Source organism: Juglans regia, chromosome 8 (assembly GCF_001411555.2).
Source record: "Juglans regia cultivar Chandler chromosome 8, Walnut 2.0, whole genome shotgun sequence".
NCBI lineage: Eukaryota > Viridiplantae > Streptophyta > Magnoliopsida > Fagales > Juglandaceae > Juglans > Juglans regia.
The window spans coordinates 16411052-16462917 of record NC_049908.1 but is presented as its reverse complement, the minus strand read 5'-3'; the positions used below and the strand labels follow the sequence as shown (position 1 = coordinate 16462917).

The window sequence follows — 51866 nt, the reverse complement described above, 5'->3', positions numbered from 1 at the left end:
CAAGCGATACTGAGGCCCTCTCCGATGGCCGACTTTACTCAGCCAGAGGGGCCTTCGCAATCCCTTCAGAAATTCCTTCTTCGACCCCACCGGACAATGTGGGGGTAATTATTGAACTTTCACCAGGGGAGGAGTTGCTCTCTTTACGATTTTATGGAGTCCTTTTGGACCCTGCTACTCGAGTGTCCCAGATAGTGGTCCCATCTCCTAAGATTGATATAAAGATGGTTCCCTCGCCCCTTTCCGAAGAACGCCCTACTAGGTGTGAGAATTTTTTCAATTGGGTTTCTATCCTAGAATCTCTCATTGCTTATTCCCCCGTAGCCGAGATTGCCTCGTCCGAAGCCGTCTCTGAGGGGGTTGGAGGTGACGAGGTCATGCCCAGGAGGGAAATAGCGAGGGTAATACCTTGGGCCACCGGTGTTTTGGTTGATGTATCCGAGGTTGAGGCCGTAGTGGTGCTAGTTGAGGTCAATAAAGCTTCGGTTGTTGTCGCCGATGTTGGGGCTTCATTGCCCTTCACTGGTACCATCCCGACTTTCGTATTGGCAGGAGCTAAGGTCGAGGTCACGGTTGCGGTGGAGTCAGTGGGGGTCAGCAAGGTCCCAGTTATTTTGGTAGACGCTTGGGCCTTATTGTCCTTCACTAACACCATCCTGATGGTGATGGGAACGTCGAGGGAGACCGAGGTGACTCTCCTCAGACCTGGCACTGGTGCGTTGGTGGCCGGTGAGACTCTAGTAGTTCCAACGGGCCCAAGGGTCGGAGAGGATCTCGAGCATGTCGCGAAAGATGAAGGTGAATGTGAAGGTGAAGGTTGGGGAGGTCCATTCTCGGCAGATTTTGCGGGGGGCACTGACGCACCTAGGGTGATGGCACCAGGGTTGGGAATCCCTATGAGGGAAGGGATTACACTGCCCCGAGGTTGGCAGTAGACGGGGCCTATTCTGAACCTGTCCAAGAGATGGCTAGGAAGCTCAAAAGGTTCTTTTCCAAGGTTAATTATTAACTCGTCGCATTTCTCTTTAAGTCTTCTCGGCATATTTCTTTTGGTATTGGCTTGAAAACTTTCATAGCAGGAAGTGGAGCGGTTGGACTTTCATTGTAGATGACCAAGAGGGGCTGGAAGGTGAGAACCGGACACTCCAATCCTTGGTGCGATTGACTTTGCACCACACCAAGGAGGAGTTAGAGAAAAAAGAGGAGTTAGAGGAAGCCCTCGTTAAGGTGCAACTTAGTCGCCAGAAGAGGATACTTCAGCTCCATCACCAAAAGGCCCAAATCAAGTTTGACTTGGCGAGGTCATGGGAGGAGGCCGGTTTCCAACTCCTCGAAGCGGCACTTAGTAGGGAAGTGAGAGACAATTTTCAGGACTCCCTCAATTGCCAGCTAAAGGAGTTGGACAGTGATATGAACCCGTGGGAATGAATTCCCTTGAACCCACAATCAATTTGAAAACTCCCCAAGAAAGCCAAAATCAAGTCAAGGATGGAGAATCTAGACCCGATGAGAACTCGTTCCAAGAACCTAGATTATATTAAAATCTAGACCCGTTGAAGAACCCGTCTCAAGAACCCAGATTACAAAGGAGGAACGCCACAAAGGTTGTGATTTACCTTTGATAAGTTCAAAAGTTCAATTAAGAACAAGAGGAGTAAAACTCAACTCACAATGAATAAATTCATCAAATTTCATAAACTTCATTATCTAATTAGAATGAGGCTACATAGAGTATTTAAAGCAAAACCTATTGAAACCCTAGCCAAAATAAACCCCCATCTTCCAAAAGTGCCCCTAGATGAATAGTGTCGCGGCTACAGTGCCGCGCTACAGTGACTTGGCTACAGTAACACTAACCCTAGTTCAATAAAATAATAAATTTCCCAACATGTCCTTACATAGGTATAAACCCAATTATTCTAAGCAAATAAAATACGTCCTTGAAATTAATTAAATAAGTTGAAAGCCTTCAAGTGTCCAAAGCCTATAAGTTATGTTGTTGTCCTTTCCATAGCTTATGAAATGAATCAAAGCATAATCTTCATCGTTTAAGCCCTTGAACTTGTATTTGGCCCATCTGGAACTTGCAACATATCTTTAAGACTAAGCCCACCTTGGTTCCCATCATTCTCCCTCTCCTCAAAAGGATTCGACCTCGAATCTCCACCTGGATCAAAGGGAAAATAGTTAGTAACATTGAAAATAGTAAAAACAAGATAGTTACCTGAAAGATCCATTAGACATGCATTTTCATTAATTTGTTCAAGAGTTTGGAAAAGACCATCCAAGCTACTCCTGTCATCAACAGGTAAAGGTGTTAAATCTAAAGGAGTAAATCGATCAAGTCTATAAACAATTTCAAATGGTGAAAATTTAGTAGTAGCATGAACACTCCAATTATATGTAAACTCAATGAATGGTAAACAATACTCCCACAAATGTTCATGAAGCACATCTAAAGTCTTCCTCGAACCAAAATGACCACTCCAATATGCAAACTCAATGAATGGCAAATGATACTCCCGGAAACGTCCATGTAACAATTCAATGAATGGCAAATGATACTCCCACAAACGTTCAAGAAACAAACCTAAATCTTTCCTTACACCAAGGTCACCCAACAAACCAGCATGTCTATCACACCCAAGCAACTTACGCAAAAAACTAGTAGGCACACAAAATCTATTCCCTCTAAACAAGTACCAATCTAGTTTATCGAACTTACCGAACAATGCTTTCTCACTTGTTCCATACACACTAGCAAAGTCATCATCATTAGCATGCAATTCCATATCATATTCAAGTCCCAACAATCTTGCATCTAAAATGAAAACAAGAACATACTTTCCTGCTAAAGCATCAATCACAAAATTTTCCTTACCTTGTGTGTATTTGAATACATGAGGAAAAGTCTCAATACAGTCCTCCCACTTAGCATGCATTCTACTCAACAACTTACCTTGTCGCTTTAAGTGTGTCAGGAACTCATGTTCTTCAAATAAAGGTCGGTTAGGAATTGTCGCACCTGGCACAAGATTAACGTAGTGCTCTATCTCCCTAATAGGTGACAATCCCCTAAACACACCTCTAGGAATCACGACCTCATATCCCTGCAACAAAGAAACAACAACACTAGGCAAATAGTCGTTAAATTCGTTAGCATAAAAGCTGGCCTTAGAATAAAAACTCACTTTTGTCTTTTTATTTCTCTCTACAATCTCTCTTTCTTTTTCCTCTTGTGTCTCCACTCTTTTTTCTTGACTCTCAACCACCTCTCTATTTTCTTTTTCTCTCTCTCTTTCTTTTGATGTTTCGGCCTCATTCTCTTTTTTCCTCTCACTCTCTTTGTTCTTTTCACTCTCTGTTTTTCTTTCACTCTCCTCTTTTTTTAAACTCTTGGCCTCATAATTGTTTTTCAACTCATTCTCTCTTTTTCTTGAGGTTTCAGCCTCACCCAAATCTTTTCCCTTTAATGGTTCGGTCTTCCCCTTTGCTACAACTTGATCATTTTTGTCCCACTTTGGTTTCCAAGGAGTACTAGAAACCGAAGTATACCTTGATGTGCCCTTTCCTTTTAGCCGTCTCTCCACCTTCATTGCCATGTGCACCATGTCCTCTACCTCCTCATAATGTTGCAACTCAACTACATTGGCTATCTCCCTATTCAACCCCCTCAAAAATCTTGTCATCGTGGCCTCCCGATCCTCCACTACATTAGCCCGAATCATAGCCACCTCCATCTCCTTATGGTAGTCATCTACACTCCTAGACCCCTGTATAAGATTCTGTAATTTTTGGTAGAGGTCTCTATAGTAGTGGCTAGGTACAAATCTCCGCCTCATGATAACTTTCAACTCTCTCCATGTTTCTACAGGCCTCTCAAGATTCCTCCTCCTATTGGTCACTAATTGATCCCACCAAACAATCGCATAATCAGTGAACTCAATTACAACCAACTTCACCTTCTTCTCCTCAGAGTAATTATGACAATCAAACACCAACTCTATTCTTTTCTCCCACTCTAAATAAATTTCAGGGTCGGTTCTACCTTGGAATGATGGTATTTTCATTTTGATACTCCCAAGGTTCTTATCTACTCCATCTCGACCCCCTGAGTTTGCCCTAAGGCCTCTTCCATGCCTAACTCTTCTATGTCTACCCAATCCAACTTCAGATGTTAGCACTTCCTCATCCTCACCATACTCTCCATTCTCATACCCATTCTTAATATTAGGCTCACGTAGCCTCCTATCTTTCTTTCCTTGCAGATTTCTAACCATTGCTTCTTGATTATCCATATTATTCCTCACTTCACCTAACACCAAGTTCAACCGCTCAAACTCTTGTTGCATGGCATACAACACAAAGGATGAGTTATCTGCTCGCCCCCTTGGTGATGAGCTACTCCGATGAGACATTACAAGGTGCTGCACAGAAGAATGTTAGTAGTAAAAAAGAAAACCTCACATACTCCCTTACGTGTTTCAACTCGAATAATGGCACTCTACTCGTGTTTCACTCTTAATGGCTTTTTCCCGATTATAGTCTCACACTCTCTTGCCCTTTACCTCAATAATTTTTCCACTCAAGTTCTTTCAGAACTAAATGAACTCAATCAAGACAAGGCAACCTTGTTTTATCCCAACTAGTAATTAGATTCAGGAAACAAGAACAAGAGAAACATGAAGGAATAAAAATGACACGAGAATCAATGAAGTTATACGAATGAAAGAGTAACAATAAGACAAGATACCAACTTGAGTGATGTATGCAGCAGCCCCTTTGATCATAAGGTTTAATAAACAAATCTCTTTCTTTCTCTTTGTTATAACTATCTAGCAACTTTGAATATGCTACCTTCTCTTTTCTTCATCTTCTTCTTCTTCTTTTTTTTTTCGAATTTTCTTTTCTTTTCTTTTCCTTTCCTTTCTTTTCTTTTCTTTTCTTTTCTTTTCCTTTCTTTTCTTTTCTCTAATTCATCCACAAACAACAATATTCAATTGTGAAAACCAACCAAATTGAATCAATGGAACGACACTCCAAGCAATTGACAAACTTAGAGATGCAGGAAACCCTAGAATTTTGAAACCCTAGGTGATGCAAATTTCAGCCAAACCCAAAACCCTAAGAATTTCGGCAGCCTACTTTTTGTTTCTATTTTTTTTTTTTGGCAACCCTAGAACAATGAAGCCCTAGAATTAAATTTAAGGATGCTAAAATTAAAAGATAGAATCAGACCTGATTGGAAACCTTGCTCTGATACCAAATGATATGAACCCGCGGGAATGAAATCCCTTGAACCCACAGTCAATTTGAAAACTCCCCAAGAAAGCCAAAATCAAGTCTATGGATGGAGAATCTAGACCCGATGAGAACTTGTTTCAAGAACCTAGATTATATTAAAATCTAGACCCGTTGAAGAACCCGTCTCAAGAACCCAGATTACAAAGGAGGAACGCCACAAAAGTTGTAATTTACCTTTGATAAGTTCAAAAGTTCAATTAAGAACAAGAGGAGTAAAACTCAACTCACAATGAATAAATTCATCAAATTTCATAAACTTCATTATCTAATTAGAATGAGGCTACATAGAGTATTTAAAGCAAAACCTATTGAAACCCTAGCCAAAATAAACCCCCATCTTCCAAAAGTGCCCCTAGATGAATAGTGCCGCGGCTACAGTGCCGCGCTACAGTGACTTGGCTACAGTAACACTAACCCTAGTTCAATAAAATAATAACTTTCCCAACATGCCCTTACATAGGTATAAACCCAATTATTCTAAGCAAATAAAATACGTCCTTGAAATTAATTAAATAAGTTGAAAGCCTTCAAGTGTCCAAAGCCTATAAGTTATGTTGTTGTCCTTTCCATAGCTTATGAAATGAATCAAAGCATAATCTTCATCGTTTAAGCCCTTGAACTTGTATTTGGCCCATCTGGAACTTGCAACATATCTTTAAGACTAAGCCCACCTTGGTTCCCATCAGACAGGCTCTGGGCCAAGAACTCGAGGCTAGGAAAACAACACGACTTTAATGCTTGGTTGTATAAATGGTTGGAGGGGAGATACGGGGAGCTCTCCAACTCTTGATAAAATAAGTCGAACTCTCTCAAGGCTAAGTCTCAGAGGGTGAAGGACTTGGAGGTCGAGAATGCCCTAGCTTGCGCCAAGGAATCCCGAGAGAAGAGCAGGGCCAATGAGTTGGAGACCAGATTGGCTGAGGCCGATCAAGCGATAGTCGTTCGTGACATGAGTATCCAGGACCTGCGCTCCTGCTTGGATCAAGTTGAAGTCGTCATCCCTTGGTTGCGCGAGGAGTTGTCACTTGTCCACTTGGTTCGAGATGATGCCTGGTCTTACAGTTACTTGGAAGGTTTGGAGAGAATGTAGGATCATGTGCTTGTTAATCCTCAGAAATTGATCCCAAGTGTCCTTTCGGACAACCCGGCCAGCTGAACTCTGATTGCCTTGTTTCTTTTGGGTTTCCCCTTTTTGGGCCCCTATTCTTTTTGTATGTAAACCTTGGGGTATGTAAGCTTTGTGAAAATATTAATGGATTCTTGAGCATATCTTTACCTTCTTGTGTTCCTTACTCTTCCTTTTGCCTTTCTTTTTTCACATCCGAGGAGTATAACGGGCGAGGGGAGGCTATGCATAACGGATAATAAATAACACTTAATCGTAATTGTAATTGTGGAGTTTGCAAACCTGGATCATTTTGATGGGGTGCGACGGGAGTTTGAGGTGCTTGCTTATTTGTCGTCTCTTCTTTGGAAGAGACACACTTGGGAGTTGAAGTCGGGCAGTTGAGATACTAGACCCGCACTCTTCTGGGGAGAGCTTGGGATGCTTTAGGCTAACTCGCCTCTTTGGTTTCCCTGGAAATGTAAGTTGTAGGACAGCTGAAGAGCTGGGTAGTTGAGAGGCTGGACCCGCTCTCCTCCGTGAGGGAGGTCGGGTTGCTTGGAGGGCTGGACCTGCCTACTTGACCTTTGCAAGGAGGTAAGTTGTTGGACAGTTTAGGACTGGACTCGTTCCCGCTTGTTGATATCACAACGAAGGTAAGTTGTCGGCGAGGGAGATTATGCTCTTGGAGAAGGGAGTTGAGATAGCTAGGGAGAGTATTTTGGGGCGAGACACAATTCAATCCTGGAAAACCATACTTTCATTAATAAAGTTTACATTGTTGGCCATTGTAATATTACTTACACGTTTTAAACTTTTCAATAATAAAACTTATGCAGATGCTCGGTGTTCTTGGGATGTGGCAGCTCATTCCCTTGAGAGTCTTAGAGCTAGTAAGAGTCCAGACGGTTGTTGGCGGTAACCACGTAGGGGCCCTCCAACTGGGGACCCAGTTTTCCTTCGTCTTGGGTGGTCGTCCTTGTTTGCTTTAGCACCATGTCGCCTATCTTGAACACTCTTGGCCGTACCCGCTTGTTGAAACATTGTTCATCTCTTATCTTATTAGTTGCCATCCTTATTTCTGCTTCAAGCCTGACCTCCTCCAGCAAGTCAAGTTGGTCTTTTAGTTGCTCATCGTTGGAGCTTTGCTTATGCTCAATTATTCTAAGTAATGTGTTAGTCTTACTAGCCTTGATGTGATCCCAAGCCAATAGGCTATATTCTTGTGCTACTCAGTTATCTCAAACAAGTTTAGACCTTCATACTTGTGATAGCTGAGCAAAGCAAGAAAATAATCTTTGTTTAGGATAATCGAGCTATGAGGCTGGATTGGCTCTGCACGGGATAACTGAGGAGCCCAAGAAATTAACTCCTTGCTCCGAGTACTAAATAAGGCTCATCTAACCAACAAACTGCTCGGAATAACTAAGCAAAGAGTAAGAAAATCAGCCTTGCTTGGGATCATTGAGCATGCCAGTCCGATCAAAACACGACTCAAGATAATCAATCAGCTCAAGAAAATAAAAATTGCTTAGTATCACAGTTTGGCCGACACAATGCTCAGTATAACCGAGCAGCGCAAGGAAAATATCCTTGGTCTAGATCATCGAGCAAGGTCAGTCTAGGCAAAACACTGCTCAAGATAATTGAGTAGTGCAAGAAAGTAACCCTTGCTCGGGGTGATCCCGGGCGAGGCTCGTTCATCCTACATAGTGATTAGGATAACCGAGAAGAACATGAAAATAACCCTTGCTTGGGGCGAGCTTCATTGCTCACCCATGACAAGGCAGACCACCATATTTGTTGTTCCGAGACGTACGTTTATATGTTGGCACTTATGTTAGCCTCGATCTTGAATTTGTTCACTCTTAGTGTTGAGAGCACTCCTTGCTCAATTCTTGTGCGAACACTTATGCTCGCATTCGGCCTGATCTTTTCTCTCTCGAGGGTAAGTTTTGCGCTTTTGCAGTGCTTGCTTATGCAAGCACTCGTTGCTTACTTCGGATGCAAGCACTTATGCTCACCTTAGGCATGATTCCTTCTATAGCAGGGACAAGCTTCACACTTACGCGGTACTAGCCTTAGGATGAGCACTATTACCGTTCGGGGTGCTTGCCTTGAGGTGCGAGTATTCTTTACTTACCTCAATGCGAGATGCTGTAGCTCGCCTTGATGTGAGTTGCTGTTGTTCGCTTAGGTGCGAGTACTCTATTTAATATTATAAAAATAAATTATAATAATTAGTAAAAATAGTTTTTAGATTTAAAAATATTATTATTATTTTAATATAATATTATTTTAAAAAATAGCAATTTATTCATTTGATTTTTTATAATATTCATAGAAATAAATAAATTTGTTGGACTAATATTGTTATCATTTTACAAAATGTAATTCTTCTTTTTAAGTTCTGATTTATACATTAATTCATGATTGTTCTTTAATTTACCTTATTCTTAATTTATTTTCATAACACGTTTCATCGGACATCCGTACTTTGCACATAGAATCCTATTAGTTAATTTTAAAAATATCAAATCCCAACAGCTATTATTATAGTCGTATTTTATTTCTCGGACCCGGAAACATTCGACGAAAAAAAGATGATCCGATATTTTATCCACGTTTCACTGCTTCTGTTTGACGTACATATTATCAATCACTAAGCTTGCCCCCTGATTTTGACAATCGATTTTAAAACACGTAAATTGAGGCTTTTTGTTTCCTTAAACAAGGAAGTGCTGAAAAAGGAAAGCACGTGCGAGAAACTGACAGAACAGACATTTCTGTATCCAGTTCAGTGATTTAATGTGGCACCAGCCATCTATCCATGTACGAGTTTCTCGTTCTCTGGCTCTCTTCCCCCCTCCCGCTGTAAAAAGGAATTACTCATGTCGGCTGTATCATTCTTCCAAGCACCCGTACGGAACCAGAAGCTGAAGAACCCACCTTTGAGAGTGGATTTGGGACGTGGGTTTTCGAGAAGCTTGGGTTTTGGTCATGTGAGACCAACCAAATGGCGGACTTTTGAGCTCAACAAGCTAGCGGTCTGTGCTGATAGCAATGACAACGCAGCGTCTCGGAGGGAGTCCACACCTCCCCTGACTCGGTCTAAATGAGTTTCTCACTATTTTTTGTCTCTGTATCTATCTATTTATGTTTGCTCTTTGCTGTGTTTGCTAAACCCACTAATGTGTGTATATGAAGTATAGATTTTTACAGGTTAGTACTCATGCATTTGGATCAATTCTGGTTGGTTTTTCTGTTGGGGTTGTAATAGTTCGACAAGGGGTTTCTTTTTTCATTTGTTGGATTTAGTGTTTGCATGTAACTGTTCTACGGCTATACATTATTTATTAAATATGTGTTTTTTAATTTTTTCCCAACTTGCAATACGGGCTGTATATTTGATTGTACAAAGTAGTCCTCTTTCTACCGAGATATCTGTAATTAAGTTGTTGTCCGTTGAAGCGATGAATACTGTAACTTAATTTCGAGGTGACAACGGTAACTATTCTCCTTATCTTTGTTCAGAAATATAATTTAAGAACCGTAATGTGATCGAGATTTAACGGATAATTGTCCAAACAATAAAAGTGAAGATCTACAATTGGGTGGGGATGGGGTGTAGTATAACTTCATGCGATTTCTTTAGGGACACTTTATGTTATAAGTTTCTGGGGTTTTGTGAAAGTATATAACTTAATAGTGAGATGGACATGGCCTGCTGGGAACCCAGAAAGTATAAAATTAATAGCTATTATTTTCCTCTTCTTGTTATTTTAAAGCAAAATGTTACGCTGAATATGGAATTAGGGATCATTTGTGCAACCGAACTTCACTAAAAATCTGGCTATATAGGATTCTGATTGAAGAGCTAGAATGATTGATTACCTAAAAAGTTCTCTGGAGCTTCATGTGGTTATACCATAAAATTTTTTCTTAGGGATATATTTTGGGTTTCTACTTGATATTATCACTTTCTGCTATTTATTTTATAATTTTACTTAATTAGATTTGCATGATAGGATTGCAGTTTTTCTCTTTATATGTCAAAGGCTACTTTTGAGCCTCTGTTCTTCCCAAAGTCTAATATCCATATCTAGTATACATGATATGTTTATAATGTGATATTTTAATTGCTTTCAGGGTGAAACGCCATACAATTTCAGTCTTTGTTGGGGATGAGAGTGGAATAATAAATCGGATTGCTGGGGTGTTTGCTAGGAGGGGCTACAACATTGAGTCCCTTGCAGTTGGTTTGAACAAGGACAAGGCTCTTTTTACCATAGTGGTCTTGGGAACCGAGAAGGTTTTGAGACAAGTCATTGCACAACTGAACAAGCTTGTGAACGTCATTAAGGTTATGGCTCACCTAGATGATCTTAAAATATTCTGTATGAATCCTAATTTCTGGTGTTTGTATTGCATATTAGTAACTGTGTGGGGCTAAGGGCTTTTCTTTCCAAATGAACTTTTGAAGATGTTGCTTTTTGCATCTGAACTAGCTCTTTTAGTAATCTTATTCTAATTTTCCAAATAAAATCTGTGTATAATTTTTTGGAGGGAGTGTTTCCTTATCTGGTTCAGCACTTTACTTTTTGAGTATCTAATGTATCAGGTTCAAGACATCTCAAGGGAGCCACAAGTAGAACGTGAACTGATGCTTATAAAACTTAATTCAGATCTGAATACCCGTGCTGAGGTAAGATCATTAAACGGTTGGTCCTAGACCTCACCTGTATGGACGAGTTTGACCTGAAAGCAAAGCTGTCCCATCAGTTGTTTTTCTCTGTTTTTTGGATAAGGAAATGAATTTTATTAGATGAGCCAATGAACACAAACTGAGTATGCTTGAAGTATACGAGAGAACATCTGGCTTGAGGGAAATAAGGAAAGCAAGAATGCATGAAATCTACAAAAGCAGGAAAGTGTAAATTTTGGTAGGCTTTTATCCTTACGTAAGTGAATAGAACATGATGGATTTTGGCTTTAATATTGTCCTTTTGTGGCCTTGATGCTCTAGGACCCTGGGTATTGTGTTCCTCCCAAAGGTGTTACATTAAGCATAAAGGTGTCATCCACCAAACCTCTGTCCCATATGGACCACCCATTTGCCTTTCTGGCAAGCCAGTAACTCCACAGCCCTTTTAGAAATATTTTCAACTCATCCAAGGCAGCTGAGAATTGAATCCCACAATGCTTTAACCACTCCACAGTGAAGCAAGAGATGATCATTTGATTCTTCATCCATCTTGCTCATACAACACTAATCTGTCACCAAGATACTTAGATTATTCATGGTTAAGATATTCCCTAGAGCTGCTGTCCATCCCAATAATGCCATCCTATTGGGGATATTTGTTGTGCCAAGTTCTTCTCTATTGAAAAAAATTATCCTCATAGGGGCTAAGATCTATTGTTGGTAAAAGCACGCTTAAGGTCAAAGCGCAAATGCTGAAGAGCTTTACTTACCAAAAGCGAAGCATATTTAGTAAAGTGCACTGTTTTACATTAGTGAACTTAAAGTGCAAAATGCTTTTGTAGTTTTTTGTATTATATATTGATATATCAATTTTAACTATAATTTTTTGTATGGACCATTTATTTAGATAAAGCAGAAGAGGAAGATGGATAAGTGTTACAAATCTTTTAATGAAAGTGTATCACACCCCAGCCCTAGATCAGATGATTAGGGCTGAGTTTTGGATGTAAAGCCTATGGGCCTACAATTTTGGCCCAAGTGATTTGGGTTATCATTATGGGCTAATCCTTGGCCATTCTTAAAGATGGGCTCCCATTATGTTGCTACCTACTAGACTTTCTATTAAAATAAAACTCCAAATTCTATTGGGAGAACTCTACTTGGCGGCCACTGGGATTCCTAATCCAACAAGGAAATCAAGTCTAATCCATGAAGGATTGAACAACACCCTTGCTGAAACTTCTAAACACTCCAGGAATCATAACTCTTCAAGAAAACCAAATCCAAGTAAACCTAGGAGACTAATTTAACTGCTGCCAGGATTCCCCACCACCTCTAGGAGTCCTAATCCTGCAAGAAAAATAAAATCTCTGTTTTCGTTGAAGTATGCGATGCTGATATGTCACTTTTATAGTTTGGTCATGTCAAATATCTCTGAGGTGGGTCTACTTAGAATGAGTGCTGCTGCTGCCTGATATTATACATTTCCCTATGCCTCAAGTTGGAATTGACTAGTATGGTAACTAAGTGTTTCTCTGTGTTTAGGGTTTAAGTTTTTTGTTGTTTCAAGATAATGGGAGTGGCTCTCTTATTTGTGGACTAGGAGCACCTTCCTTTTCAGTAGCTTCGCTTTCATCTTAGTGCATTGACATTTTCAAGTACCTGATCTCTACACTGCTGTAATCTCCAGATCATGTCGTTAGTAGACATCTTCAGAGCAAAAATTGTTGATATCTCAGAAGATTCGCTGACTATTGAGGTGAATTCTGTTTGATTATGTGGTTATTGTTGTATCATTATTATTAGACTTGTTGTCATTATTATTGTTGTTGTCATTATTATTGTTATTGTTATTACCATTTGTTAAAGTACTTTGACATGTTGAAGCTCTTATCAAGAAGATTCATGGTCAAAATTATATTAAACATCCCACCATGGTGATAAAGACATAGCCCAAACTTGGAAGAAGCAAAGATCTCCTACAACTAGATTTTAGCCTTGTATAGTTTTTCCTTAAAATCTTTTGGTCTTTTCCTATGTTTTCACCTAGTAGCCAAGGGAACTAGAGCCTATAAAGCATCCATGTTCCTCTCCCAGTGCAGCTTCTGTTTTAGGTTAAAAACCATGATATCTTGAAAGGGTTTCTACCATTGTTCTCGAGCCTATAAAACATGTCTATATCAAAATATGGGTTGGATATGACTAATATTTGGATACCTTTCCGTTCAGTGGAAATATTTTAAATTTTGGAAATGAGATTTACATGGATTTATATTGCCAGAAGACCTTCGAGAGACAGAAGTGATACTTTTGGGTCCAAAACCAAAGTTTATTTATTTTTTAATAAAAAGGGAGTCTGTAGTGGCAATTTAAGATCCTAGGGGCTACAATTGATTCCGAAGATAATAGGCACATAGGGGATGAAGTTGGATTACTGTTTGAAGATTCTATGTATGTGTGGGTTAGTTTATGAAATTCTTAGCCATGTAGGCATATTGAAGTAGCATTAAGCAATGTTTGCCATTCCTTAATAGATATTGGGTTTTGCTCAATTAGAAAGATATTTGGACATTTTGGGAATCTTGCTAATTCTTTATTCTCTTGAAATAAAAAATAATAGCAGACAATGATTTGTCCCACTTTATGACTAGATTGAAGAAAAGATGCATAATAAGTTCTCGGGATAAGTTCATCGTAAAGCTTGCTCATACTCATAGTGCCATTCTACACTCTTGAAGACCTACACTGTGATGCAAGTCATATTTTGTTGGTTGTATATGTGGATGACATTATAATTATTGGGAGTGACTCAGCAATGATTGGTAGGCTGAAATAGTTTTTGCATGATTAGTTACAGACAAAAGATTTGGGTAAGCTTAGATATTTTCTTGGGATTGAAGTTGGCATTTCTAAAAAGGGTATTAGCCTATCTCAGAGAAAATATGTACTTGACCTTTTGGAAGAAACTAGCTTGTTGGGTGCACGACATATTGACACTCTTATAGATCCGAATCGTAAACTCTTGAAGAATGAAGGGGAGTTGTTTGAAGATCCAGTAGGTATCGACGACTTGTTGGGAAATTGAATTATCTTACTATCATTAGACCTGACATCTCTTATGCAGTGAGTGCAGTGAGTCAATTTCTAGAAGCACGAAGGGTCTCACATTGGGATGTTGTAATCAGTATTCTTCATTATCTTAACCGTGCTCCTAGCCTTGTATTGTTGTATAGGCCTTGGATTGGGCAGAGTCTCCTTCAGATAGAAGATCTACTATTGGATATTGTACCTTAGTAAGAGGTAACTTGGTTATATGGAAGAGTAAGAATCTAACAGTAGTAGGTCGTTCAAATGCAAAAGCTGAATACAGGGCTCATTTCCTTCAAGTGATTGGATTTCAAGCTTCGGTCCCTCTTCAGTTATTTTGTGATAATCAAGCTACAATGCATAGTGACTTCAATCCTGGGTTCGAGTAGTGACATTTCTATACCTTTTGTGAAGTCTGCTGATTAGCTTGCAAATATGTTTACTAAGTCCTTGTGTCATTGTCAGTTAAAGTTTATTTGTTTCAAGCTGGGTTTATATGATATATATGCCCCAGCTTGAGGGGGAGTGTTTGGGGCATTACTATAGTAAGTATAACTCAGAGGAGATAATTGTCAATTGTATGTTTAGTGTGTATATATATATATATATATATATTGGAATAGTAATGAATAAACACAAGTTTGAACAAATGGTTTTCCCCCTTGTTTGTGTTATCTCCATGTTTTACAACTCAGAATATGTGCAAATTTTACATTTTGTATGGACAGGATTATTTTCTGGTTGTATTATCTTAAAGTATGTTTCACATGGATATTTTAGGTCACTGGGGACCCTGGGAAGATGGTTGCTATTCAAAGAAACTTAAGCAAATTCGGAATCAAAGAACTTGCAAGAACTGGAAAGGTAACATATCCCTATTTTTATGATTCTTTTTGTATGATCTTTGTTTTGTGCGTATTTACTTATGTTTGAATATTTTTTAAAGTTTTTGAATCCCAGATTGACCATTGTGAACTTAATTTGCATCCATAGAGAAATGGCCATTGTTTTTCTTTTTTCAATTTAGAGAAGAATCCTAAATATGATCTTCCATGGGATGGTGCCCATTGAGACTTGATACTGAAATGCAAGTCATTATTTTGAGCAGTCATGTTTTATTCCCACAGTTAGCGGCCATTCAAGTTGAATTAAGCCGAATATTGGCTGGTCAAGCTCGACTTGAGTAAATTAGTTGAGTTCTAACTTGGCTCGAGCTTGACTCTTAATAGTCCAAATGAGTTAAGGTGGAGAGAGTCAGTTAAAAAACAACCAAAAAAAAAAAAAGAAAAGAAAAAGAAGAAAAAACCCTATAGATCAACGATAATTCAAGTATGGGTGATATTTTTCAGTTCTATAGACAAACAAAAGCATGCATAGATCAAAATCATGTCAATTTGTCTGAATGTCTTTCACATCTTGAGACCTTTCATATATATAAAAATTATACAGCAAGATTTAAAAGCGTTTTCCGCTAATTAGAACTGAGATTTTCTCTCAATCCCCTAGCTGTACATGCTACCCGTATTTTGGAAAACCTAACTATACAAAATAAAGATAATAAAGACATGCCGCATAAAGATGATAAAGACATAAAGGCATGCCGCAAGTCTCAATGGGCTTGGGCTCAAGCTGCTGCAAACCTAACTAATAGGTTGCAGCACATCCTATTAACATCTTCCCTCAAATTGATGCTGGTGGATCAAGAAACATCAATTTATCAATCATGAAATGATGTTGGTGTCGGGTTAGAGCCTTGGTGAACACATCGGTTGTGTGAAGAACAGTGGAAATATGAGGAAGAGTAATCACACTCTTATCAAAAGCTTCACGTATGGAATGACAATCCACTTCAATGTGCTTGGTCCGCTCATGAAAGACTGGGTTAGCAGCAATATGAATAGCACTCTTGTTGTCAGCATAAAGCTGAGTAGGCTGGAGATGAGGAAAACCAAGTTCTGCCAACAACCCACGAAGCCACACAATGTCAGAACAAGTAGAAGGCATAGTACGATAATTGGACTCCGTAAAGGATTTTGAAACGCGAGCCTGCTTCTTACTCTTCCAAGATATAAGAGCATTTTCGAGAAACATGCACCACCCTGTGATAGAATGACGAGTGTCCGCACATCTTGCCCAATCTGCATCACTGTAACCTGCCAGTAGAACAGAAGATCCAATTGGAAAGAACAACCCCATCAAGAGTCCCCTTGAGATAGCAAATGATACGTCGAACAACAACAAGATGAAGGTGGCGAGCATAAATTGACTAACCTATTGGACAACATAGGAAATATCGGATCTTGTAATCGTTAAATAGTTTAAGCTCCCAACCAATTGCCAGTAGAATGAGGATTAGAAAGAATTTCCCCTTCCCCCTGTTGCAGTTCCAAATTCACCTCCAAAGGTGTAAGAACTGAATTTCTTTCCTGAAGACCAACCAACATAATCACCTCTTGTGTATACTTGTGCTAATGCAAATATGTACCTTCTAGTGTGATTTGAACCTCAAGGCCGAGGAAATACTGCAGACGGCCAAGATCTTTCATATGAAAGGAAGCCTTGAGGTGCTTTTGTAATTACTCAATCAACTGGGAGTTCGTTCTTATAATCACGATATCATCCAGTAGACCAGAAGCAAGACAATCCTAGAAGCAATCTTTCGGAGAAAGAGAGATGAATCAAAATTGCTTTGAACAAAATTGAAATCAAGAAGAGTGGAACGAAACTTATCAAACCAAGCACGCGATGCCTGCTTTAAGCCATGTAGAGACCGTTTCAGGCGACAAACATCTGAAGATGGTGTAGAAAACAGACCTTGCTCTAGACATGGAGAAAGCTTACTATCATGTCAACTGGAACTTCTTGCCCTATCTACTTGCAAGATGTGGTATTGGGGTGAAATAGTGTGCTTGGGTAGCATATTGCATTTCTACAGCTTGCTTTTCTATCTTGGTGAATGGTTTGCTAGTAGGTTTTTTTTACTCTTCCCGTGGTTTGAGATAGGGGGATCCACTCTCGCCATTACTTTTCATTATCCTCATGGAAGCTCTTAGCAAGATGATTTCGGGCCTTGTGGAAGGTGGCTTCCTCGAGGGCTTCTCGGTGGGGAATGCTAATTATGGCTCTATTGATATTTCTCATTTGCTTTTTGTTGATGATGCTCTCATCTTGTGGAGAAAATCATGGGCACATTCAATCTTTGAGGGCTCTTCTCCTTTGCTTTGAATTTGTCTTTGGTTTGAGAGTGAATCTTTCGAAGTCTAAATTGGTGCTGGTGGGGGTTGTCCCCAATGGGTGTGAATCTAGCTTGCCTCTTTGTATGCAAGGTATCTTCTCTACCTATGAAGTATCTTGGCTTACTGTTGGGTGCTTTAGTCAGATCGAAGGGGATTTGGAACGCAGTGATGGAAAAGGTGTAACATAGATTGGCTTCTTGGAAGATGTTATACTTGTCCAAAGGTGGTAGGCTTACTCTTATCAAAAGTACCATTTCTAATGTACCAACCTATTTTTTGTCCTTGTTCTCGCTCCCTACAAAGGTAGCCAATCGTATTGAGAAGGTACAACAGGATTTCTTGTAGATTGAGATGGGGGACGAGTTCAAATTGCATCTGGTGAACTGGTCAACAGTTTGCACACCAATATTTGGGGGTGGATTGGGGATCCTCAATTTGATGAAATTCAATAAAACTCTGTTGGTCAGGTAAATGGTTGTGGTAGTACCAACAAGAGAGGGGGGCCCGATGGAAGTTAGTTATAGATTCGAAGTTTGGAGAGTCTTGGGGAGGATGGTGCTCGGCTGTGGTACATGGACCATATGGGGTGGGTTTGTCAAAACACATTAGAAAAGTATGAAAGACTTTCCTAAGCTATGCACATATTGAAGTAGGTGATGGTTCTCGAGTCAAATTTTGGCACGACAAATGATGTGGTGAACAAAGCTTCAAAGAAATAGTCCCTAGCGTTTTTTTATCTTGTACAGGCGAAGGTTGCTTCAATAGTTGATCTCTTGGCCTTCTCTCGTGGCTCCCCTCAATGCAATGTAGATTTCATTAGGGTAGCACAAGATTAAGAGTTGGAGGTTATCACCAAGTTCTTTGCCTTACTATATTCCGCCAAGGTGACCAAGGGCAATATAGATAAGATCAGGTGGAGCCCCTTCAAGAAAGGTAGATTCATAGTGAGATCGTTCTACCAAGTTCTAACTAGCTAGGAATGACTACTTTTCTATAGAGGAATATATGGAAGATGAAAGCTCCTTTGAAAGAAATTTTGTTTTTGTTTGGATAGCCTCTCTAGACAAGATTCTTACTGCAGACAATCTAAGGAAAAGTCGTGTAATGGTGTTGGATTGATGTTACATGTGTAAGAAGAATGGGGAATCAATATATCACTTGCTTCTACACTTTTAGGTGGCCAGAACGTTGCGGGATGATTTTCTTGCCAGAATAGGATTATCATGGGCCATGCCTTGTAGGCTGTTGGATTTTCTAGCAAGCTGGAGAGGACACCAAGGCAATCTTCAAGTGGCAACAATATGTAAGATGGCCCATATATGCATGTGTTAGTAGTGCATTTCGCAGGAGCGAAATGATAGAAGCTTTGAGGATTGCAAGAGGACAATGGATGAGGTTAATGGTCTTTTCTTTAAAACTTTGTTCGTATGGGCGGGCTGGGGTCATTGATTTTAATGGACTAAATGTCTATGATTTTCTACTTTCGGTTGTAAACCCTAGTTAGGTACTTCTCATATATGCTTCCTGTGTGCTTGGCCTATGCCTCATTTTATGAATAAAATTCTTGATTACCTATAAAAAAAATAAGGTCTGATAAAATGCCAAATTTAGTGGCTGTGGAATATCTGAAATCCTGCGAGAATGGAACATCATCATGGCACAATACTGATATGTGAATGACAATAATGATGAGATACAGTCTCGTTCAATCTTGGACTCATAACCTCAAATTCTCAATGGGTTTCTGAATACTTTTACCTCTAAAGTGGTATAGGTGATACGTATCTAGTCAAGTCAATGTATATCATTTTTCTTTTTTTCCAAATCAATTTTGGTTTTTGTAATTATTTCTGAGTAAGAAATCTGATAAAAAACTATTTGTGATTAGAAATAACTGAATATAGATCTATTTCATATATTTCTATATGGTTATACATTTCAAAACATGAGATAGTGAAAACATTAAGGTCAGTAGCTTATGATAACTGTCCATGAGCAGGTTTTGCAATAAATGTTGCTAATGAACTTAGACGAGTAGTTGTTGGGTATTAGTATACGACCTGAGTTTCTTTGTGACAAATTTTGGATTTGAATCTACCTGCAGATTGCATTGCGACGAGAAAAGATGGGTGAAACTGCTCCATTCTGGGGATTCAGTGCAGCTTCCTATCCAGATCTTGAACCACCACCTCCTGTTAATGTTCTTGAAGAGAAAGCAGGTCAATCACTTAATGGCGATGTCCGTATATCCTCAGGTGTATGTACCTTTTGTTTTATCAAAGAGGCTCTCCCTGTTATTTGTTTCCTTATTTATTCAATTCCCTTATATGGTAAATTACTGGGTAGAGCTACAGGGTTTTCACTCGTCATACATATACAGGATTCCTCATTTTCATATGCCAATTTTACGAGGCTTATCATTTAAGAAAATGATTTAAAAATAGTTTGCATATTATTTTAACTCAAAAAATCTAAATAGTCATATATAAACAATTAACTTCTTTCGGTTTTGGGGGACGAATAACAGAACTTGAAAGGTTAAATGCTGATTTACCTGTTTGCAACTTTTAATGAAATGCAGTTTCGATGTAATAATCTAAGGGGGTCACCTTTGGATTGACCTTCTTATGAATCTTTGAATCATTTGGGGACAGAGAGCCACTTGTTGATTGCATTTTGTTTTGGGACGTTTCATGCTTACCATAAGCATTTAATTCTCTTTAATTTATTTATTTTGATCAGTAAACAAGATTTGAGTATGAGACATACTGTTTAATTTATATTTAATAGGTTACTCTGTTTTTATTTAGATTTTTAAATTTGAACATATGATGGAAAATAGCCAGTCAGAAGAGTATAGGTGAAAAACTGGCTTCTAGAATTACTATTTTAAATTTGGGGTCTAGACACTGGCTACAGATTTGTTGGTCTTTCTTGTTTAAAGTGCTTTCCTGATTTTGTGCTTCTATGATGTACTTTCAGCATTATTGGGGTTACTTTTGCAACTGGTTGGAGTATGAGTAACAAATGATTGAATTTGCCTCTTCTCATCAGTTTAATCTTTTGATACAAGTAGTGATTTAAATTGTGTCAGAGTGGAGGTCTTGAGTCAAACTCTCACTTTATATTTCATCCTTTTTTTAATTAAATATTTCATCTGTTGGGCCCACTTACTAAGTTGGAATCTGAATCACACGTGAGGAGGAGTGTTAAAATATAAATTAAATGATTAAAATTAACCTCTTCCCATCAACTTAAACTAATAGGATAAATGGTGATCTAACAAAAGTAGTTTTCATAAAAGGAAGACCAGCTAATAGTGAAATCATGGAAATAAATGCAAAATGGTTATTGAAGCAAGGAAAGATCTTTGTTAGACTACTCTGAATACGCACTGAGGTAGAAAGTGATCACAGCTTGTTCTCATATATTTACAATTTTAAAATGTTTTGGCTATGTGCAAGCTAACTCATAAATTACTTAATTACCATATTTGACTATCTGAAATACTCAGGTCATCTCAACGCAAGTATATTGTCAGATAGAGCTCTTCATATTTATTTTCTATGTTTTGGAAAATTCTCTAGGTTTTTTGTTTTAATATGTTGCTAGCAATGCATGGCTAAGTAGCCCATCCTTTTTCTGATGAGGTCTCATCTTGCAAGCAGCTTGCGATCAGACACTTAATGGCATGCTAGTAAAATTATGTTTTCTGTCCTTTGAGTTGGTGAAATTAAAATCTAGTTTCATTTTGCTACTTTCTTGTACTTGGGATTGCATAATTAATAGTGCTCAAATTTTCGTTCACTATTCGGATTGGATAATAAATTTTACTGAAGTAGTTGTTCACACATTGAACTCTTGTTCATTTTTGCCATTTTCTTGTCATTGGGATTGCATGATACATAGTGCTCAAATTCTCCTTCACATTTTGGGAATTAGATAATAAATTGATTTATAGCTTTCATTCACATATTGAACCCATTAGCGACCTTTCTGCTGTAAATGGTACAAAGTGGGGAAACTTATCTTCATTTGGAGGAGAATTTGATACTTAACGTCTTTTGGATGTTTTTGCTGTCCAAGGATTGATGAAGAAGTTATGCTAGTAGATTCCAATACTCTTTTTTTTTTCCTTTATATATATTTATCATGTTCTAAGGGTAATATTCTTTCTTGCTCTAGAATCTATATTTCAGAGCTTATGTTCCACTTTAATTTTCACTGGTGTTGGGTTTTACTCAGGATCATTATAATTCTGGATTGCATATATTAAATTTAATTTTCTTATAACAGGGTGATGTTTATCCTGTGGAGCCATTCGATGACTTGATGATGAAACAAGTTCTTGATGCTCACTGGGGCATTGTCTATGGTGATGATGTAAGATATCTGTTTGTATATCTTTTAGTACATATCACTGATACAAAAAAATTACTTATCGTAATCTTTTTTGATAGAAAATTATGGACATAACTAAAAGTAGAATTTAAGATTTTATTTGGGATGTCCTATTTGATTTTCAGTAATGTATACAAAGTTTGCTTTTCATAATCAATCAATCTTTAGATTCTCACTAGATAATATTGCTACGCTTTTCTTTCAATTTCATGAAAATGTGGGTGATGATGGTCTGAAAATCAAATAAAAGAATTTGTTCACCTTGTCAATCAATGAATTGGTTTCTTAACTACGGTTGAAATTAGTGATTTTTTTACAATAGGTATCAAAAAATGTTTTGGTTGCTGTATTATAGTTTTGTTTCGCCTGTTGTTTATGGTACCACTTATGGCAATGTGCTGAATGTACAGTCTAGTGAGCTTCAGTCGCACACATTGTCTATGCTTGTGAATGACTGCCCTGGAGTTCTGAATATGGTTACTGGAGTTATTTCTCGAAGAGGTTATAACATTCAGGTCAGTTCAGCTTGGTGCTCATCTTTTTAGCTTTTCTGGTTTTGATGATCTATGCCAATTCAATGGTTTTCTTCCGCTTTATATTCTAGAGTTTAGCTGTGGGGCCAGCTGAAAAAGATGGGCTTTCCCGCATCACAACTGTTGTTCCTGGGACTGATGAGTCAATTGGCAAGTTGGTTCAACAACTTCACAAGTTAATAGATCTTCATGAGGTAAGGGAACTGTTAGATGCTGGGAGCGTACTGATACTTTTCCAATTTAATTTTAAGCAAGATCCTTAAAAGAAGCTTTAAAGGGAAAAAAATCATCTGCACATGGGGCATTTCTAACTGTTAACTTAGTGTGCAGCTTGGAGTAATTTGCTACTAAGTTGTATGATAAAATCAGATACTCGGTTAGTGCTGTATGTTCAAAGGGAAATTAGTCTCTAAAAGCCAAAATACGTTGAATGGATAAGGATCTGGTCTTGGTTTGAGAAGATGGCCTTGGAAGCCTTAACATATTTCTATGGTGCAGGGGTGTTTGCTGAATGTTAGAGGACATGGTTGTAATTAGTATAGTTCATGAGTATACAATGGTCATTTGTATGTAGTATGTATAGGATGTTGAATGTAAATGAAAATACGAATTCATTCTCTCTCTCGGTCGACTACATGGTATCAGAGCAAAGTGTAGTCAGTTAGTGGTGGTTGTGCGACGGAGCTAGTGGTGCTTGTGGTTGTGCGACGGAGTTAGTGGTGGTTGTGCGACGGCGCAGTGGTATCACCGTCGTTGTCTGTGGTGGTTATCGCCGGCGACGTCGTTGTCGTTGGTGGCTGGTATCTGTTTCAAGTTTTCCGGTGACCTCAGGTGCCGTCTCCGGTACTGGACACCAGAATCAAGATCGCCGGCGTTTTCTGTGCACACCGGTGTGTCTCCCGTCGTCATCGGCTGCCGGAATCCCTGTTTATCGCCGGCGACGTCGACGTCTCGGAGTGGTTGGTGGCAGGTCTCTACTATCCTGTCCTCGACTACGTATGCCCCTAATCCGGAGTAAGGTCTTATTTCTATCCAGTATAACGTATGTTTGGTAACATGTATACGGTAAACTTATTCCTGTTTAGGATAAGTTATCCTCATTCGGGATAAGCTATTCCAGTTTAGGGTTAGTTTTTAAGCCGGTTCCGGAGATACCCGAAACGCACCCGATACAGGCCGAAACAACCCGGTATATAGCGGTTCAGACCCGATACAGGCCGGTTCAGACCCGAGGCCGGTTCAGACCCGATACAGGCCGGTTCAGACCCGAAACAGGCCGATTTTGAACCGATACTTGCTTGTTTCGGCCGGTACAGGCTTGTTTTGACCAATACAGATCCGAAATTTGGGTTTTTAATCCCAATTTTTCATCCATATTTCATATGTTGTGTATTCTTGACTCCAAGTTGAATTGTTGTGATACTTTTCTCCATGACAACTAAATTTGAGTCAATGTCTCTTGCACCAAACATTAGTATGCCTATGACTTCGGTGAAGTTAAATGGAAAAAACTATATGTTGTGGTCAAAATCTGTTGAAGTGTTTTTGAAAGGCAAGGGTCTTTGTCGTACTCACTTGATTGATCCAATGCCTAACTCAGCTAGTTCTACATTTGCTCAATGGGAGCAAGAAGATGCTCAAATACTGTCCCTAATGTTGACCAGTATTGAGCCTAATATTTGCACCAGCTTAATACATTTTGACACTGCTCAAGAGGTGTGGAAGCATCTCAAACAGATGTATTCAGGTGCTGGGAACATAACCCGTATTTATGAGTTGTGTCAGCAATTCTTTGGGTTGGAACAGGGTGCTTTGGGCCTAGAAGAATATTATTCTCAAGTGATAAGCATATGTGAAGAACTCAGAATGTATCAACCTATCACTTCTGATGTTTCAAGTATGCTAAAACAACGGGAAGATTTTAATGTTGTTCGGTTCCTTGTTGGATTAAAACCTGAGTATGAGTCAGTGCGTTCTCAAATTCTGGCAAGTCCACAACTTCCTCCATTTCCTGATGTGTTCTCTCGACTTCAGCGAGCCACATTATCTGGACAAGGATCTCAGTTTTCTTCAGATCAGAGTAATGAGAGATCCGCTTTAGCTGCCTCCTATGTTGCTCCCGGTGGGCGTGGAGGCCGGAGTGGTAGAGGTGCACGTGGGGGGCGTGATACCAGAGGTAATCGCACTCGAGGTCGTGAATCTCGTAAGTGCACTCATTGTGGTCGCACTAACCACTCGGTGGACTATTGTTGGGATCTCCATGGTAGACCATCTGGATCCGTTAATCAAGCTATTTGCCAAAATGCTACATCACCGTCAACGAGTTCCGACCCGACTCCAGAGATGATTAGCATATCGAAGGATGAGTATGATCAGTTTTTGGCTCGCACACGAGCGACTTCATCTTCCATAGCTACTCATGCCCATTCAGGTACAGCGTCTGCCTGTCTTGTCTCATCTACTCAAGATCCATGGATCATCGATTCAGGAGCTAATGAACATTTGACCGGTTTGTCTTATTCCTTATCTAAGTTAGATACTTTGACATCTCCAAAGAGTGTTACTCTTGCTAATGGTTCTCTTGCTAAAGTTACAGGCATTGGATCCACTAAGCTCACCGATTCTATATCCTTGTCATCTGTTCTATATGCTCCTAGTTTTCCCTTTAGTTTGTTGTCCATTAGTCAAATTACTCAAACTCTTCAATGTTCTGTGACATTTTATCCCTCTGTATGTATCTTTCAGGATCTCAAGACGGGGAAGAAGATTGGTACGGGGCATGAAGCTGGTGGTCTGTATTACCTTGATGTCAAACAGTCACCCACTCGAGCCCTCACATCCTCATCATCTGCTTTTGAATGGCATTGTCGCCTTGGACACCCATCTCTTACTCTTTTGAAACGTCAAGTTAGGAATCTTGAAAATGCATCTTCCTTTCCTTGTGAAGCATGTCAGCTTAGCAAACACCATCGTGTGTCTTTTGTACCTCGAGTTGATAATCGAGCATCTAGTTCTTTTGAATTGGTTCACTCTGATATATGGGGACCAATCAACATTGTATCAAACAAGTTTCAGTATTTTGTTACATTTGTTGATGACTATTCTCGTATGACATGGTTGTTTTTAATGAAGGCACGATCTGAACTTCTTTCCATATTCAAAGTCTTTCGGAAAGAAATTAAAACTCAATTTAGACAAAAAGTTCAAGTTTTGCGTTCTGACAATGCTAAAGAATACAAATCTAGTGCCTTTGATACTTACTTAAGTAATAAAGGAATTGTTCATCAAACTTCATGCGCTTATACACCCCAACAGAATGGGGTGGCTGAACGCAAAAATCGACATTTGTTAGATGTAACCAGAGCACTTTTATTGCACATGCATGTTCCTAAACGTTTTTGGAGTGATGGTGTTCTTACTGCGTGTCACCTTATTAATCGTATGCCTTCGTCAGTCCTCGATGGTTCCTCCCCATTCTCCATCTTGTTCCCTTTGTCTCCACCTTTTTCTCTCCCTCCCAAAATCTTTGGGTGTGTTTGCTATGTTCATAACCTTGGCCCAGGCTTTGATAAGCTTGATCCACGTGCTACCAAGTGTTTCTTTGTTGGTTATTCTCGGACTCAAAAAGGATACCGCTGCTATAGTCCTACTCTTAGACGTTACTTTACTAGTGCTGATGTCACCTTTTTTGAGTCCATACCCTATTTCTCGACAACATCTTCAGTTGTTGAGTGTGATCCTCTACCATTACCTACTCTTACCCTTTCTCCTGCACACTCACCCACTTTTACCCAATCCTCCTCTATTCCTTCCCTTGTTCCTTTACAGGTGTACTCGCGTCGTGTGCGGCCCCCGGCTCCCATGCCTCCACCAATCTTGTCTCTATCTTCAGATCCTGAGTTACCTACTGCTTCAGACTCTCCACCTATTGCTCTCCGAAAAGGTACTCGTTCTTGTGTTACTCAACATCCGATTGCCAAATATGTCTCTTGTCATGCCTTATCTCCATCTTTTTCATGCTTTACTTCTCAACTTTCAAAACTTTCTGTTCCTAAGACAGTTCATGATGCTTTATCTGATTCGGAATGGAGGACAGCTATGAAAAATGAAATGAATGCTCTTCACCATAATGGGACATGGGATCTTGTTCCTCTACCACCTGGTAAACACCTTGTTGGTTGTAGATGGGTATATACAATCAAATTTCATTCTGATGGGTCTGTTGAACGTCTGAAAGCCCGCTTGGTTGCTAAGGGTTACACTCAAACTTATGGCATTGATTATGATGAGACTTTTTCCCCAGTTGCCAAAATTTCTTCTATTCGGGTATTGATCTCTCTTGCTGCTAACTTGGATTGGCCCTTATTTCAGTTGGATGTTAAAAATGCATTCCTCCATGGCGACTTAAATGAGGAAGTGTATATGGAGCAACCACCTGGGTTTGTTGCTCAGGGGGAGTATCGAGGTACTGTGTGCAAATTAAAAAAGGCATTATATGGTTTGAAACAATCTCCTCGAGCATGGTTTGGGAGGTTCTCTGATGCTGTATTAGCATTTGGTCTTCATAGATGCCAAACAGACCACTCGGTCTTTCACCTACACAGTGATGCAGGTCATATTTTGTTGGTTGTATATGTTGATGACATTGTAATTACTGGGAGTGACTCAGCTGGAATTGCTAGGCTGAAACAATTTTTACATGATCAGTTTCAGACAAAAGACTTGGGCAAACTTAGGTACTTTCTTGGAATTGAAGTCGGTAGATCTAAAAAAGGTATTAACCTATCTCAAAGAAAATATGTACTTGATCTTCTGGAAGAAACTGGCATGTTAGGTGCACGACCTATTGACACTCCTATGGACCTAAATCGTAAACTCTTGAAAGATGAAGGTGAGTTGTTTGGAGATCTGGGTCGGTATCAAAGACTTGTTGGAAAATTGAATTATCTTACTATCACTAGACCTGATATCTCTTATGCAGTGAGTGTAGTGAGTCAATTTCTACAAGTGCCCAGGGTCTCACATTGGGATGCTGTAATCCATATTCTTCGTTATCTTAAGCGAGCTCCTGGCCTTGGACTATTGTATAGACCAAATGGACACCTTAGAATTGAAGCTTTTTCAGATGCTGATTGGGCTGGATCTCCTTCAGATAGAAGATCGACTACTGGATATTGTACCTTTGTAGGAGGTAACTTGGTTACATGGAAGAGTAAGAAGCAAACAGTAGTAGCTCGGTCTAGTGCAGAAGCCGAATACAGAGCAATGGCTCACACTACTAGTGAGCTAACATGGTTGCAACACTTTCTTCAAGAGATTGGGTTTCCAGCTCCTGTCCCTCTTCAGTTATTTTGTGATAACCAAGCTGCAGTGCATATTGCATCTAATCCTGTATTCCATGAGAGGACTAAACACATTGAGATTGATTGTCACTTCATTCGGGATAAGATACTAAGTGGTGACATTTCTACACCCTTTGTGAAGTCTGCTGATCAACTTGCAGATATGTTTACCAAACCATTGTGTTGTAGTCGGTTAAAGTTTATTTGTTCCAAGCTAGGTTTATATGATATATATGCCCCAGCTTGAGGGGGAGTGTTAGAGGACATGGTTGTAATTAGTATAGTTCATGAGTATACAATGGTCATTTGTATGTAGTATGTATAGGATGTTGAATGTAAATGAAAATACGAATTCATTCTCTCTCTCGGTCGACTACACTGAAAAACCAGTAAGGTTTCAGCAAAGATTGCTGATATTTCTATATGTATCATATGAATGTGGGGTTTAAACCACTGGAAGATGATTTAATGACCACTTAGCTTCGAAACTTCTCATAAAGAAAACACTAACAGTCGCCTTTCTTGGTCATATGCTTATGCATGGCTTATGCTACTGCAAAACATTTTATTTATATGAAATCATGGAACTTAGGTCCTAAGATGTTGATTATGCAAAATCCTAATGTCATAACATTAGCAACATGTGGACAGATTAAAAAACCGTTGTTTTCTACAATTTCCAGCTTTGTTTTAGAATACTAAAATGCACAAAAATGTTCAAGACGTTAAAACATGAATATATCATAAAATGAACCCATCTCTATTGTTGAAACATTTTTGGAAAAGTCAAATAACACTATGAACCCTTCTTTCTTTATCTTTTTACTATTTTGAAATCTTAAATGAACAGTATGCTAATCAATTAGCAGTAGAGGAGTGTAACAAGGCCCTTACCAAATAGTCCTTCTAAAAAAATAAAAATAAAATTCCTAGAGAAGAAAGTTGGCTAGGTATGAATCTTGATGAGTGGGGTATGAAAGTGAAAAATTAGTGGTTCAAATCCCAAATACACCTAGAGGGGGTGAATAGGTGTTTTCCAAATTTATTGGACTATTTTAATTAACAATCAATCAGATCAGAAGAAATAATCAGCACATCAATTTTGGTAATGAAGTGGAAACTCATTTGAAGAATGTTTTCAAAATCTAAAACCACTCGTGATGTAAGTCACCACAAAAAATCCACTGTAGAAATTTAGTTCGTTACAACCAGTTTAGAAACACTTTCAAGACCCTTGAAATAACTAGATCTGGCTTGTAACACTACAAGTATCCCATTCAATCTCTACATCTTGACAGCTCTAGACCACCGGCCTTTCTATAGTTTCACCATGAGTACCAATTCAATCTCTGCACCCAGGCAGCTCTAGAAATCCTTTTGGCAAACAAACATGTCTACACCAATGGACTCAACAACACTCGAACACGAATATGATGGAGGTCTATTTATTAGGATAGAATTGATTTTGAATGCTCAATGGATCTCTTTAGGATTTTCTTTTAAGAATAAAATGAATGCGGGCCATGCGGCAACTTTGGCCTTTCTCCCCACATAGGAAGTCGTGCATATTATTCTATATATATATATATTTAGGGTTTGTGCAGGCCACTTAAAAGAGTCCATAGTGAAAAAGTGATTCTCGGGTTTTTTCACTCTAGCCAACTCTTGCCCGTGTATTTGTTTGCTTGGGCAAGTGTTAGGTGATGAGTCGAGCGAACTCTATCCAATGTTGCTTGAGCAAAGAGTTGAGTGAGTGTCGAGCGATCTTTTTGTGTAATGGATGTTTGCTCGCTTGATGTTCACTCGAGTGAATTTCTATCCACCGTGTGACTTAACTCTAGAAAATTAAAACTCACATAGACAAGGTTTTGTCACACTTATATGCCAACACATGAATTTTACGCTAACAGAAAGATTTGATGTTCCACCAACTAATGGTAAAACCATTCAAGAAGGGTATAGAAATTGATTAAAGAAGTACCTAATTAGACTCTTTGGGGGTTTAGGTTCCATGGATGAGTCCTAATGGCTCTACCGTGGGATGGTTCCCCCGTCTTGAAAAAAAAAAAGGTACCTAAGTAGAAAGAGAAAAAAGTAGCACTATTGTGAATTTGTGGGCCGCTATACAATGATACAAGGTGTTAAGAAAGAATGACTTATACTCTAATACCGATTTTTCACAATCTTCAAAATTATGCTCATTTTGCTCTCTCCAAATACACTACATTAGCAAAGCCTGGATCATTTTCAACAACAATGTGCACCAATGCCTATCCTTGAAGATCATGTTCCATACTTTCTACCTTGCAATGGACCAGACAATGATCCACTATTTTCCCACTTTTTGCATATTTTACACTGAAATCTCAGGGAAAAGACTTGAGAAAACATGAAGAACTCTCACCTAAATCACCAAGAGAGGCCTCCAGCTAGGGCTTATTTTATTGAAGGAGAAGGGCTACGACTTATTTGAAAATCTTTGAGGTTTGGGGGCTGAAAGAGGACAACTGCAAGCTGGAATTGATGCTGAGTTGAAATAATGAGGTTCATTGTCCTTTTATAAGAAAAAAGTTAAGAGTTTTCTCAGGCTATGTCTTGGCAGACAAAAGAAGGGTTTTAACTCTTATGATGAGATTATCATTAGATAGATCTTTCAAACAAATTCTAATATTCATGGGAAAATCTGGCAGCCAATTAGGAGAGATAAAAATTCCAAAATTGGAGGGTTTTGTAGCTATAAATTAGGGTGGCAGTAGGTCTTATCCAGTAAAAAATTATTGTTTAGATAGGATTTTAAGTTTTCTTGGACTAATCATGAAAGAATTAGGTTTTCCTTGAAATAGCATTTTAAAAAAACTCCCAGCTTTCTCTGGGAAAACTTGGCAGCAATTTGAAAAGGAAAAAGGAGTCCAAACTCCAAAAGTCCTATGGGTTTTCCCTAAAAAAATAGGGCTAGCAGATTTGAGTGGTCCTGAAGAATCCTTATCCAACAATGATTCCTAGTTTTTCTTTAATTCTTTTTTAGTTTAACCTAATATGGATTGGCACTAACAACATTTCTTTAAAGTCCATAAAATAGACAGATGAAAATAAATAAAAAAACACAAAATCCCATTTTACCCTTTTGTAAAGTCATGAGTGTGACTATTCATCAACAAAATTTGAAAAATAAGAGATCTGAATAAATAATGTATAAAAACTTCATCATTAAAGAAAATTTCAGATTGGATAAACCATCCATCCCATCAGGGTCTAAGGCTCTGTTCTCGTTGGATTGTAATGTTATATAGAGTTTGACAGCTTCTGTAATGCTTTGATTTGAGGAAGTACTTCTATACTCAATATAAAGACGTGCAATATATGTGTATGCATATTCCTCACCAAAAAATAGGATTTCCATTGAACCAATTCCTAAATTTGCATATCGCCAAAAGAAATTGAGCTTTAATGGAATATGAATGCTGTCTTTGGTCCCATGACTGGGTTTCCCCATTCTTGAACACTTAATATGTTTGAGCAAATGGCTGACTAAAAGATAGGTGATCCTTTCTTCAGGTTCGGGATATCACTCACTTGCCATTTGCAGAGAGAGAACTTATGCTGATAAAGATTTCTGTGAATAACACTGCTAGGAGGGATGTCCTTGATATCGCCAGCATTTTCCGGGCCAAAGCTGTTGATGTGTCTGATCACACCATTACACTTGAGGTAGGTATTTTTTCCATCAGCCAAATATCATGTTTTTACATCTTGGCTACTTACTTTTGGGAACTTTATTGCTCTAAAGTCATCTCTTTCCTTAAAGTGAAGGAAGGATTTCTGAGTTAATCTTCTATTAATTATAACACTGTCTTGGGGTCTGAGCAAGGATCCTTCCTATTTGCTAATAAAAAAGAAACTTTTAGTAGTAGAGGCAAGGTTGATGGGGTTGATCAGAAGAAAATTTTCAACTGGTTCTCCATAATGCCAATACCATTCAAAAGGTAAGAGGATGTAGGGATATGCTGCAACCAGAAGAAAGATAACATGTGTATTGGTTGATCATGTAAGAATTTTCATTTGCGTGGGTGGTTCTTCAAAAAGATCCAATTCAATCTCATTTCTGCTCTTTTACCCTCTCAAGGCCAATTATTCTATGACAATCCTAGCCGTGTGCCAATGCTTTTATGGTAGCTTGCAAGTTTAATTTTGAACTCCATCTAAAGCTCATTTACACATCATAGGATGACTTTGATGGTCTTTGAGAAACACACCTTCAAATGTTGGAGCTTTTCAGAGTCAATCAGCATGACAAACACCTTTAGCCACACTCATGAACTTTTGAAATTCAACATTGGCTCAACTTCATCCATGATCCTTGCATTCATTCTAGTTTCTTTAAGATGAATGTTTTGTTAACTTTTGAACTTCAGCATCAGTTCGACTTCATCCATGATCTACACTGCTTTGCACTCATTCCAGTTTCTTTAAGATGAGATTTTTGGAAGTAGTTTCTTTAATATGAAATTAGGGACTTAACATTATCATTTAAATTTTTGGATGCTTTATAACCTCAATTTGGTGATGAACACAATCACAATTATAGCTGAAGATGATAGCATTGGGGTATTTTAGGATTCTTATACAAATGTTAAGTTTCAAAAGCCTTAATGCCGCCACCTTCATAGCCCTCATTCCTAAAAAGAAGTCAGAGCTGTGGATGTTAAAGTCTGTCACCCCATTAATCTGACGAATAGGGTGTATAAGATAATTTCTGAAGTCCCTGCTAATTGATTGAGTAGGGTTCTTGAGAAGATAATTTCAAAGTCTCAAAATGCACTCGTCAAAGGTGGAACAAATTCTAGATTCTGTGCGTATTTATAATGAATGTTTGGATAGTACGCGCATCTTAGGTGAGCCTGAGGTTCTTTGCAAATTAGATATTGGGAAGACCTATGAGTTTCTTTATCATTTGTTGGGAGATGCAGTTTTGGGGAGAAATGACTATCTTGGATAGCATATTATATATCGTCAGTTTGCTTTTCTATATTGGTGAATTGCACTCTCGCTGGCTTCTATAGTAGCTCTTGTGGTTGAGACAAGGGCGATCCATTATCTCAGTTGCATTTCATTATTGTCACAGAGACTCCCAACAAAATCTTATCATCAGTGGATGGAGGTTTCCTCTTTGGCTTCTATTTGGGGTTAGTAATCTTGGTGTGCTAAACATATATAATCTTTTGTTTGCAGATGATACTCTTTGAGGGCCCTTTCTTATATTTTTGAAGCTATTTCTAGGTTGAAACTGAATTTTGCCTAGTAACTGATTGCTGTGTATAATGTGGATAGTCTGCATGGCATATTGGGGTGCAATGCAAGGTATCCTCTTTGCTTATGAAGTATCTTGGTCATCCTTTTGGGGTCCCTTTCGAGGCCAAGTCTATATGGGATAGTGTGATTAAGAAGACTGAGCGTAGATTGGCTAGTTGGAATAGAATGTATTTTTGTTTAAAGGTTGCCAACCATATTTGCTTATGATCACCTTGATCAAGAGTACGCTCTCTTATTTGCCTAAATATTTTTCTTGTCCTTGTTGCCCCTTCCCACCAGTGTTGCCAACCAAATAGAGAAGTTACAATGAAACTTTCTATAGAGTGGGCTAGGTGAAGAGATCAAATTTTACCCGATAAACTGGTCCAAAGTGTGCACTTCGATTTCTGAAGGAGGTTTGGGAGTTCAAAACTTGTTTTCTGCTCAATTGGAAATCCTAGGAAGGTGGCTTTGGTCTTTCCAACATAAGAGGTTGGCTTTGTGTAAAAACTATAGCAGATTATAAGTTTGGTTTTGCTTGGGGTGAGTGGCGTTTTTTTGATACAGGGGTCGCATGTTGTGAGTTGTGGAAAATCGGCTTGTTTAGTGGCATCTGAGAGGATGGGGCTTTTTTTCCCAGTCATACTACACTTGAGGTGGGTAATGTCTCCGGGATTAGATTCTGGTGTGACTTATGTGTGGAGATAGGGCCTAAGGAAGCTTTCCCACAAATATAGTCTTGAGCTTGTGCAGGATGCATCAATAACTAATCTATTGGAATTCTCCAGCGGCTCTTCTAAGTCGAATGTTAGCTTTTTTAGATCAGTTCAAGATTGAGAGTTTGGTGCCTTCAAAGAGTTTTTCAATCTCATATACTCTTCTAGATTATCGTGTGTGCAGGAGGTGTCAGTAGCTGATCTATTGGAATTCTTCTGTGATTCCACTAAGTGGGAATGTTTTTTTTTGTCAGAGTGGCTCAAGACTTGGAGGTTGATGCCTTCATAGAGTTTTTCAATCTCATGTACTCTACTAGATTATGTATTGGAGGAGCAGATAAGACTCTTTCAGCCCCTTCCAGGAAACGGAAAGTTTACTGTTCGATCTTGCTACAAGGTTCTAATATCTCAAGATAGTAATTCTTGAAGGGGAATCTGTAGACTGCTTTTTACTCCAGTGTGAGATTTCCAGAGTGTTGAGGAATGACTTTTTTGCCAGAGTTGGGTTGGTTTGTGTAAAGCCCAGAAGGATAGTAATATGGCAGCCTACAAATTGTAGTAGTCCTATCTACCTAGTATGGTGTATCTGGAGGAAGATAAATGATAAAAGTTTTGAGGATCACGAGTGGACAATTGAAAAGTTTCACTACTTTGTTCCTTTGAGCAGCTTTCTACACAGTTTAATGGGTTGAGATTTTGTGATTTTCTTGTATCTTTTCCTCTTTCTAGTTAGTGTTCCACTTGTATATATCATGTGTACTTAGGCTATGCCTTTTTCTTAAATAAAATCTTCAGTTACCTTAAAAAAAAAAAAACTATTGCAGTTAACCTGATTTCCAGGAAGTCCACATTCCTTAACATTCCACCGATAGCTTGTCCCAGGTTTGCTGTCTTCACTATTTCTAAGCTGTTTGTATGTTCTCCAGCTTACAGGTGATTTAGACAAGATGGTTGCATTACAGAGGTTGTTGGAGCCATACGGAATTTGTGAGGTAGTTTCATAAGTTTACATATTGGTTTCCTGCATTTTAATTGGAGACAGGAACTTTGAGTTGCCATCTGAACTCGGCTCAAATAATATTTCCAAATATGTCTGCTCGTATTTATTCTCGATTTTTTGTGGGGAAGATTTTCAATTGGGTGCTTAAAAGCATCAGTAAGGCAGACCTCCTTTTGAAGCTATGTGACGTGATCAGCGTTTATTAACCGAGGATTTTCAAAATTAGTCTCCATGGTTTGCACCAAAATTAAATTACTGCTTGAGTTTTTTCATTGAACTTTTTACTCCTTGTGGTTTTAATAACGATTAAATTTGTTGCTTTGTCAGAAATCTATTAGTAAACTACTAGAAGTGCCACGTTAGCACCAATTATCGTTCACCATGTCACTTAAAATAAAAAACGAAAATACATTTAAAAAATATAAAAAACACTCCCCATGCGGGGGAGGAGTGGGGGAGTCCCCCGCCCTCCACCCCAGCCTGGGGGATGGGCCTTTGGGTTGGTTGCCCGAAGGTGGCTCACCTTTGCGGTGGCCCCGATCGGGGCATCGCTAGATGTTTGGGCTGCCCAGAGGTGGACCAAAGGGGTGGTTTTTGGAAAAAAAAAAAGGGATTTTTTTGCTTTTTTTTTTAAGTATTTTAGTTTTACATTTTTATGTGGTGATTGGTGCTGAATTGGCACCTGTAACAATTTAAAATGTATGACCTACAAAAAAAAAAAAAAATAAAGCCGCATGAGGTAAAAAGTTTAAGGAAAACAAATTCCAGGAGTAATATAATTTTGGAGCAAATCACAAGGACTGATTTGTATTAAACCCTACTGAGAAAGAGAGAAGATATAAAAGATTACTGAAAAAAATTTATATATAACCTATCATTTCCAAGAGTTAGACCTGAAACCTAAGTGGTATGATTGATTGAAATTTGGTTATCCATGTTTCAGCACACTAATGAACTAAATTTACTTGATGCTGCTAAGAGTAGGACAGGTTAAGCTCTGTGCAACGAGTCTTGTCCAAATTGTTTCATGTGTATTAAACTTGTTCAAAATATATGGCATAGAGAGTTTCAAGTGGGTCTATTTTTCCTAAAGTAGATGGTCTTCATGATGTCCAGATGCCAATCCTTGTGGTGAAAGTTGGCAGTTGCCATCTAGGTAAAATTGTCTTCTGAAAATCTAGAGCTTAAACCCATCAATAGCATTCCAGTTGTTAGTAATGCAACCTGCAGATCAGTTGGTCAAAAGTTGCTTGCAATGTTTGTAACTGCTGGTTGTAACTTCAGTTCAATCTACAAATTTGTTTTGCTGTATTGTTTATTGTATTGGCATGAGAATTCTCTTGAGAAAGAGAAATTAGGAGTGGAGACAAAGAAGAGAGAGAGACAGAGAGAGAGCTGGGTATGCCGGAAAGAGTAGTTACAGACTGCTGGTATCATCATTTTCAATTTATGTCTAAATTGCTTAAGAGATGATTTTCTTACACCAAATTAGAGTGTTTTCGAAATTTCTGAGGAAACAATAGGTGTTGGAAATTGTTCTTGGTTAACTAATAGTACAAAATTGACTACAGCTATTTCCTCTTTCTTGAAGGTGGCACGCACAGGGAGGGTGGCATTGGTGCGGGAGTCGGGAGTGGATTCCGCATATCTCCGTGGTTTCCCTCTTCCATTGTAATACTTGAGTTAACCTGTAGCTTCATACTGTGGTGGAGCATCTAAAGTAAGTTTTTCTCTCGTTACCTTCGATGTTTTTTTCCCTCTTCCATTATCAGATTGTGAGGGAAAAGAAATTGACTCTCGCTTCTTCCAAACTTGTGTTAGGTATCTTGGAAGGTAGATAGATGCAGCATTTAGAAGTTCAGAGAATATGGTACCTGTTATAACTTATATTTGTCCTCTTTGCACTTAAGATCTAGGTTTCTCTTTTCTTTTTTTCCCCCCTAACCTTGGTTTTTAACCAAATCAACCACGTATCTGTTGTATCAATGACATCAGTAGATGTAGCATCACCTCAAATCCTCTGAGAACTTCTCATATTAAGGTATATCTTCAATTTATTCAAGTACTTAAACGTCGTTTGGATTGAGAAACACTCTCAACCTATCTCGTCTCGTCTCATCTTATCTCATTTCATCATTACAACTTTTTTAAATTCTCACACAAAATATAATAAACAATTCAACTTTTTCAAATCTCAAAACAATAATAATATTAAAAAATAATATTCTAAAAATATTTTATTCTACTTTCAACTTTCATCTAAAACCATCTTATCTCATATCATCTCATCTCACTATCCAAACATCTTATGATCTGCCTTGATAAAAAGAAAGGAAGGAAAAACATTATATTTTAAGTAGCCAGGAGAATGAACTTGAGTTTAGGCTAGGCAAACCTTTTGACCTGAACTAATCCTGGTACATATTTAATTTATTCTGCCAATTCTTCAGTTGTAAGAAGATGCGGTCCAAAATAAGAAATGTGTATTGATCTATTTTCTCTTGCTAATATCAGATGTGGAGCTGAGGTTTATGGCATTTTGCCTCTTATGCTTGTGGCATGAGATCAATAAATTGGTTCTAAAATAGCTGTATTATAATCAACAGATACAGTGGTTTTTGACATCCTGCCTCTTATTGGGGAGGAAAGCTGGAGAGTGGATCCACGAGCATGGTGCAGTTCACTCGACATAATATCAATACGATGTTTACTAGCTGCGAAAACGTTTATCTTTCCAGAATTATTGCTTGCGTACAACAACTTATTGCACATGCTTAAAGCCAACTGAAAAGTTCGTACAAATCAAGACTACATCACTATAGCAGAGATGATCCCAAGAGATCTGTTACACATATCACTTTCTAATTGGATACACATTAAGTTTTGCAAAAAAATATGAATGGAATGCCTGGGGAAGACTGAAGCTAAGAAATTGTTAAAACAATCAAAATGAAATGGAAAATGATGAGCACAACTGCGCCTTGTCCCCGTTACGGCCTCAGCGCCTACACGGCATTAATGCTAAACGACGCCATATGTATTAATTTGAATTCGGTTCGATTCTCTTGAATTTGGTTCGATTCTCTTCTTCCTCCTGCATTCCATCCCTCTCTTCCCTTCTCCTGCACACTCCATCCCTCCCTTCTTCCCCCTCTAATCCCTTCTCCCGCACACGCATGAACCCTAATCTACTCTACCCTACCCCCGCATCCCATCCCTCTCTTCTTTCCCCACGCATGAACCCTAACCCCTTCCCCCGCATCCCTCTATTTCGAACGAACCCTAACCCTAATCTACCTGTCCTCTTCACCCTTGAAGCCGCGAACCCGCGAACCGTTCTCTCTTCTCCACGACCCCGCAAAGCTCCATCCCCGTCGTCCTCCCTCTCCCCCGAACCTCCATCCCCGTCGTCCTCCCTCTCCCCAGAACCTCCATCCCCGTCGTCTTCACCCCTAAGGCCGCGACGGGACATGATCCTCCCTCTGCTCGATTAACCCTCTAGGTTTTCTTTGGATTGTTGCTTTTACTTTTATGAATCAAATTTGTGCTTGTGATTTTAAGTATTCATTACTTGATTTGGAGATTTTGTTTGATTTTGATTCGGTTTATTTATATATTTTGCAATTTGAAGTTTTTGCTTTTTTATTTATCTTTGTACCTTACATTTGAATTAAATGGGGCAGTTAACTATGTTTCAAGAAGTTTCTAGTTTGGATTCAAGCTGATGGTCAACTTGAAAAAATCCGTATTGTGGGATCAAAACAAAATAGAAATCCCAACAATGTTTGGTTTTCATTTATCGATGTCAATAAAAAAAGGGTAAATGAAAAAACAAACATTTTCGTTATCGAGCAAGTCAAAGTTGCCAATTTTCAAAGAAACTAACAGACATGCTTGCGGTTTATTAAAAATATGGTGTTTGAAAATTATGGCTTTGGATAGTTGAAAACTAAAAACTAAAGAAAAAGAGTTGTACAAACACCAATGCCATTAGAATGAGTGCAAGAGATAACTACGAGAAAAAGGTAAAACTTAGAAAGATGCATTTGTCATTATCTGTTGTTGTAAAATGTATTGAAATCAGGCCACAACCTTTTCTTTAAGCATTGGTAGCATTTTCAATTTTTCCTGCTAATTAGATGATCTAAAATGGTCTAAACTCTAAGAGAAAAAATGGGTTCTCTTTTATTGAGTGTGCTGGAACTTAATACATGCACAAACCCATCACATTCTTTAACACATGATTGGATTGAAGTGAGAAAAGGAAACATCCCAACTTCAAACTCCATCATTAGAAGTTGATGATTATAAATAAGACAGAAGAAGTACATCAAACAAAACAACAATCTAGTAAGGGGAGCTCTACTTTGGTAATACAGCTTGCCTGCATTAAAAAAATATTATTATTCAACTTATAATTTGTTATTAAACCATCCATTGGAAAAATTCATTGCATGGTTATTAATATTAAGAGGACATTATAATTATTATATATTCATTTGGTGTAAATGATTAGTATATGCATATACATATATTTTGCAATTTGAGTTTTGTGTTTTTTTATTTATCTTTGTACCTTACATTTGTATGTATGTATAGATATGTATATAACATGCATATACCAAGTCTGCCAATTGTGTACATGGTTACACATGTCTGATGTTGTACCCCACTTGTATGATGTACCCCAACATGCAAGGTGCTGATTCTGCCACTTGCTGGTGCTTTCTTGGTCTTTGCTTTAGCTTTTCGCATATCTATCTCCATCCTGGATGCTCTCCTTAGAGATGGAGGTCTGCCTTTGCTTCGCACAACACGTGGACTACGTACTTCCCTAGAACCACTGACCGCAGTGTCCTTTGTCGTACTATCAACATTGGAACCAATTTGAGTCATCGATGAGGGTTCTTGATTGGCACGATTCAAATCAATCATTACATATAACTTAGTTCTCGCATCCTCAGTATGCTCTCTCGAACCCGCTGCGTGAATCATCTGATAACAGATATTTAAAAGACTTGAATATCTATTAGAATCTGTCCGTTGTTCCCCTCCATCGTAGCTGCTGTGGATTAATGTGTATTGCCTTTTAATATCCTTCCTCCATCGATCTAAAATGAAGATTTTTGGCAAACATTTAATATCATTACACCTAAATACGGCCAAAATATGCATACACAATATCTCCCTCATCTCAAATAGTCCACAAGAGCACTTTGCAACTACATCTTCGTCACTAAAGTTCACAAAATGGGTAACCAGCTTAGTGAACTCTTCCAAACAAATTTCATCCTCTACCATATATGTTTTTACAGCACCATCACTTTTATGTAACTTTGGATTCAAGTCAATGATGCCGTTGACTTACTGCTGAACTTCCTTAAATTTAGCATTCGTGTATAACTTTTGAAACCTCTTTTCAATTGGAGATCTAGATATGCAGGGGATTGTGGCATTAAATGATTGGAAGTCTGCAAGATTTTCATTCTCAATCTTTTTTTTCAACGCGTTATCAAATTGGTCTACAAATTCCTTCAAATTTGTCCTTGAATGAACATAACCATAAAAAAATGCATTCATGCTCTCGCTTCGCTGTGTTGTACTCATTCCAGCCCAAAAACACTCATTCAGAAATGCTGGTACCCAATGTTCACACTCAACATATAGGCTTTACAACCACGCATTCTCATGTAAGTTGTAAGTGTTAATCAACTGATCCCAACATTTCTCAAACTTATCAACAAGTTGGGTGTCATATATATATTTCATCAATGTATTTTTCATCCCAGTTTTGTACGAACTATATGAGCCAAGCTTCTTGAGGACTTTCTTTAGTATATGCCATAGACAAAATCTATGCCGGATTTTTGGAAAAATAATTGCGATTGTATTTTTTATCACTCTATCCCGATCAGTGATAATAGCCTTCGAAGCGATACCATCCATGCATTGTAACCATGTCTAGAATAACCACACAAAGGTCTCAGTATCCTCACTGGAAATCAGGTCTGCTCCCAACAAAATTGATTGTCCCTGGTAGTTTACACCAACAAATGGTGTAAAGGGTATCCCATATCGATTCGTTAGGTATGTGGTGTCAAATGTGACTACATCACCAAAATCTTGGTACGATGCTCTACTACGGGGTTTGCCGAAAAGACGTTCTTTAACCTCCCCTCATCATCTATATCCATCATATAAAAGAACCTAGGATTTTTGTACTGCATCCATAAAAAGTAATCTCGGAGCGCTCCAGCACCTACTCCAAGGCGTAAATGTATTACCTTATCAATATAATTACGACAATCTTTTTTAAAAAATGGGAGGTTCTCAAATCCACCCGTGCCAACAACAAGAGATCCGTAACGCTTATTCGTTCGGATGCCAGCCAAATCATTTGTATCGAGGACCCTTTTTACAGCATCATTAACTTCTCTATTACATCGAAAAAAGTGAGATTTCTTTGGACTGAGGTTGTGGTTATGGATATTATGTACTGTCGTCAACCAAAGTACACCATCTTGCCTTAAGGCATTAATCTTTGCCTTACATTCAGTTTTCCCTATCGGACGTGGGTTGGCAACACTCAATGTTCTATTCTGGGCCTTCCCACCGCGGGCACAAGCAAATGTGACATATCTAACAGACTCATATTCTCCCCTCTCTGTCCATTTTGTCATCATCCCGAATCCGCATTTTTTACCATATTCCTTATAATAACTTAATAAATCTTCAAAGGAATTAAACTTCATTCCAGACTTTGGCTCCTTAATTGTATCATCATCGGGTTTCGTAGGATTTAGTCTATTCTCAGTACATTCTTCAGCTCTAGGAGATCCATATGGCGCTTCAGTTTCCCCACCATCAAGAGTATTATCCTCTGAACCAACTATTCTGCTTGTGGCGGAGCTCGTGCTGATAGGAGTTGGAGGTTCCATGATATGTTGAAATGGGTAATCAACATTCTGCAACAAACGCAAAAAGTCTGCAATTAAACTCCTACAAAGAAGACAACTTATTTTTTTTTTATAGGTGCAAAGAAGCCAACTTATTAAGAATAAATCCTGACCAATTATCTCCACCTGTATGTTGATTGGATATTGGTTGCCAACCGGATATGGTAGAAAAGTCGGTGACCACGTAGGCATTGGTCCAAAATAACCAGGCATGTAATTTGGGATATTTGGACTAGTTAATGGTATGGCCTAACATGTTATTAGATAAAGTTATTGATATATTTTGGAAATAAATATCGACTCAACAATACCAATGTTATTGATATATTAAATCATATAACATACATACCTCAGATGAGGGATTTGAGCTAGATAATGTCTGCGTAGTTGGCTGTTCTTTCCTGTTTTCCATTCTGAAAATTAGTATAAACTACCAAGACAGCCAATTGACATTCAGCAGATGGGTTTTTATAGTTGAAAAAAAAATAAACTATCATGCAAAAACAACTAAAATGCCATTCAAGCAATTAAAATGCGAAGTGAATGGACATTAATATATTACAGTTCGTAGCATATATAGGGTGGTGATAGCTTAGCTTATAATTAATTTGCCAACATTTATTTATGGGTGTTGAAACTAACAATCCATGCACGCATGTAACATCTTCACATTAAAGGATGTCAGACATGTACCATACATTCCTCCTGAATCTGATGGTCACACATGTGATCTCACATAAACTAGCATATCTACTATGAGTCTATGACAATGAGAGATCGATCATGCATGGTAACTCATTAAGGAATTAATCATGTTTTAGATTTGTTACACATTTTGAACTGGACTGTTAATATATATGAGATTAATAATGATTTGTACAAGTCTTAAATATGCAAATTTCGCACAGACCTTTTTATAAAAAAAAAAGATTTTCATCATAAAAAAGCATATAAAAAAATAACAATAAATCTTATTGTGAGATATGTATCCCATGGTATAGATCAGTAATACTAAGTACTCTTTTTTATCAACAGGGGTACTTGGAGGCAACTTATTTAACATTTTCCAACCATATTTAGTGCATTTAAAAACAAAAGATGATAAATGGCGAATTGGTAAATTAACCCCAACCATTTAGTGAAAAAATAATTTGAGATTTGATAGAATCTACGCAGCAGAAGAATTAAGCCAGTGAATTGGTAAATTAACCCCAACCATTTAGTGAAAAAATAGTTTGAGATTTGATAGAATCTACACAGCAGAAGAATTAAACCAGTAATAGGTAACCAGACAAAACAAACTGCAAGAATTGGTGTACACGAGCATAAAATTATTCGGTGATTTGCATTGCAAAAAATTGAATAAGTAAATATCGAATCTAAGCACGGAAGCCAATCATGGAGAACACCAAACACATAATTAACCAACTACTAACAGAGAAAATGTAGCAAAACTAAAACCTAAACACAATGGATACGCAAAGAAAAACACAATTTAAGGAGAGAGTACCTAAAGATCGAAAATGCGCGAGATCTTGAAGAAGAAAAATAACCTGAATCTGTTTCTAGTTCTTCCTTGGACTTTTTAAGAAAACGTGGTCCAAGAAAATTCTAGCCTATTCTATTTATGAGAGAGAGAGTGAGAGAGAGAGGGGGGGACAAGTGTAAAAGTGAGGATTGAGCTATGATGCGCAGAGACACCTATTACATGCTTGACTTTTACTACACAAGAATACTAATACTACTGCTGCTGTTTGCATTACGGAACCAAAGAAGACCCAACAGCTCAATACCCACCATTAAGCACAAATTTTTCACATAGAAACAAAAAAGACTTTAGCAACCCAGAGAGAACGGCAGATGAAGACCTCAACCCAGAGAAAACTAAAACCCAACAACAAACAAATGAAGACCTCTTACCCAAAAATGCAGATGAAAAATAGACTTCAAATCAAGAAGAGAAGACCGCAAGAGAAGACCGTGGGAGGGATCGAAGACCGCGTGCAGCTCTGATTTGGTTTGGGGCTCTAGTTTCTTCAAACTTACTGAAAATGAAAAGAATTCCTCCTCCCACGTCTGGTATTGTTTCTGGGTTTTTTTTTTTTTTTTTTATATATATATTTAAATTATCGATTGATGTGGCAACTACAACGTTAGCCGCGAGGCCGCGGCGGGGTTACCACCCGGTGGTATGTAGCAGTACTGGAATGAAATAGCCAGAACTCAAAAGGTTGGATGGGTGAAAAAGCCTCACCCGCTCTAAAAATACCTCTCCATCCCCCACACCTTGAACTGATCCAAGCGAGGGAAGGGACCTTCCCGCCCTCCCTTTGCTTATAGTTTTAGTATCTATAGTATTATTTTTCTTCCAATAGTAGAAAAGTCGAGATTTGCCTGCTTTTGGACGCTTATGGTGTATGTGACGCCCCTAAATTTCGCTTGGGATCGGACGGACATTTGAAGCGTCGAGACATGCAACACAAGGTTACTTGCCCCCGTTCATGACATATAAGATGCAATGTTCGTAACATGCATACAGCATTATGCAATATTCGCAGCGGATAATAAATTTTTTTTTTTTTTCTTTAGCAATACTATGCACCAAACTGAAATATCCCAAATACTTAAAACATACTTCATACTTAACGACATACTAAACAACTAAGATCACAATAATAGTCCATACGGTTGTGATCAAAAGAGTGCTGGAGATTGAACTCCACAAATACAAGTAGTAATCTGAGGTAACTAATGTACTACCATCTACGTCGCGCTGTCGCTTAGTCGACCATTTCCAGTTGGTCGATTCCCGGTTCTCCTTCAGATCCTATAACAAAATCTACTATTCGGGGGGAATGGTAGTTGGGACTACCACAGTGAGAATTGATTACAAATCTTAGCAAGTTAACAGAAAACTTCCACACAGGTTAATGATGCATGTATAGCAGTAAAAGCATGAATGCATAATCAAATTATAAGTAATCATAGCATAACTTGACATACAACATAACATAACTGGTATAACTTAAACTGAAACTGAAACTTAGCATGGACGTGACTTGAAACATAACATGGACTTGAAACATAGCATGAACGTGAACTTAAAATATAACATGAACGTGAACATGCATAATTTGAACATGAACTTAAGCATGACATAACATAAATGTGAACTTGGAACATAACGTAAACGTGAACATAATATAACATGAACTTGAAACATATTCTTGTCTCATGGGATTATCATGATTGTGTGAACGTAAACTTGAACATAACATAACATAACGTGACACATGATTTGAACGTGAAATGCATGAACTTGGAATCTTTTTCAATAGACTTAATCATAAAGTGAGCATATGGGTGCTACACAGGTCCCCTTGAGCCGTGTGTCCCTACCGATTACCGCATCACATCACATGTTTCTATACCAGATGTGAGTGCGTTAATACGTACTCCACTATTGTTGTGACCCTAAGTATTCTACGTGTTACAATTGCTGTGTCTCACGTAGTGTATGCTCCACAGTTGTTGTGGCCCCATACTTCATACTCCACAGTTATTGTGGCCCCATGACTTATTTGTTTGTGTCATACTTGCTGTGGACACACGTAACATAAAGTGTGGCTCCATCGGCGTTAGTGCCTGGCGCACTCTGGTGACCAGCTAATTAGGCCTCGTTCGCAACTTGTTGACTGTACTTCATCAACCCAGGGAATTTCACACCTATTTAAACATTCAAGCGTGAACAAAAGAGTTCCACTAGGATATTACCCCATCCTAGCGCTTAGGGTCGTGATTGACATGAATAACTTAACTGGCATATATGACATTTCGTAAGGTGACGTAACATGAACGTAAGACGACAGACATGACATACTTCAAGACATAAATGTAACAGAGTACATTTCATAACATGGCATACATGTAACATGCAACATTTCGTAACATGACACACCATATAACAAACAACATTTTTTAACATGATGTAACATATGCCAGTGAATATTATGTGACATGAAATATATATAACAGATGGCGTACTTAACATGACATACTTGCAATGTATAGCAATACGTGATAGAATATCTTGTGTAACAAATAAATAATTCATGACAGAATAAATTATGTGTAACAGATAAATATGTAATGACTTGGCATGACACATATGATAATATGCATACATACAATTTAGTTCCCTTACTTATCACTCATACACATTAAACTGATAGTAAGTTAAAAGCTAACTTACCTCGATCGTCGCGTCCTATGAGTGTAAAGCGCGAAACATGAGGAACTGTAAGAGAGTATTCTAAAAGTTAGAAATTAATTACTAACAATTAGAAAAGTGAAGAGGGACAACTTAGAATAAAATTACCATTTTACCCTCTACATGGGGGAAAATGACCATTTTACCTCTAACTTAAAGATTTCACATCCTAACTCAAAAAATTACCAAAATTTACATTGTTCATGTAAATTTTGTCTGAGACTCAAATAACAACACATAAAAATTTAAAATCAATCACAACTATGAAAAACTCACAATGGCCGAAACATACATAGGCCATTTCTCTTGATTTTGGTTCCAATTTCTTCCATCTTCAAAACCTATGATTGAACCAAAATTTTGTAACAATCCTAAGTTTAAAATTACACTTAAAATATCCATTAAGAAAAGCTAATCATCAACACCAAACTTTTTAACAAAAAGTAAACCCTTAAGTCACAAGTTTTAACCTTAATAAAAACATCTCCAAGAAATCCAAAAAATAAAATCTTACTTCTAACATATTCATAACATCATCCTAAGATCAACCATACTTTAAATCATCAAACAAAATCCACCAAAAATCACAAAACAACACTTGGAGTTTTTGGTTTTGAACTTAGTCCAAAACCGAAACTTTTCTCTCCACTAACTTTGATCAAATTCTTGATCCATGGCTTATACACATGTGATCTTCAAACTAAAACATCTCATGGTTTAAAAATGTGTCCTAAAGAAGTTCCAGCCATCAAATTTAAAATCACATGGCTAAAACTCAATAAAACATGGATCTAATCCAAAAACATCATATCTTAGGCAAAAACCGAAATCCTCTTGCATAGAAAATCATATCTTTAAAACTAATACTAAATATCTTCAAAATACCATCCTAACATGTATATAAAAGGCTTAGGGTCATCATATAAAAATATCAAAGCCTTTGAAATAAGATTAAACCACGAAATATTCAAACCTTCATAAAACAAAAACTGTTTTTCCACTTCCAGTTTTCAAATTTCTAAATCTAAGAAAATCTATCATCAAAAGATTTATTCATGCAACAAAACCTCAATGAAAATTTACAAACACATGCTAAAAATACTCCATAAAATTTTGGGACCAAGATATGTCCATTAGCTTGGTCAAAAATTCCAAAACATATCATACTCTCCACTTTCACGCCCAGAATGACCTTTACATGGTTAAAAATACTTTTGACCAATCAAATGAGTATGGAATGAGACTAATAAGTTATCCACAGAAACTAGACTCAAATATGAACAAATTTTATGAAAGAGTCATCATGAGATAATACTTACAAAGGATCGAAAATAGCCACGCAAAAAGACCCAGAAATCTACCCGAGAGAGTTCTTTTGGGTTTCTCTCTAAGAACAAGGGAAAGAAGTGATAAAATGGAGAGAAGTGTGTCTTGTACGACTTTAGACTTCTGGAGGGGGAAGTTATGGGCTTGAATGAGCCTTGATTAGAGGTGGCTATGTGACATAAAGTGGAGAATAGAGAGACGCATGGACTGCCTGCAGCAGTTGTGAGAGATGGAGGTTGATGGAGTGGACTTCTCTTCACATCAAGGCACTAATGTGTTGCAGCCAATGGAAGTGGATGGTCTGCCATGTGGGGGAGGAAACTTCTCCAAGAAGTTTTGTCAAAGTGGCCAATTTCGTGGGCCTTGGTGGGCCCCAACCAAGTGGGCTTCAATTTGGGGTTTAAAGGGGGTTTGGTTAGGGTTTGAGATGCTATCAAGCCCAAAACCATTTTTTCTTGGCCCAATCAAATTCCCAAGGTTTAAAAGGTTGAATAATGATGTCATAACAATGATTTAATTAATTAATAGTATGTGAAAGTGATTTAATCAAGTGATTAAATACAATGCTAGAAATCGGATTAAAAAGGGTTTGGAGGCCAATTTTATGGTTTGAGAAAACCGTTTAGGGTTTTAGTTTCAACCAAGCTTTTGGGGTTTCAATTGGATTCCAACCATTTAGAGTTTTGCTAGGGTTGAAACTCTCTTTGGTCTGGCACAATTTAGTTGATCAGATGAAACAGAGCTTTGCTTAGGTGGCATGATCTCACACCTTGACTTCATTCACAAATCCATCTAATGGTTCCTCATGGTACCAAGTGTCTAATACTATTCACTATGTGTGGCTAAGATCTTTCTAAGTGTCCAAATAAAACTCCTCCAACCTAATTTGGACATTTCACATTGTGATTTTCAAAACACTGCACTAGATGAGCTTATCGAGGTTACTATTCACTCAAAAAAAAATACATAATAAACTTAGTACTGAAAAATTCTAAATATTCATATTAACCTATAGTGAAAATCGTCTACCGAAATTCAATCCCGAAGTGCCCCTAAAAATAAATTTCACAATTTCCAACAGACGTTTCGTCTGAAATTATGAAAATAGGCTATTGCGCCATAAAATCCTAAGTAATCCACTGAGTCTAATGGTGCAGACCATAACGCATTTTGACACTTCTAACTATTTCAAATAATTAAACTCATAAATCTAGCACCATAGTGAGTGATAACACTGATTATGATGACAGACTAAAACCTAAGCGATTGGTCGATTCGTAAAAACTTATGGATTTTTCACGAGATTCCTAAAGTCAATAGAAATTCCACCAATGAATTTCTAGCGGGCTGTTACAGTGTACATGTGTTTCACTATAGTACTCTCTAGACATCGATCTATGAGACGTGCAAAGAATCGATATCATTCAACCCATGTGTGAGACTCGTGTCTATTCGGCATGTGAGTCCCATGTCTTGCTACAATTTCGCTACTCTAATGACTACAAGGATAGCACTCAGATTCTTTGGCCACAAAGTTTTTAGATGTGTCCTAATTATGGTTAAACTACTATGCGGTGTTATAGTATAGTTAAGGGTATCGATCCACATGAAGTCGAAAGAAACTATACAAGCAAACTTAAAGGAAAAGATCAAATGACAAGATAATAGAAATTTGAAAAGTATTTGGAAATCTACCTAAAACACCTAATTAAAATGAGGTTAGGACACGGATAAATAAGCAAGTAAAGCTTCGGGCTTCCATCAACCGGATCCAACACTTTGATTTTTTCAATCCAAACTATACACACGACTAGAATTATAATACCAAATTTCTAATTGGAAGATATGACAATATACTTATCTAATATCTCAAATTCAATTTTAGAATTTATTCTCCCATTTACAAACTACAATTTTCATGTATAAAAAGGAATATGAGATCTAAAGATGAAACTATGTTGACAAACAATAGTGTAGCAAAAGATTAGATCAATCACATGAAAACTTGTTTAAGTCACAATCATATATTCATAATCCTATAGCTCAACAAAATCAAATTATAGCAAGATTTAATATAATTGTCTCAAACTTAATGTATCCAAGTCAAATAGAGAATTGAAATATAGTCAAAAAAAAAAAAAGAGAATTCAAACCTATAATCTTAAACAATAAAAACTTAATCTGTGAGTTGAAATATAGTCAAAATATTTTTACTAATCAATTTATGCCATAAACTTTACCCAAATTTTAGTTCTCCATGAAAGCACTAAAAGAAAAATGGTTTTTTTTAGTCTCCAAAAACTATCCCCGAAAATTGGTTCTCTCCCTCTCCACAACTGCTTCCCATCTCCATATCTTTGAAAAGTCCTAGTCGGTTAAAAAGTCTTTAATCGGTTGAAAGTCCTCTCTCGCGTTGAAAGTCTTGCTTGGTTGAAAGTCCTAAACACATTGAAAGTCTACTTGGGTGAAAATCCTCTCACGTCTATCCACCAACCAACCATCAATATCCTATATTCGAAAGGTCTTCCAAAAAACTCTCATGTACATTCCACCAAGCCCCCATCACTATCCTATCTCCAAAAGTCCTCTGTTGAAAAGTCTTGCCCGCATTAAAAGTCCTACTACGCTGAAACAATTGAGAATTATCCCAATTCAAAAATTTCTCTGAATTTCGCAGATCCGCCAAGCAATTTTTTCTCTACTGAAAACCATCATCCTTTTTTATGGATTCTAAAATTAAACATTAAAATATGTTTATGAATATCTCAATGTAAATAAAAACTAAATTCTAAAATAGAAATTAATTCTTATGATTTATGTTCACATTTTAACATTCTAATCCAATAATATAGTATTTAGAGTGCACTTTCGTACACTCATCACACCCCCAACTTACTTATTGCTAGTCCTTAGCAATTTCTGTGCAAAAGAAATGAAAGAGATTAAAGAAAATCACTAAAACAGACCACCAATTCGCACTTTCCAGATTCACATATCAAAACAATATAAAGAATCCAATAACCTTATCAGGATCAATCCACCTATAGCAATTCATAGAGTGTGTGTTCTCCAATCCATAACCATCTTACCACTAACCTTGACACATGCAACATCAAGAACGTCTTAAGCAAAATGTTAAATTCCATAACTCACGAGTATAATAGTGTTTCTTGTATGGGCTCTCTCTATGAAGTTGACAAGTAGTGTACAAATAATCACATTGAGATTTAAGTAATTATGAACAAACAACAAGCAATCTTTGATCTTATGATAGGAACACTAACAAATGAGAATTTAATCATTCTTTCCAAAAGCTTACTTGAGATCAGATTGGTCAAAACAAATATTTGCAATGAGGCTTAGGTTAGACTATATGAAAGAGGAGGATGAAAGAATAGGATTCAAAAATTTCCAAGTACATACCTAAGGAATCTTATTAAACATTTCAATAAACTACATTCCTCACTTGATGTATTTTTCAACCTTTCAAATCACTGAATAATGTCTCTCTATGTTATTCTTTTGTTTTGTTTTGTTTTAGTTTCTTTTCTTTCTTTTTTTTTGTTGCTATTTTCTTTGTTTTCTATTTTCAGGATAGTGTCATTTTGCCATTTCAGTTTTCCATCTCTTATGCTTACTGGGCAGCCCATGTCACACATTAAGTGTATTCTTCTATCTTCAGTTATTATTCATTCAGTTGTGATTCTTAAACATTGATGACAATGTTTCATTTAAGTTAGGGGTGGTACGAATTCCGCATTTACAAATGAGCTTGTTGGAACTCTGTGGCACTTTTACATATGATAGAATTCTTTTAATTAGTATCACACGTACGTCTTTTCACATGTGTGCTCATTCTCATACATAACCATCTTAGTGAATTCAACAAACCCATCTTGATCATTATGCTAAAGTATTCACAGGATTTCTAATGAACTTATTCAAGTTTTGTGGCAAGATGGTGGTTTGATACATGTATCTAGAGAACTTTTTTGCTTAAGTCTTTATGTGTGAGTTTTGGAGAGGAGGGAGAGCCAACGCATGTTGAAAATTGTGATAAACGTTCATTGGTTTTTTTTTTAAATGAGCACTTCTTTTGAGAATATCATTGCATGGTTTGTGGTGTGATGGCGGATATATTTGGGATATGATGAAGACTAACTTAGAAGTAACGTTTGAGTCTTTCAAGCCAACTCTTTTAATTATAGACTGCTAGTAGCCAACTTTGAGTCAAGAAACACATATACTTTTTTTTTCTTTCATATATCTACATTATTCATACTTCTCCACATTGAACTATAACCTATACACTGGTTTTTTTCTATCATTTTTACTTCAAAGTGTGTACTAGATGTGAAATTATTTTTTGTGAAGAATTAAAACAAAGGGAAGAACATGAGTTACTAGTTGTTCAAGTGAGTTAGATTCAAATGTAGAAATACAAAGGTTGGGTAGAAATAATAGAATATCAGGGTGACATAAACTTATTCACCAAATTATAAATGAAAAAAAAAATGAAAAAAAAGGAAATGCATTATTTGGTGATTTGAAAGGCTAAAGAGTGCATCAAGTGGGGAATGTAGTTTATTAATATGT

At 37.7% G+C, this 51866-nt stretch overlaps 1 protein-coding gene across 3 annotated transcripts; it reads left to right on the top strand.

Moving 5' to 3' along the window:
* The first annotated feature begins 9175 nt into the window (after positions 1-9175).
* LOC108991601 (acetolactate synthase small subunit 1, chloroplastic-like) lies at positions 9176-37250 on the top strand. Of its 3 annotated transcripts, XR_004802261.1 has the most exons (14): positions 9179-9518; positions 10559-10772; positions 11031-11114; positions 12805-12873; positions 14982-15065; positions 19542-19694; positions 21734-21820; positions 22249-22353; positions 22443-22565; positions 31269-31421; positions 34645-34710; positions 36310-36438; positions 36540-36759; positions 37233-37250. XR_004802261.1 is itself a non-coding variant. In XM_018965924.2 (13 exons), exons 1-12 carry the CDS (start codon positions 9301-9303, stop codon positions 36391-36393), a joined length of 1440 nt encoding a protein of 479 aa, XP_018821469.1. In that variant the 5' UTR covers positions 9179-9300; the 3' UTR covers positions 36394-36438; positions 36540-36824. The 3 variants fall into 3 exon arrangements, 2 of the variants coding, with proteins under 2 accessions (XP_018821471.1, XP_018821469.1); XM_018965924.2 differs by lacking the exon at positions 37233-37250 and having other exon boundaries at positions 36540-36824; XM_018965926.2 differs by lacking the exons at positions 34645-34710; positions 37233-37250 and having other exon boundaries at positions 9176-9518; positions 36540-36808.
* Positions 37251-51866: the final 14616 nt, after the last annotated feature.

Bases quoted from the DNA above. Each gene is read 5' to 3' on its own strand.
- LOC108991601 (XM_018965924.2), top strand. From the start codon at position 9,301: ATGTCGGCTGTATCATTCTTCCAAGCACCCGTACGGAACCAGAAGCTG. The intron at 12,874-14,981 runs GTGAATTCTGTT...TGGATATTTTAG, and splicing joins AAGATTCGCTGACTATTGAG to GTCACTGGGGACCCTGGGAA. The intron at 21,821-22,248 runs GTAAGATATCTG...CTGAATGTACAG, and splicing joins GCATTGTCTATGGTGATGAT to TCTAGTGAGCTTCAGTCGCA.